Below are 72089 nucleotides of genomic sequence, written 5' to 3'. Positions count from 1 at the left end.
GGTAGCTTGAGCCGCATCCGCGTGCGTCCCACTGGCCTCTCTCTCTTTCCACCAAGGCACGACATTCGCCCGTCGAAATCGTGTCCTTTCTGCAACGCGTATTGCAGCAGTTTTGTTAGTCGGTGCTGTCGCAGTCGAAGCAATCGGCGGCGGAGAAATCCCGTTGGTGCATGTGGAAGCTACACTACTCCAATGAGCCGGCGCGCACTAACACGAAGCGAAAGGTCGAGAACGTAACTGCGTCTAGGGTGCCTCGGCGACGTCAGCGCGGCCAGTGTCCCTCGCTGGTATCGAGACGCTTTAACCATGACCACCGATATTGCGCGCAATCTCGGAGTAAGCGCTAGCAAGTGTCGATCGTGACGCATTACTTTTCATCTCCCACAGACAGCGGCACCGCCCCGCCTACCCTACACCGCCAACACAAAGCACCGTGCGAGAGAGAATGTGTGAAAGATATAAGGCGCGTTCGTGAAGTGTCCGGCCGTTGACAAGGTAGCGTAGTCGGTTGAGCGTCGGGCGCTTACCGTCGTGGCCGCAAGGTGGTGGGTTAGATTCCCAGTGGCGTATCTTTTTCTTGGTTTTATCTTTCTCCCCCCTTGGCGTCCATTTTATCAACGTCATATTTGTAACATAAGTACTTGATGGTCCCCGACATAAAACGCTTTCGTGTTAAAATGTCACATGGTGCTTTATGCACTTCCCTATGACGACTGGAAGCCGAAATCCATCTTATTGTTTCTCCTTCTTTTGGTCTGAGTCCATTGCATTGATCCTCCCTGGAAGGAACACATGTGAGCAGCACTGGAGGCGATCAGTGCAAACTACCGGTAGAGTTTTCTTTGTATAATATGAGCCTCGCTGGCAATTAACAGCTTTTACTTTACACAGTGACACATTCCTTATCTCATTCCCCCTCTGGGCGTCGGTTTCGCGCGCAAGCGGAGCTCGCCCGTAATGAAAGCGGCACTCACGTGAGCGCCTGGAGCCTCGAGCGACCGCTGCCACGGGTCGTCTGCTCCTGTTTTCGAAGCGGGTGATCACAAGTCAAAGCTTCTCGCGCCATGCAACCCAACTGCGCTTTTGTTGTTTTGAAACGGCTGCTAGGCTATTCGCTTCATGCGCCACCAATGTCCGCGCTGCGAAAGGCGCTTTGGTGACGCCGGCAGGCGAACGCAGTGCTTCCAAACCGAATGTGCGCGCCTGCCAATGGTGATGGCTGCACATCACCCACTATACCGTTGCTAGTGCTTGGGCCACGCCTTCCGCTGTTTGCGTTCCATTTGACGCCGATAGTACAACTTGGCAGGAGAAATCGGCGAACGGGCCCACAAAAAGGAGTAAGAGCGCTCTTTCCCACCCTATTCTTGGCCCCCGTTTATTCATCTTATTTCCCGCGCTGTAATAATATTGAATATTATTTCATTCAATGGTCGCACCGCGCTCTATCAGAACTCGACCGTTGACGCCGATTTACACTATTTTATTCCAAATACATCTTATTACGACTTTCCGGTAGGGAAATTCTGTTCACATTCGTACTGAATACGCTAAGTCGCTTTACAGGTACTTTCGGACCACCGCAAACGAGTCAGAAAATGCCGATTTATCTAAGTAAGGAATCAAACAAAAGAACGCAAGAAAACCTGTCACTACTTCGTAGAACCGTCGTGAATTCTCTTTTTTTCCTGCTCCCGACCTTCTCATTGCCTCGTAGTGTTGTTCAGAGTCGTACGTAGCATGTTAGCATATCTTTTTCCGATGTGCTTAGCTGGGTAATAAACAAAGAGCGCTTAATTATTTTCTTAATTCATAAGTATAGCGAAAAATCTTCAATACAGAACTTGTAGCACTTGGTCTGAAACGTTGTTCTTAATATTTCAACCATGCTGAGATACCTGCCATTATTATAAGCTATGTAATTAACAAATATTGCTTAATTAAGCCATTAGATAGTAACTCTAATAAAATACTCAATATAAAAAACGTAATGTTCATCAACATCGCATATTAACTTTTTTTAAGATAACTGCCTTGGTTAATTTTTTTTCAGCTTTTCTTTAGTGTGCACGAAGTTAAATATATATATATCTATATATATATATACATATATTGTGGAAAACTTCGTACTACAATATAAGAAACAAAACAAATATTTATTTTACCCTGACAGTTCCGGCTGGAGGTTCAGCCTTCTTCAAAAGATACTTTGAAGAAGGCTGGTCCTCCAGCCGGAACTGTCAGTGTACAATAAATAAATATATATATATATATATATATATATATATATATATATATATATATATATATATATATATATATATATATATATATATATAAATATATATATATATATATATATATATATATATATATATATATATATATTGTGGGAATCGAGCGCGCCCTCCCCTTTGGCACCTCGTTCCGCACCTAGCGCGGCGGCTCGAGCGCCGGGAACCGCCGTTAAATGGCAGTATGGCGACCACGGCGGCGGCGCCAGGCCTCTTTGTTTGGTGCGAGCCATGTGTCGGCTTCCCGGCGCGCGGGCACACGTCCGCACATGTCTGGACAATGCTCGCGCCACCACGCTAGCCTGCGTCACTGCGCTTCGCCTATCGTCATTGGCCGCCAGAGACAACCCCCTTTCCTTTGAGCTCGCTTCTGTCTGGCGGTGGCTTGCCCGCGTCAGATGCTCTCAGCCTGCACGAGAGGTTGACGCGCTGCTCTGGCAGGCGGCTTCTCGTCCGTGTGCTCGAGTGCTGCCCTTTGTGTGATAGTCGTAGCGCCGCTGGCAAGCGTACTCGATCGGTCTTGCGGAGTTACCCTGACGGCCGCAAGCCCCTGATTGTCGCGCTGTGCTGCATCTTGGGTTAATAAACACATGTTTGTTGACAACCTGCCTCGATGCGTTTTCTGCGCCGTGTCGGAGAGTCGACCAACCCGGCCGTAGCGTCTTTGTTCGCTGCGGCAGTGGAGAACGTCGCGTCCCTTGCCGGTCACCTCGTAGGGTAAGCTTCGTGCAAACGTATCTCCACAATATATGCATATACTTGGCGCAAGTTACCTGCCACACCCTGTAAAGCCCCAATGTGAAGGAAAAACGCAATTGGTGCATCGGCTGCGAATTATTAGATGTGAAGTATCTTAAGGCGGAGCTCAATCCGGTGGTGGTGGTGGTGGTGGTGTGCGGCGTGACCACGCTTACTGCGCATGCGCATACCCTCCCCACAAGCCTCCTCTCCACTCACCCCCTTCCCTCTTCCCCTACCCCTCTCCACATTCCCTCTCTCCTCCCCCTCTCCCTTTCCACTCTTCCTCTGAAACGCGGGCTAGACATGCCGAAATTCTCTCCTGCGCAACGCCGCGATGAGCTCGAGCGCATGCGCGTCCCCTCCGCTTCTCTCTCCTCTCCCACGCTGCTCCCCTCTCGCCCGCCTGTCGACCGCGTTCTCCGCTCGCCCTGTGAGAATTAACGGCCAGGCTAGATGGAAGATACGACGCGCGTAGCGTCCCTCCTCGCGTTCCACGACGCGAGGTCGGTAGCATGCCCAACGAACGCCAACAGAACGCGATCGTGCAAGTGCCCCGGCTTCGCATTACAAAAAAATTACACCATCTCCCGCTAAAGGGGACCATGAGGCTTCGCCTCATGGTCCCCTTTAGCGGGAGATGGTGTAATTTTTTCTCTTTCGAAAAACTTGAGCAAATCTAAAAAGGTAACCTGCTTATTATCAGTGCAGTAGATAACGTCGTGAGAGCAAAATCACTAGTAGAGGAAGCTATTCAATGCCAATCTCTCGCGGTTTGCTTTAAGGCGCACGCTCGGTCCATTTCTCTCGAGTAATAGTAGTTCACAGCTGTACTATCACGAAGACAGGCGCACGCCACTCAGCTTGTCGAAGATATAAATTTCACATCAAACCTGCAGGCAGTAGCGATGACGTGGTATGTGTTTTGTCCTGCACGCACGTAATTCTGGTGGTGCGCAATGGTGAGCAGAAAATCATCACTTGCGTGTCATTCGTACTACATCCCAGATTGCCTGTTATGCGGACGCCTGCAAAATACATCTTCCCGCCCAGTGGCGAATCAGGCACGTTTCGCTTTTCGTGTTATAGTAAATTCTCCTGATACAAGGTTTACCAGTAGCACTTTTTTTTATATAAGAAGCACAATAACATGCTACCCTTCACATATATCTACCGCCAAGTGGTAGGAAAAAAATTGTACCAAATACTTACTCGGCTCGCCGTGAACCTAAAGAAATTGAAAGTAAAGAAAATAAACAAAGACCACTTTTGCGGTGTCATGTTTAAACAATTAGTGGAAGCTACCCTGCGCTGCAAAAATCACAGAAAAGCAGCATACACGTCAAGCAGTCGAATTAGAAACGCAGGGCGTCTTAGCTTTAAGCTTAGTGCACGTATTGTGCGAGCACGACATAGTCATGCGCGTAATCGACTAACAAGCAACGAAGCATAGCAGGATGCGCTGCACCGCTTGCCACTAGTGAGCATCTGCAAATTCGTTAATGAATCGCGAGCTACAAATGACACATATTAAGATTCACGAGGTCAACACAATCTGTAACTGGTTATACCAATAAAACCCTAAGGAAACTAATACGCACTAACCCTGCCATATTAGTCACAATACCAACTATTCCGAGCTTTCCGCCCTATTCATACTTCATGCGTCCTAATTCTGAGTGATATGACATGCTTAATTGAAAACACACGTGACTGGGGATTATGGCTTAATTAGGGAAAATCATACGAAGCAAAACACGAAAAAAGAAACGTCGCGTCAAACTTCGTTGCCCAGTTTTTTTAGTACTTTCAGGAGGCATTTTGCAGCTGTATCACGCTTCTTAAGACGTACGAAAAGTGAACTTTCATCTTGTTTGTTTTTTATATCGCTAGTTGAATTTATAAGTGCCGCAAGTGGCCTGCTGAATTAAAAACACATTGTCCGCTAATATCCTAAGAAGACCTAATATGAAGCCCCACCACGGTGGTCTAGTGGTTATGGCGCTCGACTGCTGACCCGAAGGTCGCTGGTTCCAATTCCTGCCGCGGCGGCTGAATTTTCGATGAAGGCGAAAATGTTTGAGGCCCGTGTACTTAGATTTAGGTGCACGTTAAAGAACCCCAGGTAGTCGAAATTTCCGAAGCCTGCCACTACGGCGTTTCTCATAATCATATCGTGGCTTTTGGGACGTTGAACCCCAGATATTATTATTATAATTAATATTATTAAGACCTAATACTAAGTTGTGCACCGTTGCAATCGTTGCAGTGCTGTCGAAGGCGCTCGCTAAAAAAAACACCGTTTTTTATTGCAGCAGCACTTATCGCATTCGTCTACACGATTAGATCAAAAGCAATCCTACAAACGACGCAAGACATAATGCTTAAAACTATGCAGAGAATTACGAGCACGCAGTGCAATAAAGGAAAAGTAGAGACGTTTCCAAACGAATATAAATAAAACAACAAACATAGCATGCGGCATGCGTGGGAAGTGTAGCAGCGTCGGCATCGCAAAGATAAAAACAAACAAAAACGAATTAAAATGGAGTGCAACGGATGATCTATGGGCTTCGCGCACCCGGTTTTCGCTACTGTTCGGCCACTTGTACAGCTCGAAGTAGCAGTACGTGAGGCGGTATCCTTGTGCAAACGTTTTTTAGTTGCACAAACCCCGAGCGACACTCTTTGCTATCTTTCAGACCTCCCTGTCAAACTGCGGTGCGAGTTGTCCGAAAATCCAGATAAAAATTTAAAGAGATATATACAAGTCGTGTAATGGGTGAAACTAAGGATTGCATACGATAGGGTGGACATTATCGTATTTCATAACTTAAAATTGTAGTCGTGTAATTAGTATAAACAGCAATTGCATCTCAGAAACCCATCTGATCGGGCTCGTTGCAGCACCTGACGGATCAGATCTCAACCACGCGCGTATTTAAGCGTGGATTCACCTGACATATATTAAGACAACATAGAATTAGGCCAATGAAAGCATAAAAGACATTATTTGTAGTTCTTCTATCATTGTAGCAATAATCGATGGATTATTGTGGCTCCGGAAATTTCGACCACGGGGGTTCTTTAAAGGGATGCTGAACAAGAATAGGGATAAATGACGGAAACATAGAAGTTCCACTCGGAAGACGTGACTTTTACAATAAACAGAGTTCATCTTACATATTTTTGAACAGTTCACTGTATTTCGGGGGGATTGTCACCGCGCGGCGGCTGCACGCCAGCGCGCGCAGGGTTGCGCATCGATGGCCATGACGTCAAGTCCTCGTGGTGGGAGTTTACCCCATCAGGTAGTATTGTTCGCTGCTGGTGCTGATCGTGCTGGTCCTAGGAACCGGGAGTGCTATCCTGGACTTTCGCGAATTTCTTTATAATTTGACGTAGGCGTGACGTGTGCACAATGGTGATGCAAACGCATGAACTGCTTGCGCAACGTGACGTAAAGAGAACATTAAATACAAAGAAACGTGCAATTAAGTCGCATTTTGTTTCTTTAATTGTAAATGGAATAACAAAAGAATTAAAAGAAAGTGAAGCGTTCAATTTTAAAGTCGTGAAGCAGAAGATGTTGTCTCCAATTCAGCGCCATTGTGGAGATGAGCGACGAAGGCATAGTAACTTTGCTAGCTAATAAGCGAGCCAGCCAAGTCAGCGTCGACATTGCTGACGTCGTTGCTTTGTGTAGGTACACTCTAGTGTAGGTGTACTGTGGTTGTGTCCGCAGATAGCCGAACAGTGGTCCGCGATGTTAGATTTCATTACCGATCGGGGGGTGGCTTGAGACTTACTGCCAGCGTTAGGACCGGAGCTGTGACAGACTATGGCAGAGCGCCTTAACCGCCTGGGGGCGAAGTAAGGTGGCGGCAGCGCGCGAGCCCATGGCGCAAAATCACAGCGCAATCAGGTAAGCTTGCGTTTTACTCGGCGGGTCTGGACGTTTCAGCTATGTACTGTCAACCGCAAAAGTTTGCGGGATGTGCAGAGCGTGTCGGAGCGACGGAAAACTGCATTGCTGCGTCACCTACCGTGATGCGGCGGGTGTTGAGGCTATCGGCCTCGGCGATTAGCGACGGCGCGTTTAGACAACGTGCCGTTGCCGGGTATAATCGCGGAGGCTGCGGCCGATAGCCTCAACACCCGCCGCATCACGGTAGGTGACGCAGCAATGCAGTTTTCCGTCGCTCCGCCACGCGCTGCACATCCCGCAAACTTTTGCGGTCGACAGTACATGCTTATAGGCTCCGTGCAGACGTAACTCCGCTGCCCGAGCGAAGGTGTCTCTATCGGCAAGAAGCGCAGATTTGGCGGGATGCTCTCACGCGCTCGCAATTGGGTGCAATCAAGGAACGATGCCTTTTACGATGACTATAGTTTTCGTGCTTTTCGCGCTTGGCCATTGACGAGAGCGATGGTCCGTCCGCGTTATCAACGCGATCAGTCAGCCGCCGGTGGTGGACGATAAGGATATTACAGCATAAAACATCGCTCCGCGATTGCATCCCTGCTCGCTCCACGCTCCCGCTGTGACGGCGCGAGGTATTTTCGGGGGCAGTTCGTTTTCTGTGAGTTGCGCTGTTCGTAGGAATGCCAAAGTCCAGGAATAATTGCTGCGAAAAGAAGCACACGCGCTAACGCTACGTTCTCTGGCAGCTGCTAACAATTCGACGTTTTTTGGAAGCAAACGGGAAAGAAAACGCCTCAAGCGAAGCACCAAAGAACGGCGCAGTGGCTTGCCGCCGCCTGCGTCGTCTGCTCCCTTATCCCGCCAAATCTGCTGTAGTGGCCGCTCTGGCGCTGGAGGCAGTGCGCGACTGTGGCGGCTCCTAACGTATGCACGGTGACCATTGCAGGAGGACAGGCGGAGGGCCGTTTGATTTGGCGACGGACGCTTCGGTGGATGATGCCCGCATCGTTACAACTGTGCGCGTTGACTCCGTGTTAGACGGCGGCGGCCCTTCGTTCCCAAGGCCTGTGGCGTCCAGAAGTGCTGCCGCTAGTATAGAGATAAGAAGCGGCACAGCATTACAAATATTATTAATGCCGCTTCTGTTTCTTCTGTCTTCTTTGTTGCGGTGGCGATTAAGTCAGGGGGTGGAAACTCCTTATACCTCCCATGGGACGCGTTCTCGCATACTCATACGCTGCGGCAGCGCCCCTTGCACCACTAGCAGCTGCCAGGTATCTACTCGAATTAATTCACAAACAAAAGATTTCTTTCGTGACGTCACTGGTGAGGTCAGAATACAGAGGGAGAGGTCATGAAACCGAGAGCAGGCGGGTTGCCGCGGTAGCCCTCCTTTCCCACTTCACATGCTAGCGGAATGTTATGAAACCGGTAAGCGAACGGAACAAGAAGACGACACACAGAGCACTCTGTGTGTCGTCTTCCTGTTCTCGTGTTCGAGCACTTACCGGCTTCATAAAGTCACTGTACCAACTAGCTCGGAGCCAGCCTCGGAAGCGCAATGTGTTTGTCCTATCTTGCAGGTCCGCTGGCCGCTAGGGCGACGCGGCCATTCGTTAAGTTCAGTTAACCATAATTTTAATTTTGATCGTGTGTTGTGAAGTAGACAAACTAAAGCTGACCGATGTGTGAATAAGACAAAACTAGATCAACATAAATAAATTTTAAACCTGTTTTATAATCACTTGTTTCGTACTAAAAAACAGAGACATACACATAGTGTGAAAGTGTCAATATGCAAAAGCAGCTTCAATTCACAACTAAAATATGCACATAATAAGCAAATATTGAACCCAGAATATCCGAACCAATGCGAAAAGTATTAACAACCACGAGTAGGCCACGTCGTACTTGACTCAATCACGCCTGTTATGACGGCGAACATATTTTTCTTACAGAACTTGGTAGCAAACAAGACAGAAGTTCAGGGTGAAATGCACGCTTGAAGCGATGAGATGTCGTTGAAACGGAATGCCGCTGGAGACAATGTTTCGGAAGGTTGTCAGGGAAGCAGCATTGGCTTGACGAATAAAAGACCGCTTGTCGAAATGTTGGCCCTATCGACATTCTCTGTGGAACGATTTCTCAAAGCATCAGTGAGTCCATTACATGCATTTCAGGCAGGGACGTAGCCAAGTGGGGGAGGAGGGGTGGGGTTGGGGGGGTTGAAACTCCCTCCGAAATTTTTCAATTTTCCTTGCGTATATATACACGCACACATACAAACGCACGCACGAACATACATAAAGTAGGTTTGAACCCCCCCCCCCCCCGAACAAAAATTTCTGGCTACACTCTGATTTCATGGACAGTATAAGAAGTAAAGGCCCACAAAGTTTCCAGCTGGCTACATGCATTTCTGTGAACAGGAAGGAGCCTATAATTGCTTCACATCATTTGTCCTACATGGCAACAATAAAAGATGAACAAACTGTGTTGCCGAACCAACTCGCATTCAAGTCCTTCGTTAAACGTATTTTGCCGGCAACAGGTAGGCTGTCTTGATGACGAATTATTCTAGTGGCACTGCGCTTATGTCAGTCCAGTCAGCCTTGCAGAGAACTGGATTTACTCGTGTACTCATGCAAAATGAATACCTGCTGAAATTATGGACCCACATACTTGTGCGCACCCGCTGTCAGTAAGATATCTGAAAAACCTTCGCGGAACTGGAAATTCCTGGGTGAAAACACCACAGAGCCGCGCAAAACATGTGATGACCCGATTCAGCCATCTTCGTCTAATACTCGGTTTGCCTTCTCGACGTGGCTCCCCGTGGCTTTCGTTCGCTGCATGCCGCATCAAATGTCTTATCTTTCCCGTATTCATACATGGTACGTAAACCGAGGGACATAACCGAGCGCGATGCAACATGTGGCAAGGGTGAGCGGAGGCAAGCGCTACGAACACCAGTCAACCAGTTCCCGCGCTTCGCTCAATTTAAAGTTCACCTAAATAAGAAATACTAATAAACAACAAAGGGTTCTTTACAATTTAAGCAGATTTCTTTATTTGCAAAACTTGTGAAAGACAATAAATGCGAACATTCAAATCCACCTCACTTCGTTCAACCAGATGTTAGGATGCCCGGCAACCGCTACGAGCGCGCATGTTCCTTGAAAGTTCTAAGCCCGGGCCCGGGCCCTGGCCAGGCCCAGACGTACACGACCGAACCCAGTCCGAGCCCGGCCCGGGCCCGGGCGTTCATTAGTAAACTTAACCAGGGCGGGCGTGGTTATGACCAGGTCCTGCCCGGGCCCGCTAGAGGATGTTGCTTGTTGATGATGAATAATAATGATGCCTTGCACTTTGTAGCAGGCGATCGGACGGAAAATCCGTTGTTTACATGCATCGAAATGTTGCTTTGCCCGCGGTGGTAGCTCAGCGGTTAAGCTGTTTCGCTGCTAACTCCTAGGACGCGGGTGCGATTCCCGCGGTCACGGCGGCCGAATTTTGATGGGGGCGAAATGCAAGAACACCCGTGTACTTATCTTTAGGTGCGCGTGAGATAATTCCAGGTGGTCGAAATTAATTCGGTCCCTACTACAGCGTGGCTCGTAATCATATCGTGGTTTTGGCACGTAATACCAAATGAAAAATGTTGCCTATATGGCACATGGCAAGTCTTTGTAATAGCACTATAGTAAACATAAAACATAGCCACAAAATTTATTTAAAATAGTGTACAACTAACATGAAAAAGCGGATAGAAGAAAAACCCCGGACATTTTCTTTTCTACACTTGCGTGGGAAACATTAATTACACAGTTTTTAAAAGAGGCTTCTGCTTAATAATTTGTTGTAGCAAGATACAAAACGTTAACGTCATATATGGTGAAGAGCCACCAAAAGCAGATGATATATTAGCGTTCATATCCTAACGTCGTCACGGAAGATGATTCAAGTGTGCGCCTCGAGCAAGACAGATGTGTGTGACAAGTTATGTCCTTTTAATTACCTCACTGCCCAAGCAAAAATTAATATGACGCTTTGAAGGTGGTCTAAAATTTACACACGCCTTAACATCAGCACTTCCGCGAGCACCAAATATCTTTGTTTACTTACAGATTGTACCGTATGTGTCACCCTCAAAGAAAAGACTGAAATCTGGTGCATTGTTAGTGGTGTTCTTTTTACGCTGGTGCACGTATATTTACCTTGATCGCACGATTTTGTCCTATCTGGTAATCTTGCGTACGAATATATATATATGTACACACACACACATTATATATATATATATATATATATATATATATATATATATATATATATATATATATATATATATATATACATATATATATATATACAGAGGTGAATTTATGAGAATACAGCATAAAATAAACGCACCAGTACAGACATATACCCTTAGCATTAGCAAAAAATAGAGCTTCAACTGTTTTTCTACTTTCTTTGCTAAGCTATACTAAGAACCAGCTCTTTGCACGTGTCACTTCAGCTTGGCACAGAATGCCTGAGACCATGCAATGCATAACGTTCGCATGTGCTCGAATGCCCGACTTAGGCCTTTTAATGAGCGGGCCTGAGTCCGGCCCGGCCTGCAGCCTCAAGCCCGGGCCCGGCCCAGGCCCGCGATTTCAAGCCCAAGACAAGCCCGAGCCCGCGGGAAAACGCGGGCCAGGCCCGGCCCGCGGGCCGTGCCCGAGTAGTGCTCTATCACGCATTACTCCTGCACGTAAACTTTTATAGTGTACAGGAGAAAGCAGGACGGAAAGGAGTGACACAGACACAGCACTGTTACCGCGTTGCCCCTTTCGGTACTGGTTCGTCTTGTGCCCTATAAATATTTACATAGATTTCCAAGATGCGCAGGCTTGTGCTCTTGCATGTACGGGTGGTTACTACGTCAATAGAGCGTTTGTACACCACCTGTGAGACTCTTACAATCATCACATGTTGTGAAAAGTCTTTCACTGGGTTCGCATTGTGAATAAAGTGCTCGAAACAACGCTTTGGGATGCATTTGAGGTTGCATGCACTGGTGGAAAATAACGCAGCCTGTTTCCAGAATTTCTATGCTCTCAACAAACTAGTCCTGAAATGGTTCGCTGGAGAAATTGAGCACGCTTTTGCCTAAATATTATCTGGTTCAATTAGCATGCTCTCAATGAACGAACACAACGAAGCTTTTTTCAGAATACAAGTCCTGCACGAACACACATAGAGGTCATAGGTGATCAAGCACAAGGCAAGCGGCTACCTTGTCGTGAACAAGGAAACAACTTCTGTCAGTGCACAATTCCTGCTGAACATATGTACAGGAGATATGTATGGATCGAACACAATGCAAGTGGATACCTTGCCATGAAAAAAAACGAGAGCTTCTTGTATTTTATATTTATGTGCACATCTCGCAGGAATGAGCGCCCCATCACATGCAGGGGTACCCAGCTGTGAACCACTTCAGAAGGTAATCCCGCGTGGTATATGCCTACTGTTGCCGGATCGTCGCTATGGTTGTTGTAAAGTTGCACATTGTCACATACGGAGTTCAGTGCCAGGGATGTCATGTGGCTCGCGCAGCTGCTGCCGAACACCGAGGTTGTCAAGCATCACGCAAACTGCGAAGATCTTCGATGTGAAGAGTGGGCAGTAGTACAGTGCCCTGTACCTCTGCAGGCACCGAAAGTGGTCCTTGAGGACTCCAATGCACCGTTCTATGCAGGGGCGTAGCCAGAAATGTTTTTCGGGGGGGGGGGGGGGGTTCAACCATACTTTATGTATGTTCGTGCGTGCGTTTGTATGTGCGCGTGTATATATTCGCAAGCAAAACTGAAAAATTTCAGAGGGGGGGGTTGAACCCCCCAACCCTCCCCTTGGCTACGCCCCTGGTTCTATGACGCATCGCAGTGACGAGTGGGTGTGGTTGCATCGGGCAGCATAGGATCCCGCAGGATGTGCTCTATAAATGGGGGCAAGCAGCCAAGGCTGCAGCGAGTATGCACTGCCTCCTGCGCAGGACAGTCTTCCAAATAGCATAATATAAATATATACAAGAATATGTACCATTCTTTTCTCAGTTCTTTTAACTTATTGACGACATGGTGTCATTGATATGTAGTGCTTTTCCTTTTTTACAGCTTGGCATATTGATAGAAATGCTTGCCTGGTTAGGTTCACTAATTACGACGTTCGAAAGGATCCATTGAAAAACTTACACCATCTCCCACTAAAGGGAACCATGAGGGCATGCGGAGAAGCATTGGGGGTGCACACAAAGTTTTCGTTCGGCATCGCGAGCCCTGCGCTGCTGCTCCGTGACGATCTCGGTCTCGGCAGAGGTTGGAGTGCTGCTGCAACTGGCGCCGACGTTGACGTTTCAACTCATCCGAACGGGAGAGAAGCGAGAATGACGGAAGCCGACCGAGCGCACGCACTTATATGCACATGAAATGGGAGAGGGAGAGGAGAGAGTGGGTTACAGGCTGTATTTGGCTGCGGCGCGGCTGCATCACGTGGGAGGAGAGGCTGCGCCGCAACTGTAGGGCGGGGGAGGAGAGAAGGCGACCGAACACCAGCGTAAAGGAGGAGAGTGGGAGAGAGAGTAGGCGCATGCGCAGTGGAGCGCGGACGCCACCGCCGGACACAGCCCCGAGCAAAAGCTGCTTTGCATCTAAAAGTGGCTTTATTTCCAGACAGTTTGGAATCATCTCGATTCCTTCGTCAGGGGGAATGGCAACGAAGATGCTGAAGTGCAACTTTCAACTTCTTTCATAGACCAGGTGGGGCGAATGACAGAAGGCGCGTATTCTTTGGTGGTGAGGGTGTTGTGGTTACCTTTGGTGTCATCGACTCATGTGTGACTCGCGTCCGCAGACGGGCAGTACACTCAAAGCTTGGTTTCCCTTGGTTTGGTTGTGCTTAACCCGTGAATGTAAACTGACAGCAGATTTCTTTTGCAATGATTTGAGTTGTTCGTAGTGTATTTATTAATCATGACTGTGATACGTTTGAGCTGAGTTAGCTGAATTATTTTATTGCTTTATAGCACTAGGCTGTGCTGGCTTTGTTGCGTTTATTTTTTCACAGAAGTTGTCCTTTCTATAGTAGTCCCGTGTTAAAGTTAGGTTCACGAATTTTCTGAGAAAGTTGAGTATAGCTCGAATAGGCCCCGTAGGCAAAAAGTGTTAAAGCTTAGCTTAGTAAAAATTGGGTTTTCTATGTGGTGCAATGTCCAATATTGCGGACATCAGGACCAAATAACATGCCGAAAATAACGTCGGAACGTGCCTCAGGTGCTTCAATATGATAAGCAAGCAAAAAACTTTAAAAATGCAAGGCAAATGTATTTGACTAAATACGTAGTTTGATGAGAGTGGCCGTAGAACACGCCCCTGCTGAACGCTGCCATTTTGGACTAGATTCCAGGCGCGCCTCTCCATTGACTTTGCCCACACTTGACAGAGGGCGCTAGTAGACGTTGAAAAAACTAAAAAAATAGTTTTCAACGGCAAATAGTGGGTGCTGAGCTTGGAGCAGACGACATCGAGTTGTCCAATATATTGGACAATTGTCCATAGCCGGGACTGATGAGGCTACACATATAATTTGTTTTTACGAATGTACACTTACGACAGTTGCATTTGGTGTATTCTTTTTTATTAACATAGCCTCAGAGTGTAGTATTTAGTTTCTGTGTCATCACACGCTTACTATTCATTATTTCACCACTTTATAATACAGGATCATACAATGTCTTCGTGGAATTTTCTTTCATGCTTCACCTTTCTATTGCACTAGCAGTCCCATGACCACAGAAAGACAACTCGCAATTATACACTGAGAGCAAGCTGGATTATTGTGTGCTGCCTCGGGTCTCAGTATGACTTTGTCAGATATGTGCCTGAGAGAATTTTCATTCAAGGAAACACCGGTGCCACTAAAGAAGATAGTGTACAACCAAGGTATGCTGCCAGTACTTACATATGAGGCAGAAATTTGGAGGACAACAAAGAAACTCGAGAACTGAGGAACCACGCAGCGTGTAATAAAATAACCGTGACTAATGTCTTTGCTACACTAACGTACCACATACTCCTTCTCACGCTTGCATACCAAGCAGCTATTCATCCCCCTGCCCAAGGCGTCCACTGCTGAAGTGCCGGCTCAAGGTGGATGCTTAGTTAACTGCCAAAGAAGCCACAAAACGTCGAAAACGGAAAAAGCAGAGCGGCAGAAAACAGAGACACAGCGCAGAGACGTGGCACTAACAACAGACGTTTATTTCGGAAAAACCTCGCCTCCCCCCACAGACCGTACGACGCATGCGCGGATGACAAACAAAAACCAAACAACCCAAAAGCCAAAAATCACAAGCAGCTAATCTAAGAAGATTACCTCTGTGCTAGAAACAAAAAATTCTTTTCTGGTAAGATAAACCGAAGCCGCGCTAACGCATTTGTCTGGTCCGAGTTTCCAGATATGGAATGCCTCAATAATCTCCCGTTCTCGCTGCGTCTTAGCCTTACCTAAAATTGTCACCTTATCAAACAGAGGCCAACAAGCACACAACTTGCAGTGCAGCGGCAAGTTACCACCGGTGCCCGTGGGTAGAAGATTTTCATGCTCCCTCTACCTAACATTGACACATCGACCCGAATGTCCAACGTAAAACTTGTCACAACTTGAAGGGATGCAATACACGACACATGTGCAACACGCATGGTATTTTTTGACGTGTTTTATGTCACAAATCCTGCTCATCGTGCCACGCTGCACAACCTTCTTACAAAGACTCGCGAGTTTGCAGCGTGCAGAACAAACCAGTTTTACATCGCTCCTGCCCGCAACCTTCTTCAGTCCATGTGAAATGCCGTGAACATACGGCATGACCACAAGGGCCCTCTTTTCACGATCACCTCCAGCACTTCTGTGTTCTCCAATACCACCATCACTCCTGTGTTTCGCCTTGAGACGCTGAAACCCATACTCAGCAACAGTGGTTATTAACGACTTCGGGTAGCCAGCCAACAGAAGTCTATTTTGCTGCTCAGCAATGCTCTCTTGCATATTATGAATGCAACTCTTAGTAACCGCATTTGTCAGACAAAGATTGGTGATACCTCTTTTGACCAGCTTGGAGTGGGAGGAATCATAAGGCAAAAGATTCTTTTTAGTCCTTGGACTATACTTCCAGCACACGTGACCATGAGGATGAAACGTGAGAGTGAGGCCTAGGAACCTAATGGAATTTTCCTGGGGTGGGGAACTTCATGCGTGAAACGAAAATGTGAGCAGCATGCTTGAAATGCTGAAATGATGTTACCAATGACATCTAAAATACATTCACTCCCCCAAATACTAAGAAAAACAATAAAATCGTCAACATATCTAAAAATGCGCATTGCCCGGTGATCAACAAGGCTTTGGCACAGGCGTCTGTCAAAATTGGCTAGGAAAATACTGCAAAGCACCGGAGCGACACAAGACACTATGCATATACCGTTTTTCTGTAAAAACAATTTGCCATCAAAGGTGACAAAAGTCGCCGACAGATAAAAGTTTAAAAGTTCAATGAAGTTCTAAGTTGCAAGGCCACACGCACCTTGAAAAGAGGTCTCGCCATGCAATTCAATGGCCTCACGAAGAACTGCAGACAGTTCATTATGGGGTACAGAATAATACAGCTCTTCAATGTCCACCGAAAAGGCTGTGTTCGCTACCAGCTCTTCGGCCCACAAAGCCTCAACCAGCACACTCGAGCTGTCAATGCCACACGGATCATCGGGAACGAGACCTTTTAGAGATCCTTGGAGAAACCTTTCATGCTACCTTTCATGCAACCTGAGGGAGCATGAAAATCTTCTACCCACGGGCACCGGTGGTAACTTGCCGCTGCACTGCAAGTTGTGTGGTTGTTGGCCTCTGTTTGATAAGGTGACAATTTTAGGTAAGGCTAAGACGCAGCGAGAACGGGGGATTATTGAGGCATTCCATATCTGGAAACTTGGACCAGACAAATGCGTTAGCGCGGCTTTGGTTTATCTTACCAGAAAAGAATTTTTGTTTCTAGCACAGAGGTGATCTGCTTAGATTAGCTGTTTGTGCTTGTTGGCTTTTGGGTTGTTTGGTTTTTGTTTGTCATCCGCGCATGCGTCGTACGGTCTGGGGGGAAAGGTTTTTCCGAAATAAACGCCAGTTGTTAGTGCCACGTCTCGCGCTCTGTCTCTGTTTTCTGCCGCTCTGCTTTTTCCGTTTTCGACGTTTTCTGGCTTCTTTTGCAGTTAACTAAGTATGTACCAACTTGCCCAACAAGCAACTCTCCTGAAGGTGGATGCCCTCCACACAAAGGCGTCGTTCACAGACCCCGGGTACGAGGGCTGCAATCCGCAGGGTTGGTCACATACCTGGAAAGTTGTGTGCATTGGAAGAATGTCGGCAACAGTAGTAGAACCAGCTACATGCAGTACAACCGGAACTGTATGGTGCAACGCACTTGTTTCTCTCAAGTTGACTTCGAAGCGCAGATTCCATAGCTTAATCTTTCATTTAATGTGTGACAATTACTGCATATCTGCATAACAATGTTTATGAAATTAGAGCGCTATCAGTACGCTTGGTTTCCTTTAATGCATTACTTTTCTTAAATGAAAGACAGCTACCACGATCACATATGAAGTTCGATGAACAATTTATTGGGTCGTCAAGTCACCCCTGTCGAAACTAAATAGTGACAGAAACTCAGTTTACCGCAACTACTGCGTTCTTTTCTATCACTGCAGTTCGAGCCACGGAAAATGTTAAAAAATTGGGATAGTGGCAAAAAGCTGTCTTTCACGTTCCTCCTTTGCATTCGATTAACAGCATGCACAATATTAAATAATATAAAATTTGTTCTCACCACCATGACGCTGAGGGCGTAAAAGTTCCTGCGGCAAAAGTAGGCAGGCTTGTTGCCGTCGTCCTTTTCATATGGCACACTTATGCACACAAACCTGCCGTCCACCGCCTCGACGCAGCGTTCAAATCTTGCATCCATGTGGAGAAAGCCTTCCTGCTGGCAGGCAGGGCGATTTACTCATTGCGGAGGCGCTCGACAATCGCTTCCACGACAGCATGAATCATGAGGCCCACAATGAACTGGCTCGTCGCCACGTCCTCGTTGTTCACGATCGCACCCTAGTAACTGCCGGCGGCGAAGAAGCGAAGAGCGCAAAGCACTTGCAGCTCAACGAAAACAACAACAACAACGGTCGGGGCCGTTCTCGTGCCCGTACGCCGCCTCTCCAGGTCCTGGCGAAGCTCCCCGCACAGCCACCGCACAATGTCCTTCGCCAGCCGGTACTGCAGTTGCAACAATTTATCGGCCATCGCAAAAGCATCGCGGTACTTGCGGAATTCACTTTCTTCCTGCAGCTCCGAGGAAGGGCAGCGTCATTTTTCTTCGTCTATCTGACGTTCTCTTGCGGCGAGAACCACAACTTCGAACAAGTCAAATTAAATAACAACCTTTTTTTTTGCAAGCAAGGCTGATATTGTCACGTGGTCGTGACGTCGATGAAGGCAGCAGTCGGCGTGTCTGAGGTGAAACTCTTTATTTGGCAGACCTTGTGTCCGAGTACCGGAAAGTAAAGCAACATCAATACACACCATACACTAATAGCGGCGAACAGGGCGTCGGCCGTCGATAAACTGCTCATGGCTGGGACGTGCTGTCTTTTATACATCATGCATCGAACTTTCCAATCTTATCACTGGTTGTTGCGCTACCTCTGGAATAATCTAGATGGTTCGCGTCCTGCGCACAATTTTAACAAAACGACCTACTACAATCGCGAAGCTTCTCGAACACTGCGGCGCGGTCAGCGTCGAGCATTGATAACCGTCCCTGCTGGTCAAACCCGAATACATCAAAATAAAACAAGAAGCGGGCGTGGCGACGAGGAAGCCCCCACGACGCTTCATACTGATGCTAGCAATGAAGCTCTGGGAGCTGTGCTAGTGCGTCGGCAGCAGGACAGAGAAAGATTGATTGCCTACCTAAGCAGAACGCCAATACGCGCAGAGGCTAATTATTCAACAACAGAGAATGAATGCCTCGTCGTGGTATGGGCAGTTATGACATTTCGCCCGTATTTGTATGGCCACCCCTTCAAAGTTATTAGCGACCGTCATTCACTTTGTTGGTTGACAAATCTTGAAGATCCCACCGGCCGATTAGCGCGTTGGAGTCGGAGGCTGCAGGAGTTGGATATGACGGTCATATATAGTCAGGGAAGCGACATATGGACGCCGACTGCCTGTCCCTATCACCAATACAGTCGGCTTCTCTAGCTGATGAGGATGAAACTCCGTTCCTTGGTGTCCTCGGAACCTCCACCATCGTCCAACAACAACGTGACGACCCCCAATTACTTGGTTTATTAATTACTCAGACGGACGGTCTCAGAGTGCACCCAGATAAGGCTGTCGTCGTTTTGTTTACGGAACAGCATCTTTTATAAAAGAAACTTTTCATCGAGGATGTCCTTATTTGCTCGCCATTTCTGCACCCCTTCGTACTGAAGTGACGAGGTGACTGCTGGCCACTCAGGCTACACGCGCACGTTGGCAAGAGTTCGGCAAAGATACTACTGGCCAAGACTCACGACAGCCGTGAAGCACCACATTCGTACTTGCCTCGACTGCCAGCAACGCAAGTCGTCTCCGACAAAACCAGCCGGTCTGCTGTAACCTGTTCAAGTTCCACGAACGACATTTGACAAGATCGGAATGGATATTTCGGGTCCACCCATACTTCTACTGCAGAGAACCGCTGGGTTATCGTCGCAATGGGTTATCTGACCCGGTACGTCGAAACAAGCTATCCAAAGAAGCACAGTAGCGGAGATCGCAAGATTTTTCATCGAAAATGTTGTACTGCGACATGGTGCACCAAGCGTCGTGATAACAGACCGTGGAACCGCATTCACGGCAACTCTTTAAGACGACGTCTTGATGCTAAGTAGAACGACTAATCGTAAGACCACCGCCTACCACCCGCAAACGAACGGGTTAACAGAGCGCCTAAATAAGACGATCGAAGACATGCTTTCGATGTACCTGGATGTCCAACACAAAAATTGGGACAAAATCTTGCCCTATCCCTATTGAAAATCGTGGGTTGGTGGATGCTGGAATTCTTGGTGGACAAGGTGGAAACAATAGTGGATGTGGTGGAAACTGTGGTGGTCATAATGGCTGATGGTGGCAGATGGTGGTGGTGGTGGCGAGCTTCTTTTTGGTGTTAAGTGGAAAATGCTGGCTAATGGTGGCGAGAGTGGAAAAATGGTGGCAGATGGTGGTGGTGGTGGCGAGCTTTTTTTGGTGTTAAGTGGAAAATGCTGGCTGATGGTGGCGAGCAAAACATGTTTCGGTGGATGGCTTGGTGAACAAGCTGGATGACGGTGGCATGATGGAAGTGCACGTGACATTATGTGAAATCACTGTCACTTCTAATGTTTTGCTGTTCAATGTGTAGAAAAATATGTTTACAGTTCAAAGAAGCCAACGCCGATCATTAAGCTTTCCAGCACGCTTTTTTTTTTTATTCATGCGGCGTAACCGCCTCAAGATTTGTGGAGCACAGCAGCCGTGAATGTTTACATTTTACGCACGTACTTGTCAGGTTTACATCCTGTAAACCTGACATGTGCTGCTCCATTGTGATGTTTACAAGTCTAGAAGTGTCGGTGTGAACAGCGACAGTATCTGTGTTACATCGGCGCGCAGTTGCCGAGAAGTAAATGAGCCCTTCCAGCGGGTAGACCAGAAAACAGCCGCCGCTTGATACCGTCACGCTAGAAACGCAACTCTGGCAATTCTTGCACACTCACTTACCTCAGCGGCACTTTAAGGTAACAGTGAAAATGCGTGCAAAGCTAAAATGCACAAACTTTTACCTTCGGCCTGCGTCGAGATAAGCCCGACCAAGTATCACTTCCATAAGCGTGCGCAGGGTTGCCCTTCAGGGGGGGCGAAGGTTCGTCGCAGCGCCCCCCCTCCCTATTATGTCAATGTATGCGGCTGCCTTTGCGCCCCCCCTATCGCCCCCCCTACAATGTATAGGGCTGACTTTGCGCCCCCCCTTCTCGCCCCCTCTGCCCCCCCCCCCCTGCGCACGCCTATGATCACTTCCACCATCATATTCTACCACCATGATGCCACCAAAGGTTAGGCATAGCTTACCGACCGAGTCCGTCTACGTGTTATCGGCACTTCTGGGTTTCGGGATACACGATTCCGATGAGTACGAATGACTTTACAGCACAGCTGTGGCATCGGCTAACCTAAATGAAGCATTTTTCTTGTGTACGGTGTCCGCACAAGAAGCGATCAGCATAGATGCGACCAGTATAGGAGGCGTTGATGCGACGCGCTTCCAGCAAACGGATCCGCTCACCAACCGCCGGCGGTCGCACTCGCCGGCGCTTCTCTGACACGTATGCGAGAACATAGACTTGTCAATTCGAATGCCTTACTGAACCAATATGATGACATATTGTTCCCGCGCACTGCACTTGCGTTCGGCCGAGCTGTTCTGCAGTTGTAGCTAATGATACAGCGTCAGATCAGTGCGCTGGCACGGCTGCACTGTAGGTTGCGCGAAAAAAAGCATCACAATACTCAATTAACCGTACGCGCGTATTTATCGAATGAGATTTGAGTCGACATAAAGCCTCTGCACATGTCGCCCTTTGGAAAAAGCGAGAAACTGCAATTAAACTTAGCTGTAACATTCCCGCTCCTCGGTCCACTCGACACTTTTTGGAGTTACGTTGTGAATTCTACAAGAAAGTTAGCGCTGTTGCCATTATCGACATGCCATTCGTTACCGGCAGCAGTTTGTTCGCGTTTAATAACTATGCAAATTTTAGTAGGATGTGAAGATCGCGTCTGTGTCCAGTATGAGACATACAAAGCTGAAGCCAAACGGTGTATTCGTATGTTGACTAGTCATTTTGCAGAACTCAGAGCAACTGTCGTGGCAAAGTACTCGGCTCGAGATCCGAAGGTCGCACGTTCGAATCCCGGTGGCGGCAGCTTTTTTTTTTTTTTTTTTTTTGCATACGGCTTTTTTTTTTTCGTTTTTTGTAGTAATGCTTTCTACATCGCCTTCTATACAATTATTTCTGTGTAACAGCTAATCACGATGGTCCCGACGCTGTAGAGCCGTTTTACGCTCCGCAATTCCCAGCATCCATCATACGCCAGCATCCAGCATACACCATGTGCCACCATCTTCCAGCACCATAATCCACCATAATGGTGGATGGTGGAATCCACCATCCCACATGGTGGATAAATTTTCAATAGGGATGTCACATTCGTATACAACACAGCTAAGCAAGAAACGACTCGCATGACTACATTGAGCGTCGGACGGGAGGTACGGACGATGTTGAATGCGATGTTACTACCCGAGTGGAACGACAGTGACACGGACGCGGACATGTTTACTCAACGCGCAGAAGAAGCTAGGCAGCTCGCACGCTTGCGGATTCGCCAGCAACAAGACTACGACGTAGGCCGCTATAATGCCTACCGCAAAACAGTAACCTACGAAACTGGTTTGGACGCCCATACTAAAACGTGGACTGTCCGAGAAACTGCGAAGGCGATACTTCGGACCATATCGAGTATCGCGACAGCTGAGCGATGTCACCTATGAGGTCGTCACCGACAATCCCTATTGCACGGGGCATAGCCAGCACCGGCCTGAACTTGTATGTGTAGTACGCATGATGCCGTATGTCAGAGACTGACTGTGCGTTCCCATAAAACGGCGGTCCTGGTTCAGGATCGCTGCGATGCTCTTTTTAGGAGAGGCAAGTGACACGTCTTTATACATAAAAGAGAATGACGACAGGGAGCAATACCTTGGTTTGGGCGAGTTGGTGCATCATTAGAGAATACTTGAAAAGCGCACACGACGAAGACGAAACACATACAACAGGAGTGGCGCTTTACTTGACTGGCGTTTTTTGCAAACAAACATCGTGATATAGGCCTCGACAGCTGGTATGGTGGCGCTGCGGCGCTAGGACAGTCAGCGCCGCGAGTAGCGGCCGCGCGCGTGATCCCGTCGCGGCTAGTGTGCCTCGATATGCGGACAAAACGCGCATCAAGGCACCCTAGTCGCGGCATCGGCGGCATGCCGCGAACGCCGCTCTGTGGGAGCAGAGCAATGGCATTGCGGAACGAGCAGCGCGCGTGATTGTGTCGATTCCGCGGAACTGAATACGTAGAAAGTTATTTAAAATAAAAGCAGTCTTCTTCACGGCAGTGATCTTTACGCCGCTAACCATGTTTGCGGCGTCAGGGAGCAAACTGTGTCAGCAAAGGGGCCCTTCGAAGTCAGTTGCAAGTGTGTGAAGAGCGTCGACTAGGACGTCCGCCTTCATGTTATGAAAGTTTTATCAAGGTCTTCTAATATTTACATTAAATTAAAGGCATTATGACGAATATGCGCCTCCATCCAGCAACATCGCTAACGCTCGGTACGCTCGGCTCGTGCTTTTTCTTCCCTAATCCATTACGCGAACAGCGACCTTTGACTTTTCCATTCATTCTCGCTATTCAGCAGGGCTTCTCGCTATTAATCAGTCTGCGTGTGTTAGTTGGTGTTCGGGCTAAGCAAGAGAAAAAACGTTCGTTCCTCTCACTTTTTTTTACGCTGGCTCGTTCCCTTCGGACTTTTCAATGATTTCTGCACATTTTCCTAGCTGTCTATAGACCCAATTGCAAATTGTGGGAGCAAGGTGCAGATGCAAGGGTGGACGCTGAAGATGGTGTAAGTAAGCTCGTCGCCGCCTTGTATATGTTTGTCAACAAGTGCGAGCACACATCCTGCACAGACCTGTCATGCGCGTGGCTCTGGCCATCGCCGCGTTCCCTTCTAGATACGAGGATGTTTAACGCTTCGTCGCAGGGTCACGCTGTCACCTTTCTCATAGCACGCAGGAAAACGTGTCGGAACACACAGGCAGAATGCAGGGCTTTCGAGCTTCTCTCATCATTGCGCAAGAAGTGGGCACTGCATATGCGGTTTCGGTGCTTCACGAGCTGCCTAAGACCTCCATCGGGGCTAAAAGAAGGCAGACTTTATGACCACAACGAGCAAATATGCGCAGTAATAGCAAGGAAAGCATTAAAAAATTAAGGGCGTCTGTTTATCTCGCACGTCGCACCGCCCTTATCCGACGCTGTCATCGCTCGTTCTCGTGAGCCTTCCATATAAATCCATATAATTTTATTTCTGGCAGCTTAACGACAGTGTTTCTGTAGCTGTTGCGACAGCGATACACGCCACAATACATAGTTACACACCTGTTTGACCGCGATTCAGCTTCGTCCTTTCGAGTTGCTATAGTTCCGCCCGTACGCACCCGCTCTCAGCCGCGAGTGATAAAAACGCGCCGCGCCGCGGGCGGCGCCACTTGTTCAGTCAAAACTGCAGCGCACTAGACCTATACCCGCGCATCAAGCTCATGCATATGCACATATCATCCCACAAGAGATTGCGTGGGTCTATCTTCAAACATGAATTGGGAAAACAAATTTATGGCGTATCAATGTACGTCGGAAGAAAAGCCACTTCATTTTTTTAACAGCAAAGATGGGCAGCTGACACACTTATCACCGACTTTCTTTATCAGGTAAGCTTCAACAATTTCGCGTTCTGTTTTTGAGAGGCCTTTATTTAGAAAAGTGGTGTTGCGAAATAAAGGAGTACAAGCGCCAGTCCTGTTGTATGTGTTTCGTCTTCGTCGTTTGAGCTTTTCAAGTTTTGTCTAAGGATGGGGAGGTTTTAGAGACTCTGGCTAGCGGGGCAGTAGGTTTTCTGGAAAGGAAGAAGGAGAATACTTATTCGGATCAGCTGGTTTTGAACACTCTGTTTCGCTGTCGCAAGTTGTTCTTGTCCTTTGTTCGCGTTGCACCGCGACAATATTCACGACAACGTCATAGTGACGATTCTCCCAGCCAGCAACACGAAATAGCAATGTTTGCTCGCACTCAGTGGAGGTTCCGAAAATTCCACGTTACGCCAGAAAACATGGTCAAATGTCCCTACCTAAACGCTGGATACCCACGCCGGTGTCAGAATAGTGCTCACCTAGCTCCGTGTAATGCTGCACCGCAATTAGATTCGCTTGCCAGCGTCCGATGTGAGCGGACACGTTTCGAGCGCGCTCCGTCGATATCGACTACTTGGCCGGCGCTTAGCTGTCAAGCCATCACCGCAGCTGTTGCTGCGCTCGCTGCTGGTCTGCACGTTATCTCCCGTCTGCAGCGACTGTTATCTGGGACGCTCTTTTCTGAGCCCCTCGGCGGCACCGCCGCTCGGCTTGCCGCCGGGGGCCCTTGCTGCTAGTATTAACCGCGTCGAAGTTTCGTGCTTTCATGGCCACTCCGTAGTCGTCCTGCTTCCAACTGACGTGCCACTACCCGAGGATATGGACGTACATGTACATGCTCCAGACAACCTGACTGCCTCGGTCGAGCCGCCGACTTCAACGAGGAACTCGGCCGCCGTTGTCATGCCTTCAAGGGTGCTGCTGCTACTGGACACCAACCCATTCGCCCCACTCCGGGAGCTCGAGGAACAGAATAACATTGAAGGCAAGTCTGACAATGCGTCTCGTCAAGCTCGCATTATCTCTACCGCGCCAAATGGAGAAAAACGCGCGCGAGGCTCGCTCTTGCCGACGCTCGAACGAGAGTACACTAACGTGCCCGGGGATTTTTCCCACGCGGGACGCGCAAGTCACATGCTCCCGGCTTCCGCTCGTCACCGGGACGAAGATGGCAGTTGGATACCAGTCAGCTATCGACGTAAACAGTAAAACCGTGCGACGGTCGCACCGTCGCCGAGCTCAGGCTCCCCGCGCAAATATCCGCACACCGCCATCCTTCGGCTAAGCAGCCGTGCCGCATCATGAATGAGCAGTTCATACGATTATACAGAGTCAAAACGCGCCACATTTCGGCTCATCTCGATCTCTCTGAGGAAGACCCACTGCCGGACTTCACGGTTCGCTATTTAGGCCGTAACAACCAGCTAGCTGTCGACGCGGCTGAACCCAAGGTGCGCAACGCCCTTCTTGCGATAGCATCTCTGCCACTCAGCGGAAAAAAACGTGCCCTTTCACGCATACGAAGCGGTTAGTCAGGATCAAATCGGAGGCATTATTCGAAACGTGGGAGACATGACTTCCGAGGAACTAAAGAAATCATTGCACTGCCGCAAGTGCAAAATCCTACAGGCACGCCCACTCGGTGACAAAGGCACTGCCATGGTCATATTTGAAGGTAACAGTTTACCCTATAAGGTCGGCCTGCGGTCATTTACTATCCGTGTTTTCCGTACCGGGCACGAGTGTCCGTTTGTGATATCTGCCACAACATTGGGCATCACAAGGAGCAATGCCCCAATACTAGGGCAGCAGGATGCTCTACATGTGGTCTGCGGCAACACGAGGAGGGCACGCACTGCCCGAACGCAGAACCGAAGTGCCGCAGCTGTGGTGGTTCTCACTTGGCCACAGCTACAAACTGTCCAAAAAGACGAGAATAAGAAAATTGAACAGAAACGCAAGCCGGCTGCCAAAAGGCAACACAAGAAAAGAGCAGCGCAGGGGCATCAGCGCCGCAATCCCGAGACAGAACAAGGTTCTCCTAGAACCATCCTCAAGCCAACGCGCCAGAGTTTCTACACCGGGCCACCGGCACCTCCAGCTGCACAGTCAGAAGTCAGCAGGAGAATCACCTTCGCGGATGTAGCCACACAAGCAAACGCGCACCTAACTAATGGTGGTAGCAATGGAAAACCGCGTCCCTCATGCTAAACACTCGCGTCCTCGTTGTCGCAACCTGCCTCAGGTGCACAGCCGAAGCATCCTGGAAGAGATGCAGCTCAGTCGACGAGGCTTCCGCCTCCCAATGACTACCTACATTTTCCTGCCCCAACGATAAATCAAGATTTCGAGCGGCGTCTTGAAAACCGTATGGCACAAATAGAGAAGTCCATCCATGAAAAAGTTGAACAGCTTATAAGCCGGGCCATTGAAAAATGCGTCCTCACCATCATGGAGCGTATCATGCTTTCCGGCATGCTCCCTCTTGGCACAGCTTCGGCGACAACCTCAGGAGCACATGTAATGCGTACGCCTTTGGTACCATCAAACTCCATTGCTCCTCATGCAACGAAGCCTTACCATGGCAAGCTTTGCAAAATCATCTCCATGGGCGACTGTCCTGCAGTGGAATTGCCGTTCGTTTCGTAACAAGAGGGCTGAAATAACCACGCGGTTCGCCAGCAAACAAGACAACACCAGTCCATTAGTCATTGCTCTTCATGAAGTCAACGGCCCCGTGCTTAAAATAATGGGCTATGACGGCTACGCCCCGTCTGAAGACTTAGCTGCTCTCACGAAGACGGCATTGTACGCGCGGCGGGGAGCTACACACGTGCAATTAGATACGCAACCATGGTGCAGCACCACTCTTAGCGTTGTCGGTTGCCGGGTGGAAGTCTCATCACAGCGTACACTCCTCGTCTTCTGCGTCTACGTGGTGCCCGAAAACACAAGGAATAAAGCTAATAAGGCGCCGGTTGATCTCAGCTTCATCTCCCACTTTAAGAAGCTTGTCATGTGTAAATAGCGCGAAAACGTCGGCGCGGACCACCGAGCACGGAGGGAAGAAAACGAAGAGCGGGGTGGCACGGTAGCACGAGGCGCGCTCGCAGTGTTCGGGCCAGGGCGTGCAATTCTGAGCTCGGACGAGCGGGACGTTCTGCCGGCCGAGACGCGTGGGCACGGAGGACCACAGAGCCGCGCGAGGTCCAGGGTGGCCAAGGATCCAGGTGCCAGGGGTGAAGTTGCTGACTGCATCGAGGGTCGTCGAGCGGTGCCGAGCCGTACCGAGCGACGCGCCAGACTCGGACGTGGGCCGCGAGCCCATGAGCTGTTCACCCGAGCTGTACCTGGCGGTGCCCTGGCCAAGGCGTGGATCGCCGGTGAATGAGCTGTCGCACCGCAGCTGTGGCAAGCAGCATTCCAGCACGGCGCAGACGGTGCTGTGCTGGCCAGAACCCGCCCGTGGAACCGCTGCGCTCGGGTGGTGATGACGTCGGAAACAAGGTCCGAGGTCGCACTGGTCCCGGCGTCTTCTAGACGACGCCACCGCTGCTCGCAAGCCGTGAAACCACGGGACTCTTCCTCCTCGTGGGCTGGGTGGTCGTCCCGACGGCACCGACACCACCAACTTTTGATATCCTTATATTCTGTACATAAATGTTTAAATACGTCTCCCTGTCTGTTTCCTGCGCTGCTGCACAATAGGGGAAGTGCTCGAGCCGTCCTAATCATCACAATTTTCTGGCGTCCGCGACGTAGGACCTAGCTCTAGCTCCAACTTTCAGAGCCGCACTTCTCTTTTGTGCAGTGGGCGGAAATGGATTGGGAAAAGTATATACCGATTGGCAAGGAACTTGGCTTAATGGGTAATGTACTGAAAGAGTGGATTGAGGAGCAGCAGAAGAAAGAGCGTGACAGACGTGCTGAGGATAGGGACGCGTCGCGAATAGCGCACGAACAGGAGATTGCTCGTCTGGCGGCGGAACAATGTCTGCTGGAGGCTAAGTGTCGTCTTGCTGAGCGCACGGCTGGGACGGTTGGAACGGGTGGAGAGCGCGTGGAAGCCAGAAGCGAAGCCTTCAGGAGCCCCCACAAGCTTATTCCTCCCTACAATGAGGGCCGCGACGAACTCGACGCGTACATCCGGCGCTTCGAGCGGGTAGCCACCAGCCAGGGATGGCCAAGTGACAGGTGGGCGCTCTCATTAAGCTTATGCCTCTCAGGAGAAGCTTTGAGTATTGTCGGTCGTATGGCTGCGGAGGATGCCACAGATTACGAGAAGCTGAAGCAAACGTTGTTGCAAAGGTTTCGTTACACCGAAGAAGGACATCGGCAAAAGTTTCGCGAAGCTAAGCCGGAGAATTCCGAGACAGGGCGACAATTTGCTGGTCGGCTGCTCGGTTACTTCGATCATTGGCAGCAGATGGCAAAAACAGATAAAACGTATGACGCATTGAGGGATATCATTGTATCCGAACAGTTTTTGCTGAGATGCGATGAGAAACTCGCCATCTTCTTGAAAGAGCGAGGATGCCGAACGCTCGATCAGCTAGGCGAAACGGCTGACCATTATTTGGAAGCGCAAGGCCTGACAAATATCGCGAAAGGGAAACAGGAACGACCAAGTGAAAAAACAGACTTGCCGAGCAAGAGCCGAGAAAAAGAGGCCGGAAAAGCAAAAGTGCAATGCTTTTTATGTGGCAAGCAAGGTCATCGCGCTGCAGACTGTTGGACGCGGCCAGAAGGGCCGAAGCCCTCGTCTTGCTGGAAGTGCAGGAAGCACGGCCATCAAGCCGATGAGTGTCCAAACGTAAAGAGCCGCAACAAGCAGGCGTCAAGTGCTGTTGCCGACTATGACTGTGCGCCTCTTGCCCGGGAAAAGGAGACCTTGGATTCTACCCCTTCATCAGCAGAGGAAAGTACTTCATCGGCAAAAGAAGATATTTGTCTTGGTCTGCTAAGACAAGAGATGCCAACGGCAACCGGATATCTCGATGGACAGCCTGTGACGGTGCTAAGAGACTCGGGATGCAATACCGTGGTGGTCAAGCGGTCGCTGGTTCCCGAAAAGAATTTCAACGGTATCACACGTACTGTGCACCTTCTCGACGGCTCGTCGAGGCAGCTCCCCGAGGCAAGGGTATACATCGACTCTCCGTTCTTCCGAGGACTGACACTGGCACTCTGCATGGAAAAGCCACTCTATGATGTCGTTCTCGGCAACATCGACGGGGTAGTCTTCCCTTCTGGTTCTACCACGTCACATCCCCTGTCGGATGTCGCAAGACTGCATAAGGAGTCGGCACCAGCAGGGGAGCCTGTTCCACATCCAAGCGTGTCACCAGACTTACCGACTCTTAGTGCAGCGACAACACGAGGGACCAGGGACATGAAGTTACCTGTGGCGGCATCGAACGCACTAGATGTGACCCCACAAGTTCTTGAAGATTTACAGAGAGAAGATCGCACCTTGGAGAGCTGTTTTTTCGGCGATCGGGAAGACGATGACGAAGCGATCAGCAAACATAAGGTATGTTTTGCTTAAGGGAATACTGCACCGACACTACAGATCGCTAACGAGGAAGGAAGTTGACCAACTGGTTGTTCCGCAAAGCCTCCGCCAGTTTGTCCTTAGGATGGCACATGAGGGAGTTATGGCAGGCCACCAAGCTATTAAGCGAACAACTGATAGGATTCTAGAAGAATTCTATTGGCCGGGCGTGCAGGCTGAGGTGACACGATTTGTGCGCTCTTGTGACATCTGCCAGCGCACTGTGCCGAAGCACTTAGTCGGACGTGTCCCACTTGGAAAAATGCCGGTGTTTGACGTGCCCTTCCAACGTGTCGCGATTGAAATAATCGGTCCACTATCACCGACATCGGCAAAAGGAAATCGTTTCATTCTAACGATGGTGGACTGCGCAACGCGGTATCCTGACGCTGTTGCATTACCGAGCATAGACACGGAGAAGATAGCAGAAGCGTTGGTACAAATGTTCTCGCGCATTGGAATCCCACGAGAAATCGTAAGCGACCGCGGAAGATCATTTACGTCACGCTTAATGCAGGAAGTTAGCAGACTACTGTCTTTCCGACAGTTGCCAACTACCCCATACCACCCTATGGCAAATGGCCTTGTTGAGCGCTTTAACGGTACGTTAAAGGAAATGATACGGCGCATGTGCCACGAAAGTCCAAAGAACTGGGAGAGATACTTGGCACCATTATTATTTGCATACAGAGAGGTGCCTCAGTCGAGTATCGGCTTTTCGCCTTTCGACCTCCTGTATGGTCGATACATTAGAGGCCCCATGTCCATACTGAAAGAATTATGGACGCGAAAAACCTTGGATGCCCAAATGAAGACTACATACGGCTATGTCATGGAGCTTCGCGATCGTTTGTATGAGACGTGTCAAATTGCGCACGAAGAGCTCCAGAAAGCCAAGCTGACACAAAAGAAATACTACGATCGCAAAGCGAAGCCTCGTCAACTCTGCGTCGGAGACAAGGTGTTACTCCTACTACCTTCCGACACCAACAAACTGATTCTAACTTGGAAAGGCCCCTTCACTCTACTAGAGAAGCGGAGCGAAATCGACTATGTCGTTGATCTGGGAACCCGAACCAGTTTGTTCCACATGAACCTCCTTAAAAAGTACGAGGAGAGACCACCTTCGACAGGCACGGTGGGCCGCGCGGCTGTAACGGTACAAACAGAAGAACCGGAAGAAGAACCGGAATTACCGTTGCTCGCGCTTCAACAGAACGAGACCTACCATGACGTCAAAGTCGCTAACAACTTGGACGCGAGCCAGAAGGCTCAGATCGAGAAGCTTCTATCCGGATACCAAGATATTTTCTCGGACGTTCCGGGGAAGACGAACTTGGTAGAGTGCAAGATCACGACATCTACTGTGCCGGTGAACGTACGCCAATACCCGATACCCTTTGCTGTTCAACAGGCGGTAGAGGAAGAAGTGCAGCAGATGCTGGCGCAGGGAATCATCGTACCTTCAGACTCGCCTTACCAGTCACCAATTGTCGTAGTTAAAAAGAAAGACGGCAGCATGCGTCTATGCATTGATTTCCGACAGTTGAACAGAGTCGTCGTGATGGATAACGAGCCTATTCCACGAGTGGACATGATGTTCGCAAACTTAGGAAAGGCTCGCTATTTCTCCAAATTTGATTTTACAAAGGGATACTGGCAGGTCCCAATGCACAAAGACTCGAAACGCATGACGGCCTTCCAGTCAATGTCGGGCCTTTACCCGTTCCGCTTTATGCCTTTTGGCATCAAAACAGCGCCAGCAGTTTTCACTAGACTCACGAGAAAAGTTGTGGCTGGTATTTCTCACGTACATCATTACTTCGATGATGTTCTTATAGCCACAGACACATGGGAGACGCACATTGCCACGCTCGAAAGGTTTTTTCAACAAGTACGGCGTGGACAGCTCACGATCAAGCCATCCAAGAGTGAAGTTGGTTCAACGATGGTGAAGTTCTTGGGCCACATCGTGGGACACGGGGTCTTACGGCCGCAGCTTGAAACACTTGAAAAGATACAAGCTGCAAAAAGACCTCATACAAAGAAAGAAATTCGTTCCTTTCTCGGTCTCACGGGGTACTACCGAGACTTCGTACCCAACTATTCCCACGTGTCTCATCCCTTAACAGAGCTCACTCGGAAGCGTGCTCTGAACAAGGTGATATGGGAACAAAGTCACCAGGAGGCATTTGACGAGCTTCAACGACTGTTGTCCACTGGTCCAATCTTGAGGTCTCCTGACTTGGAGAAGACATTTGTTCTGCGCACAGACGCATCGTCTACCAGTGTGGGAGCCGTGCTCATGCAGATTTATGACGGTGTTTTCCATCCGGTCGCCTACGCAAGCAGGAAGCTCCTTCCACGGGAGGCACGATACTCAACCGTAGAGCGAGAAGGGCTTGCGCTCGTGTGGGCTGTCCAAAAATTCCACATTTATCTCTTCGGCAAACAGTTTATACTGCAGAGCGATCACCAGCCGCTGGCCTACATCAACTCGGCCAAGCACACAAACAGCCGAATTCTGCGTTGGAGCCTGACACTCATGGAGTACGACTTCACTGTGGAATACATCAAAGGAAGTGACAACGTCGGAGCTGATTACATGAGCCGAGTGTAGACTTGAAACGTCACGCACTTGTAGGCTTTTATTTCTTTGTGAACTCCATGCGGAACACTCCGTGAACTGCGGGTGAAACAATCTGTGAATGCGTGTGAAAAAAAAACTGTTAACATGCGAACACTTTCCGCCTTTCACGCTGTGAACATTCTCCATCCTCATTCTTAGAAAAGTTGTTGAAGGGAAACAACTTTCTAAAGTGGGGGGTAAAAATGTCATGTGTAAATAGCGCGAAAAAGTCGGCGCGGACCACCGAGCACGGAGGGAAGAAAACGAAGAGCGCGGTGGCACGGTAGCACGAGGCGCGCTCGCAGTGTTCGGGCCAGGGCGTGCAATTCTGAGCTCGGAGGAGCGGGACGTTCTGCCGGCCGAGACGCGTGGGCACGGAGGACCACGGAGCCGGGCGAGGTCCAGGGTGGCCAAGGATCCAGGTGCCAGAGGTGGAGTTGCTGACTGCATCGAGCGTCGTGGAGCGGTGCCGAGCCGTACCGAGCGACGCGCCAGACTCGGACGTGGGCCGCGAGCCCATGAGCTGTTCACCCGAGCTGTACCTGGCGGTGCCCTGGCCAAGGCGTGGATCGCCGGTGAATGAGCTGTGGCACCGCAGCTGTGGCGAGCAGCATTCCAGCACGGCGCAGACGGTGCTGTGCTGGCCAGAACCCGCCCGTGGAACTGCTGCGCTCGGGTGGTGATCAGGACGTCGGAAACAAGGTCCCAGGTCGCACTGGTCCCGGCGTCTTCTAGACGACGCCACCGCTGCTCGCAATCCGTGAAACCACGGGACTCTTCCTCCTCGTGGGCTGGGTGGTCGTCTCGACGTCACCGACACCACCAACTTTTGATATCCTTATATTTTGTACATAAATGTTTAAATACGTCTCCCTGTCTGTTTCCTGCGCTGCTGCACAATAGGGGAAGTGCTCAAACCGTCCTAATCATCACAAAGCTCTATCCACAAGACACCAACTGTTGGGCGGGGACTTCAGCTCTCAGCATGTCGCCTGGGGATACAACCAATGTAGCCCATCATGCAAGATGCCTCGGAGTACAGGCTGACACTTCTCAATACGCCCCAAACACACACGAGGCTGGCACAGACAGCTCACCAAGCAGACACGTCACCAGATTTTACCTGGAGCACCCGTCCACAGCTATTTCGATGGGAGGTGCTGGACGATTGTATGGGAAGCGACCACTTTCCGATACTGATACATTTTCGCACAGGCTACGCCAATACGAAGAAGCCAAACGCCACTACACGGCTAAGTCATATCACACACTGGGACAAATACCGCGAGTTCCTGCAGCAGCAGCCTCCAGTCAAGAACATTGACCGTATGGTATCACAGCTATGCGCAGCAAAGCGGAAAGCTACGAAGAACCTGAGGGTTCCTTTTGACCTTCCAGAGCCCGACAGACATCTCCTCACCTTATGGAATAGAAGGCTACGGATTCTCGCCCAGTACAGACGGTCTGGCCACGCTGCACACCACGAAGCACGGTTGCGCAAAATACAGCGTACCATTGAGGAATATACGACTACGCTCGCGTCAGACCGCTGGATGGCAATTTGTGAATCTATCACCGGGCAGACCCACACACCAAATGTTTGGGCCATCCTGCGCTATCTTCTCGGACAGCGCAAGACCTACAAAGGCGCGGCTCGTGTGGCCCTCCGGGAAGGCATCAGCTCTCAGGAGCTCGCCGAACAGGCCGTTCAAGTGTTTTTCCCGCAGACGTCTCACCCCACAGACACCACGTACCAGAAGGACGAACGTTCTGAAGACAGCGAGCCACTCAATAGTCCCTTCACCATGCTCGAGCTGGAGCACGCCTTGCAGCACGCTAACGCACATAGTACTCCAGGAGCCGATGGGGTGTGCGTCATCTACGCAATATGCCCCTTGAGCATAAACGCGCTCTTCTGGAAGAGTTTAACCGCATCTGGGATACTGGGATTCTGCCCTCCACATGGGAGTTTTCGGTGGTCAAGCCCATTCCTAAGCCTGGTAAACCACCGCATACCTTATCCAACCTCCGTCCGATCTCTTTAACCTCGTGTGTTTGTAAAGTAATGGAGAGCATGGTCAACACTCGCTTGATGTGGTACCTTGAAGATCGCGAGCTTTTGGCCCGAACAATGTACGGATTTCGCCCAGGGCTATCCACTCAAGATATACTCCTCCGCCTAAAAGATGATGTCCTCGATCTTAATTCGGTGCACCCACGGGCTGTTGTCGGAGTGGACATACGCGAGGCATTCGATGGCGTCCCACACAGTGCGATCCTGAACAAGGCACGTGCCCTTGGCCTTAGAGGGAAAATGTACAACTTAATAGCGGGTTTCCTAGAAGGGCGAAGTTACCAAGTCGAAATTGGCCAAGACGGCAGTGCCGTGCGAATGAACCACGTAGGTGTTCCTCAGGGCTCGGTGATCTCACCCATTCTGTTTAATACAGCTATGCACCAGCTACCAAGACGCCTTGCCGACGTATCGGGCCTGAAACATGCGGTGTATGCTGACGATGTCACCGTGTGGACACATCAAGGATCCATCGGTGAGCAGGAGGATGTCTTACAAAGAGCCCTCAACATTATTCACGACTGCGCACTGGAAACAGGCTTACAAACCGCCCCAGACAAAACAGAGTTCGTCGCCATTCATGGGGGCCGATCCACCTTTGTCAAAAAGGAAGAAAAGCGGTCGTTTAAACTTTATATCGGTAATCGACCCATAACGCGGAAATCTACTATCCGAATACTGGGTATTCACTTAGATTAGAATTGCACAGCAAGCACTTGGTTCCAACACGTTACGAAGACAAGCAAACAAATCCTGCACGCTTTACGCAGAATCTCTAACCGTACTCGTGGAGTCAACGAACGTGAAATGCGGCAGTTTGCTCAAACTTTTCTCGTCTCTCGTATCATGTATGGACTGCCGTCCCATCCGGTCAACCGTACGCAAATGCTCGCGCTCGACCGGTTACTCAAGGAGGCCAAACGCATTGTTACTGGACTTCCAAGGTACACACACCTCGATGGCTCAAGAGCTGTAGCAAGCTGAACAACCTGTCCGAGCTCGTCGACGTGCACATCCAAACACAGGAGACGAAGCTTCGTGCACCAAACACCGGGCGACACACACTCATGCTCCTCGGGTATGACATCCATACACTTTCAATTTTGCCCAACAAAACGCCGCCTTGGGAAATCGCGCTGCTCACCAATGGCAAGCCACTTCCACTCAATATGGGTCCTCATCAGCCAGTGCGGCGCCTCGCCTACGCCAAGAGGCATGCTAAGGCTACGAGTTCCCTCCCTTTGACTGAACGCATTATATACACGGACGCTGCACTTCCCACAGACGGCACCAGTAACACTTGTTATGCCACTGAGTGGTACGACCAGACAAACGGAAAACATGACCGACGCCATCATGTATCAGCAGAAGCGATGTACAGCACCCGAGCAGAGCTAGTGGCCATCCTAGATTATTTGGAGTGGGCCCTCGAAACTGCATCTGAAACTGAACCCGTTCATCATCGTGTGTACACAGACTCACAGGCTGCCCATCGGGCATGTGCTAACGTTCTTTACACAGACCCTGTACTGCAGAAGATCCGGCACCAGGCACGCCTACATCGCGAATGCGGTCACGATGTCACCATCCTCTGGGTCCCCGCACATTGTGGTATCCCCGAAAACGACAAGGCTCATAGATTAGCGCGTGCTCATCTCTACACCGCGCTAGCCAGAGCCTCTTATACTCAATTTCCTCTTCTAGCTACCACACCCGAGCTAGCAGATCCGATCGCAGAAAAGCATATTACTAAACAACGTCGTGCCGCTTACCTCACAGCAGTGGGCAATCCACTCTCGATACCGTCGATTCCGTCGAAGGTATTTACACGACGAGAGTCTGTGTTGCTTCGGAGAATTGAGAAGCAACACTCCTTACTCCTTTCTTGCTTAACCGATTTCACAGGGGTGGCACACCGCCACCCGTAACCGTTGTCTGCTCCACATGCAACTGCCACTCGGACCTCAACCGCCTGTGTTAGGAGTGCCCCCTCTACATCCCACCCCGGGTTCGTGCCCTGGCCACCATAAAGCGGGGACCCTGGCCTTCCTCTCTCCGGACATGGTCCTGTCCGGATCCCACACTTCCGGATCGGGCCATCGAGCTCTGGCGAGCACTCCTCTTGTTCCTCCAGGACCCGGCGGCACCACCGGTCGGCGATCGGCTCCGCGACAGCCACAAGATTCAAGCGGCCCCCACTTAGCTGCCTCCAGAACGTCCTTTAATAAAGCGGAGGCAGCTCTACCACTTCCTTCTACCCTAATACCCCCCCCCCCCTTTTTTTTCCACCGCAGCGACTTCGGCGCATTTCGAAGTGGAATAAACGTGGTTTCATTCATTCACCGCAATTACGCCGCAATTCAAGGCGAGCGCTCGCAGTCTTTGTGTGAGAGCAGTTTGCTGGACTGTGGCGACACCGTGCTTGGTCCGCTTTTCAACGCTGTAAAATTGCCTATCAGTAACTTGTTTTCTTCTGACTTCTAGGAGCAAACCAGATATACTGCGTTACACTATCGTCGCTTACATCAACTATAAGATAAAAACCGTTTTTATGGGCAAAACGACGAAAGTACGCCTCACTGTCCAGTTAGACTTGAGCGCTCCCCGAAGGAGAACCAGCCCCGGGATCTTAAACATTTTCTTCCAGAAAATCATGAAGGAAAAAGGCGATTATATGAAATTTAACGCACATAAATATTTTAGAAGAAAGCAATTTAGGTTCCATTCAGGTGGAATGATATATTCTAGGAGGAGGAAGGGGGAAAAACGTTTATTTCTAAACAGTGTATCGGGCAAGCCCAGCTTCTACTCTCAAGTGAGGTTTCCTCATTCCATGCAGAAACCCTCTAACCTTCGCTGCCTACTTTTTCATCTGCATGCTGCAAACATGCGTAGTTTATGAGTGTTTGTGTGAAACGCATTTTAAACTGTTATTATTTACTGATTGGCTATTGTTGGTATGTCAATCGTTTGAACGTTGTGTAATTCTCCTGTCTTAAATGGTAAGATATAGTAATAGAGGTAAATTTCTGTTGGACTGCGCTGTACAATTTTGTGTTCCGTGATATATGCATTGAAATTGTATACTGAAGACACACAAGCCTTCATCATGTGCTGCGCGCCTTTACGCCTGTACTCTTAGTGTAACAAGGTCAATAAATTGAATCGGATACTCATCAGTGCCGGCGGAAGACAAATCTGTTCGGTAGAGAAAGACATCGCAGATAATAAGTACACATACACTCTTTGTCCTTATCTCAAGGAAGCACTGCATTAGGAAGCGCACTGAAAATGTTTAGCAAGTCTATACTTTGTCAATCCGCGCCTGCCATGCAGTCTGGATATTTACAGGCTTTGTGAAATCGCTCACCTGTACACAGACACTTGAAATACAGAGGTGCCGGTATATAAACCAAGAAATTAACGAGAAAAAGAGCTACAAACTGTGAGCCATAAAGAGAGTAAATTATTTTACAGGGAAGAAAAAAACATCCAAAACATTTGTTGCGGTCAGTTGGTCAATGAATTGACCTGGAGTAATTTTGCATAAAAGAGTATTGTACTTGGTACATGATGAAGACTTGCAGAGCAGCGCGCCTACCTATGCAACGACGTTAAAACTATCGACCATCACACAACACTCACGTAACGCCCCGAGTAAGGCACACCAAAAGGTGATCCAGAATCATATTCGCAAAACAGTCTGTATAAACACACTCCGTCAATGTCAGTCGCCTTCACCAGTAATACGCGGAACATAGGCCTGTAATACGTGGAAAACGCTTGAAGTTTACTTTATATGAAGGAGTAACGTCTTTATTGCAATATAAACTATATGGACCTTCTCGCCGGGTTTCTGCCGTCGCCGTCATGTCCCGTACACACACACACACACACACAAATATATATATATATATATATATATATATATATATATATATATATATATATATATATATATATCGTTTCGGCCATGCCACGGCCGAAGCATAAGTGAGCAAAAATATGCATATTTCGTAAGTGTGCTGTTTCATTTCTTCGACTTGATGCGCACCGCACCTTCGGAACTTTCTTTTGAATGATACACACACACACACACACAGATATATATATATATATATATATATATATATATATATATATAAATAATAGCGAGCTATTTATATACACCATTTACCGCTGGCGGTACGAAGATCTATGAGGTGCTTCAGTATTTTTATTATCACCCGCGAGATGGTGCGAAGGGCGGGCTTTAAAGGTCGTCGGCTCTTTACTAGCGACTTTCAGAATTCGGGAATCCAAGACAATTGGTCCCGAAGCTGCGTTGGGCAGGCTGCTGTTGTGTTGGGAGAAGCAACAGCGTTTGATTGTTGGATGAAACGCAGGCGTCGTTCGGTGAAACGAACGAGACGCCACACGTGACGAAAAAAATGTTATGCGAGACGCGGACCATACTGCGTCGTGGCCCGCGCTGCGTATGCGTCGTCTCGCTGGGGACCCTTGCTAGTGTCTTGGAGTCTGCGCATGCACCGGGGCGGCTGGCAAATTTCTCGAGTCGCCTAGCTTCTTGGGTCCCGCCTCGTGCATCGGTATTGTGGCGCCACCACTAGGCTCAGGCGGTTGTACCCTCTGCCAACCCCCCATAGGATCCCATGCATTTTGAATGAAGTTTGCGATTTCGTTGCGCAAAAACAAACTAGCGCTATCTCTCGACAATACGCCGCACCGACGACGCAACACTTCCTCTTGCTTCCACCGATACGCGATGCTCCTAGGTGACCCCTTTCTCCACTTTCTTTTATTTCTTTCGGTGGCCGTGAGAGCGCGCGCTGTGCACTGTGCAGGAAGCCGAGACGTCGATGTGGCAGGCGGCTATGGAGAAGAAACCTAGCCTGGCCCTATACAGAGCCCACAACACCACCATCTCCGCCGAACGATTATACGGCAATAGTGTCGGCAGTGCGCTTCTGTTTGAGGCCCGTGCTGGAGCGCTCCGCACTCGGGTGCATCGGCGTCACTTCGACCCGTCGTTGGCTGACGGCACTGTACAGTGCAGGACATGCGGGAAGGACGAGGCATAGAGTTTCCTAAAATGACCTAGAGGGAACTCTGGCGTTGCGATCGTTCAGCCACCATGGGAATGATGGGTAGTACACGGATTTGCCTAGTCTTCGTGCTTGTGGGCTTCGAATGCACTTGTGGCTTTGTTTATTGCTATGTTTTGGTTTTCTTTCGGATAAAAGAATGGATCGTTGTGAACTTCGTGACCAGATTTGAATCGGTGAGCCTAAAGAAGCTAAAGTGGTGAAGTGAAACTGCTGATTCTTGCTGAACTTCGTTTTGCGACAAAGCGGATGCAGGCGACGCGGAGCCAAACGGAACTGAAAGAACGAAGTTTAGACAAATCCGTGTACTACCCATGATTCCCATGCTGGCTGAAGCGCGATGCATTGCAGCTCCCATAGACACTAGCGCCAGAGTTCCCTCTAGTAAGTGTTGTAGGAAACTATATGGGACGAGGAGAGCATTGAACACCTGGTGCTTCACTGCGAATGCCTGTGTCCTCGTCAGACAGATGGCGCCACACTACCGGAGGCACTCGGCTTTGTGAAAGACTGTGGCGCACCGGGTGGAGGCTGCAGCCGCGATACCAACGTGCACCCCCTGGCAGCGACAGCAATAACAAAAGCAACGCTTCTACAGTGGTTGTCAGGAAGACAGTGAACAATTGTGATGTTCATGGACCTGGTGTGATTTTTCTTTCTTTCGCTTTTTTTTAAATTTATTTGTTTCTCGTTCCGGTCAGGACACTAAAAGTGCCCCCCCCCCCGGTATAAAGGGGAAGACCACAGACATCATCATTATCATCATCATCATCATCATCAGTTTGTGCAGTAGCGCACCCGACAAGACCGGCTGGGCTCGTCGCTTTCGTCGCGTCTTCCTTGAACGTTGCAACGTTAATATTGTGTTAAGGCGGTGGCCACACATCGCACGATGAGCCCTGATTTCGTTCAGCTGCCGTCTCATCAACGGCAATGTTTCAGACGTGTCAGTTGTGTACTTTTGTCCGTTGGTTGCGGGACAAGATGGCCTCCTGCAAGACCGCGTTTTTTCAAGTCAGCTGTGTGTGTAGTTCTCGGCGTCGTAGCAGTTTGATGACGCGAGGACGTCAACTGGTGCTACATGGTGAGAACCGCTGAAGTGACTGCAAGCTTGACGACATTGTGCCAGAATATTCTAGCGTACGGTACGCGCACGATTGTGCTACACTTAAAATACCGCGCTTGGCCTCGCGCGTCAACCTGGTACGCCTGCGTGCAACGAGCGTGTTGTTATCGTTGTTGCGTCGGTTAATATTGAATTGCAATTGGAATACCGTTTTTGTAAAGGTAAGTGAAGCTGTAAGTAGTTGTCCTGCTATATGCTCGCTACTCTACGAACATTACTTCTAGAATCGCATTTTATTTTGAGCTGCACGTACCAAAGGAGAATCTAGCATACGAGATACATTGCACGCGTGCGCATTTCCTATATAAATCTGAGTAATGCCACGCGTGCGCGTTTCCTATATAAGTCTGAGTAATGCCACGCTCAATTTAAAGCGCATGTGTTAGAGGATTGTGGCTTCAATGGTGAAAGTGATTAGATACTCCGAAATATGTGATTGCAATGCAGTTAGAACTCTCTCATATGTTAACACGGTCTGTGAACAAAAAAAAAAACGCTGTATGAATGTTTGTTGGCCATTTGCTAAAGTACTTTCACGCATTATTATGCAGCTGTGTGACGGCTGTTAAAACGTTCAGCAAGTTAGATTTTGGTTTTCTTGGCCTAGTTGAGTGCTACGAGTGTTGGGCGAAGATAAAATCGCGTGTCTTTTGTGCGTTTCTTAAGCAGGCATACAGCCGTAATAGTCATTGTTGTTGTACTGTCTGGGGTGTTCAATAAAACAAGAATGCTGTTTTGTACTGCAACAGTTTTTATTTCATCTGTTTTAACAGATCACACGAACAACTTGGACACATGCACGTAAGAAACGTAGGAAGTGCATCGCGCGCACGCATAAAAAACGGGCCTGTCATTTTAAAACAACTAATATAGAACAATCGACGTAACAAACGGCATATGGCTGTCTAGTGGAGCAGCGTCGGCAGTACAAATATCAAACCAGAATGAAACATGAATAGAAAAACGGAGAGTAACAGGCGCTTTGCCCACGGCTTCTATGAGCCGCGCGTATCCACCTTTCGCCACCGTTCGCCGTTGGTGGCGCCACCAGTACCACTGAAAGCAGCAGCGCACGAGGCGGATAGTGTTTGACCGGAGTTGGCATGGGCGCCTTGTACTTCGACATGCAGGGCGTGGTCGCCCGTTCTCGCGCTCTTATCTCTTGAGGAGGCGGGTTTGGGCGTCTTGTGCTTTCACCGCAATGTTTGTGTTGAAGGTATAGACCACACGAAAGTCACTTCGGTCGCTGCTGCGGCCGCGTTTGCGAAATAATAATATCTGGGGTATTATCTCCCAAAACCTCGATAGTTCCAAAAGCACATCGTCGTGGAGGGCTCCAGAAACTTTCACCATCTGGTGTTATTTAACGTGCACTGACATAGCACAGTACACGGGCCGCTAGCATTTCGCCATCATCAAAATCCGACCGCCCCGGCCGGGATCGAACCGGCGACCTTCGGGTCAGCAGCCGAGCGCCGTAACCGCTACACCACCGCGACGGACGCGTTTCCGAAAGGAGTGAGGTACTAGCTAGAAGAGCCAAAGTAGGCGCTAGTTGAAGTAACAACTGTAAAATCTGTTAGTTTGTGCTCGTTCTGTGTATACCTGTACGTTGGTTTCATGCGTCCTGTTTTGTGTTTGAGTAGCGCGCTGCAAGTGTCGAGCTGTGACAGTTGCTGGTTCGAGCTCTTCCTGTGTATGTTCTTTTCGTGCGTCCTTTGTGCTTGACCAGCGCGCAGCAAGTTTCGAACTGCTTGCCGTTCTTCGAGTGGCATTCCAATTTGTTAGATGCGAAGTATCTTATGGCGGAGTTCAATCCGGTGGTGGTGGTGTGCGGCGTGACCACCCTTACTGCGCATGCGCATGTCCTCTCCACTCCCCCTCTCGCCTCACCCTCTCCACATACCCTCTCTCATCCCCCTCTCCACTTCCCTTCTCCCCTCTCCATTTCCCCCCATATACCCTCACCCCACTCCCTCGCCCCCTCCCCCTCGCCACTTCCCCTCTCCTCTCCCCCTTTCCACTCTTCCTCTGAAACGCGGGCTAGCAACACCCTCTAGACTTTAAGGCCTGAAGGCTGCCACCGTGACGTCACGAAGCGGCGGCGGCGGTTGCTCGCCACCGAGCAGTGAAGGCTTGCGTAGTGACGTCTGCTGTGCGCTTGTCTTGGCATTTTCTTTCGTCAGTGTTGCTGTTTGGTGCTTAGGAATTCCCTCCTCAGGAGTAAAGGAATTGCGTTCAAATATTTACGGTCAAATGAGCCTCACAAATTTTGACATATTTCTTTCTTTTGTGAATAAGTAAAAGACGTGTGTTTGCTCTGAGGAGTATCAAGCACTTAAACAGAGTTTTGCTGAGCTTATGCCCTGTATTTCACCTCGGTAGTAAACACAAATAGATATATCAAATGTCCAGGAACTTCGCATAATTTTGTTTATCGGTTCTTGGTTATACATCCGGCTGGTAGCACAAACTTGCGACTGATTGATACATCGACCACAAAAGAGCCCGAACACGTAGTCACACCTCGAAGAAAACTATCTTCGCGTAATGCATTCAGGGAAGTTCGAGTACAAAAAAAAAAAAGATTCATAGGAACAAGCTACCCTTCGACCTTAAGTAAAACTGCAAGGTTAACTGTTCGTGCGAAAATACGTAGGCTCCATACATTTGCCTTCTCGAGTTGCGCTTACCAGTGATAGGGAAACTTATGGGCAGGTAATAAATAAAAGAGGAAATGACACCAGGTCGCAAGCGTGCTTTATAAGCGAGAACGGGAGACTAATGGCATTTTGTCTGAACAACTTTATTTACAGCGGGGCCAAAGGCACTTCGAGAGCTATTTTCAGCTGAGCGTTTCCAGCTTTCCCTTCTTTGATTTCGATTCAGCTTCTAAAACCATTTCTTGCGGCTAAAGACTTGTATGAGAGGATTCGTGCTGCACTGCAGCTCTTACTTCAGAACCAGCTGTCAAGCATGTCCATCGTCGCAGGTACAAAAATATGACGACTCGTCGTTGGTTAGGAGCTCCACGGTGAGGTCTGTAACCACTTGGTGCTGGTTCGAGAACATTAAAGCACTTCTTGTTTTGACGATTGCTCCAGGACTGCATAATTATATGCGACAGCATTTACGACAAACAGCGCTAAAAGCAGGATACTTCCACGGTCCATTGCTCAGACAAGGTCAGTGCTTCTCTGCAACACAAACTGAAATTTCTTTATTCACTGTCGTTGCTTCTCTACATATCTCACTCTTGAGTTTCTTCAGGGTGGCGTAGACAGCATACCCTGCCATATACACCAATACCGGGATAATGTCCGTCATGTTTTACAGCGTTTCCTCGGTGACAACTACGTTGCAGCAAGGCCGTGAACAGTTTGCTTCTCTCTGAAGGTCATGCCATTCCTCATCCTCGTCACTGGCGTTTCTAGAAGTGGCGACCGTCGTACATCTAATCACGCTTGGAAGTATATGTAGAATATTCTGCAGGAAAACTCACCCTGAGGTTCTGTGAAGGAGTGAAGTTGTCACACGAAATCGCGCGCACCCATTTTCAGCGCAGCTCCACATCACCTTGCACTTCAAGTCGCAATAGCTACTGCACTGAAGGACACAGCACTTGTTCGGTTTGACGAATTCAATGCCCCACATACGCTGCAGCACGCACGACGTTCTCACAATTTAGAAAAGAAAACGGCACACTGCACTGACAGAACCGACGTACCACGTGTGGCAGCAAGAAACAAACTGACGTGCCGGTGTGCCGCCGCACTACTCGCCCTCCGTCATTAAATATAGCGCGCTTTTGAGTTGAAAGTTATCTCGCTCGGTGCTGATATTGCATTTAAAGATAACTCTCATAGGGTTATTGCAGGTTTCTTCCGCCGATTGTATTAGTTTATTCAGAAGAATGGCGCGACTTTCTTAATGATGACCAGTGACACGTGTTTCGAGTTGTATCCATCCGCGTTTGAGCGGGCCACCGGGAACGGGGGAAACCGGATTCCCGCTGCCGTCGCCGCCTCCACTTGGTGACGTCAGCACTTCGAATGCGGAGAGCGCTTCGGCCTTAGAGTCTAGAGGGTGTTGGGGCTAGACATGCCGAAATTCTCTCCTGCGCGACGCCGCGCATGCGCGTCCTCTCCCCCTCTCTCTCCTCTCCTAGGCTGCCCCCCTCTGGCACGCCTGTCGACCACGTTCCCCCCTCGCCCTGTGAGAATTAACGGCCAGGCTAGAGGGAAGACAAGACGCGCGTAGCGTTCCTCTTCGCGCCCAACGAATGCCAACGGAACGCGATCGTGCAAGTGCTCCGGCTTCGCATCGCCTCATGGTCCCCTTTAGCGGGAAATGGTGTAATTTTGCAATCGCATTCATTGCTTCGCCCTTGCGGCGGGACTGTGAGTTTTCTTTTTGTTAGTTACGGGGTCGTTGGTTAATGACCGCCCATCTGAAAGCAGGATTCCTGTAATATATCATCGCTTAAGGATGTAAGATTCCGCGAAGGACAGCTTATCAGCCACCAATAACGATTTGCGAATCTGTATATGACGAACGGAAATTACAAAATGAGAGGAATGCATAACAGCGTGACGTATCATTGCTAGCATTATGCCGCACACAAATCTGCGACACATGCTGCAGGGGAAATAGCGTCAGGATGCTAAGGCCTTATTAGACCAGGATAAATATGTACAACGCAATGCAGCGTAAACAATACTCCATTCCCTACAGTTGATTTTTAAGAGAACGTTTGGGAATTCACTACTATTCAAATTCACAGATCAGTACTGATACTTTACTAATACTCTAACTTGAACATCTTCAGCGCAGCACGTCGTCACTGCGTCACGTTGGGTCCCGTAACACGCACATTATTGATAAATATTTCATAACGTGGACGTTATGCACTCATCACTAGAACGTCAAAGAGATGACAACTCATAGTGCAGTGCAGCTAGCTTAACTCCTCGCCCCCAATAGGATGAATAGTCGCCCTTGAACTTCTTCAGCTGGTCTCATAACATTTTGGATGTGACTGAACTAATTAATAGCATGAGTCTTTGTGTCATGATGATTTTTCCACCAAACTCCGGTCATATTGACCTTTAGATTTCGCCCCAGACTTCATTTTAGGTTTTTTGGCGTCGGTAGACTCCGCAGTCCACCAGGCATTCCGTCTCCTTCGCACAATGTTTGACGAGGGGTATGACCTTTTCTGCGATTGCAATTAAGACTGCTGTAAATAACCGGCGAAAGAATACCTTCGAGTTTTGCATTCTTCATAGAGGACAATCTGCATGCTGTAATTTCCAGCTCTAGAAGTTATGATAGATAATGTTGATGATAGTGTTATGGTTTTGAGTGATCACTCCCATATAAAGTGTCAAGCCATCCCGCTTAATATCGCCCTTGAGTGATTATTTAACATCAGGAAAAATAAGTTAGGTGACGGGCACTTCACGCGCGCACACCTCTGCATGTCGCTGCAGTTGTTCGAAGTTTTTACAAAACTACTTCAATTCAGAAGCAACTTACCGCTGACGCTGCTTTCAGGCACATCTCCTGAAAATGAAAAAAAAAGAAAGAGAAAGCGGTATCCTGTGAGTGCGGGCTACTCCTTGTATTAATATTTAGTTTCACACGATGTAGCGTTTTCTTTTTCGCTAAAACGTCACATAGCAAATATAGCGCTATTAAGTCTATCAAAGTTTATCTGAGAAAGCGGACAACGCGCACGAGAAACTGAAATGTGGAGCGTGGCATTATAAATATTGTTGACTAAATGTGTTTTGTTTTAGTAATTTTAAACAGTGTTGCTTTTTTATGCCTTTACTTAGTAATTTTCTGTCTTTACAGTAGTTTGCGTGCGTCCACGCTACACAATTTTCAGTTGTTGGTTGCCTGCATACATACCATATGTGTCACGACTGCGCCACTGCTATGCGATTCCCTCGTACTTTTATTGTGTAAAAGAAAGCACATTGTTCACATAGCGAAATTGATACCAACCTCAGCTTTTTTCTCTTCGTCGATCTGCTTGCATTCCTTGTGCATTCGTTCATTTTTTTGCGAAATTTAATTCTAGGTAATTAAATTATCAGCGTTCAGGATGACGTTATTCCAAGCGCGAATTAATTGTGCAGCAGGATTTCGGCAATATTCCAGCGGCACATATTTGGACCATCATTCAGGATACAAGAATAGACTGCTTCGACTTGATCATGTACTGCGACGCGTCAAATGCAAAAAGTCAGAAACACACATGTCTACTTTCAATATGACAGACAGTGTGGTCAATTGATTCATCATTAAAAGGTTACAGTTTGATAGATATGTCAATGCATCTAACCGCTATAAAGTGTTCGTATTTTATCCACCTCATACATTGCAGTAAATGTTTGTGCACTTGTTAAATTAACGAGACTGCCACCTGTACGCTCAGAGACATACAAATACATATCGGCACACGCTCTCCTTTCTTTCTATTTTTTATGTTACCGCCCCATTCCGCGTGTAATTACTGCCTTGCGCAAACCGCGCCCGAATGACTGAGAACCATCCAGATTACGCGCGCCATGCGAACATTATTTATTTATTTATTTATTTATTTTCAAATACTGCAGCCCGGTTATGGTGCTATCGCAGGAGTGGGTACACAGCAAGAAATAATAAAAAATTTACACAAACAAAAATAGGTGAATACACAAGTACATTTGCAGGTCATAGAAATACAAAAAAATTATAAACAGAGTTATACAGACAATGAAAAGTAGAAAAGAAGTAAGGTTTACGGCACACCGCCTTTTATTGCCTTAAAAAATTATCTTTCTGAGAAGACCGAATGTGACCTGGTATGAAGTTCCACATTTCAATACATCGAGGAAAAAGGTGCATTTGAAGAAGTCACTGCGAAGATGAAACACAGATACATTAAGTGCATGGCTGTTTTTGTGGATAATCGTTTCGCAGGTGTTATGTAGTTGTTGTGTGATGACTATTACGGTGAATTAAATAAGGAGTGAAAAAGTTATAGAGACTCGATGTCGCGTCTTTTAAAAAGTGATGATAGACCAGGTTGCGCTAGATGGCATGATGGTGAGAAATTACGATCATAGCGTCTGTAAATGAAGCGAATAGCTTTTTTTTTCTGGATGGATTCAACGCGTTTTATGTCAGTGATTTTATAAGGGTACCATACGGTGGCGCCATACTCAAGGATCGGTCGTACGAGGGTTTTGTATGTCAGCAGTTTTGTTGCCCTTGAGGCTAGACGTAGTGAGCGGTTAAGATAACCAAGTTTTTTCAGGGCCTTGTTGCATGTTATATCGATGTGACTAGAACAAGATAAGTTAGTGGTGAAAAGGAGGCCAAGGTACTTATACTGTGAGACCCGCTGCACTATATAGTTATTAAAAGAATAATTAAACATAAATGTGGTTTTCTGTCTACTGAAACGTATAGCAGCTGTCTTTTGGAAATGAATGCTCATTAGAGTTTATGCTGAAATTAACGCTCATTAGAGTTTATTCTAGCACTTGCACGGCCGCTGGCGATAACACTGGAATGCCGACGCTCTTTACACGCTTGGGAGATTACTCAACGGCCGACGACTGTTCTCGCCGCTTGGGCGCACAGCGTTCATCGCTGCAATTTTGAGTTTCGATTTTCCGCGCACAAGCTCGCCCAAATAAAGTTTTGGCTTGAGCGCACCGACTGCTGCCTTCGTCAGCGTCACGAAAACGTGAGAGAGAGAGAGGGAGGGCAAACATTCTTGAGGTCCGTTGCAGACGTGGGGGAGAGAGCCCGCCGCGCCCACCCGGCTATTCCCACGTGCGGACCGACAGGTCTAGCCTGCGGGCCCTGTCAATCAGACGGCCAGGATTTCGTCTTGAGACTTCCGGCTGTGCAGCATGGGTTCCCATCTGGTCTTGCTGTAGGTCGGGCCTAGCGAGCTACACTCCAAAAGCATGTGCGCTAGAGTAGCGACCTCCTGACTGCATGCGGTGCACGAAGGATATTTATTCGGGATATTTATCAGGATATTTATTCGGGTAGATTTCGTTAGGTACGCGAATGACGGATACGAGCGTGTCCACAATAATCCTAAACGAGACCGCCTGAGTTCTACTGAGTTTGGGGAGAGAAGGCGGAAAGTTTCTTCTGACCATGTAATAATATTTGGTGACCTCGTTACCCGTGCTTGGAGAATCTTCGTGTGCCCCGTCCAAGTCGGTTACGGAGTCGTCCCCGTAAGGTGAGCGGCGCGTTCAGTTAACGCGCGCACCGCTTCGTGGGCGGACTCATTGGGTTTGAGGACAACTCCATCGATCAAGCCGACGTGTTCGGGGAATCAGTAAATGGTGCAAGTGTGAAACACGCTATTCTCACGAAGATTAAAAATGCGGGCCGCTTGCATAGCGATGCGACCTCTTTGGAATGCCTTGATGGAGGTTTTAAAGCCACTGTACACCTCCACGCATCGATCGTTGATCAGGGTGAGGGCTACACTCTAATCACGGTAACGTTTAGGACAGCATAAAAATACATGTAACCTATAATTTATAAGTTACATGGCTGTTACAGCCATTTTATCTTTGTGTTTTCTTCATTTCCCTCTCTCATAACGGTTACATCGACAGCAGCGTGCCAAGTTAAAAGCTAAAGCACCGCGATGAACATTGTAACCTCTAGATTGTAACTTATATAAGCGCAATGACTCATCCGTCAGGGGACCTACACTATGGAGTGGAAGTTTATTGATCAATGTGTCACATCGCGATTTGTCTTGTTCAAGGCTGGCTTTATCAATTGAACAGCGGATGATGTACACACAGAACGGGTCTTGACAGCAGAAAAGCAAATCACAGAAGCAGCGATTCTACATTGCGGCATACTGAGGCAAGCGATGGTGGGGTATGAACTAAAACTGGAGTTCAATACGGTGAGCCCGCTTCCAAAACCCGTTATTTATGAAGTGACATAATCTGCACAGACATCGGCAGAAGCACAAGAACGAAAAACTATCGTATGTTGGTCAAATGTTTGTGCTAACTAATTATTAAGTAGCTCTTATATCTATTTTGCTTTTAAGCCGCAGAAGTGATTAATTTGCCTCCGGGAAGCTTCGCATATGGCGACAAGATAAAGTACAGTGAGCACACGACAACCGAAAAAATTAAACTGACGATGCGATCGAAGAACCATCCCGTGGCGCGAGAAAAATATTTTTCCGAGACTCGCAATACAATTTATTCGAATTTCGCTGTCGTGTTGTCTAGTTTGTTTCTTTTTTTTTTCGCGTTATAATTAACAGATCGTAAAGTGCAGCAAACGTCACGGGACAACATAGCACCAAACACGCTTAACCGTCATCAATTCGCCAACACGGGAGTAAAAGATGCCGCTGAGTTCACAAAACAGCGTGGGACGGCCGCTCCAGTAGAGAGGCCGCGTAGAGAGATGTATGAGCTCGCGGTGAGTAACAAATGTGGCGTCCTCGAGGCGCCGCTTCAACTTTATCGAACCAGGGACGGCGTCATCTCTCCTAGGCTTTGCACAGCTTGAGGTGTATGCCGGGAAGAGCATTCGAATGCGAGGCGGTTGGTGCGGTTGTTGAAGTCGCGTTTTTGCAGTGCTGCTCTTTGTTTCATCGATTTATCCAGGTTTTACACTCCGCGCTTTGTTGATGTGTGTGGTCTAATGGTGTTGTGTACGTGAGTGGCGTGTACCTAGTGATACAGCACGCAAGGACCGTCATTAACGTGCGCGATCCGCCGCAAATCAGCCACGAGGCATTGCAACGGGCACGTTCAGTGGGCTGCGCGGCCGTTGCGACGAGCTGCATTGCTGATTCTTCGCTTGAGACTGGCAATTGTCGAGCGGGTTGCATCCGTTGTTACGTTGCCCGAAGACAGTAGTAAATGTGATTTGCAGGTAAGCAATATTCTCTCTAAAGTACGTTCTTTGCTTGTGTATATGTACTTATGTCGCGTGTTTACCTGAATTCATGCTCATGCTTACGCTACTGTACGAGATGGGTCATGTCATACTTCTATGTTTTAAATAAATCGTGTCATACTTTTATGTAATGCATTGTTATTGGCAGTATTTGCTCTGCGTTTGACATTACAAGATGAGTGTTTGGGCGTATATTATCATACATCTGACTAAGATCATTCGTTATCATACACGTTTACGTGAGAAGAGATGAAGGACAGAAGTTTAACCCTTCTTGCTGTCGCCGTCTTGGTACCTTCAACACGCTCGACGAAGGCTGCAATCACGGTGTGAAATACTGTAGGCGGCATAAACAAAGTGCCCCAGATCAGCTTTGCCCAGACGAGCTCTGCGTGCGCAGTAACTCGCTCCTGTCAATGGCAGTCTGGGCTGTTTGTCATGTCCTTGTCACCGGTACATGATATTTCGTGGCGTCTATACGCAACCTTTCGCCATGCTTCAAACTCGGCTGCGGTAGTTTTAGGTGGACGAGTGAGGGTTTAAGGCGGTAATGCGGGCTAGTTGGTTGTGATCACTGGTGTTCATTTCGATAGCGCAAGGAAAATTAGACACATAAAAAAAAAAGCCCTCGTAGAGTGATGTAGCGCGTCGCGCCTGTGCAACGGGTTTTTGTGTGTTTCCTTGCAGTAAAGTCAGTTGATGTCTAGCGCCCGTCCTGTCTACGTGTCCTCTCTTGTCTTTATAAATTGTTTTGCGCTACCGAAATGAATAAACCTTTAAGTACACGAAAGACAATGAAATGGCGTTAAGAGTGCGTTTTAAGTGTAGTTTTATGTGTCTTAAAGGAAATCACAGCATCCTTCCGTGTGTAGCTGAATGTAGCAAACCCGAGGCACTGAGCCGACCGAAGTAAACATTTAATACACACACACACTCAAAAGGACGTTTATGACGTGAAAAAATAAATTGCTAAATCCAGTGCCTTGGCTGAGCACGTTTCAGGGGACACGCAATCGACTGGGGGGAAGGCACGTGCTCGCGCTAGAGAAAAATGACTGTCACGACGTCTTTATCTCGAGTCGCTCTTGATACCGACTACTCCGTGTGTGTGAGTGCGTACGTGTGTGTATGTGTGCGCTCGCGCGTGCGTGTGTGCTCGTGCGCGCGTGTGTGTATGCGCTCGCGCGTGCGCGTGTGTGTGTGTGCTCGCGCGAGCGCGTGTGTGTGTGTGCTCGCGCGCGTGTGTGTGTTTGTGTGTGCTCGCGCGTGCGTGTGTGCTCGTGCCCGTGTGTTTGCTCGCGTGTGTGCTCGTGCGCGCGTGTGTGTGTGCTCGCGCGTGCGTGTGTGTGTGTGCGCGCGCGTGTGTGCTCGTGCGCGTGTGCGTGTGTGCTCGCGTGTGTGTGTGTGCTCGCGTGTGTGTGTGCTTGCTCGCGTGTGTGCTCGCGCGTGTGTGTGTGTGCGCGCGCGTGTGTTTGCTCGCGTGTGTGCTCGTGCGCGCGCGCGTGTGTGTGCGCGTGCGTGTGTGTGTGTATGTGTGTGTGTGCTTTTTGCTTTAGTCGGCTCAGTGCCTCGGGTTTTCAACGTCACCACGTATCAACCCAACCACACGGGCTTCCGTCAGACTTCAAACTTCTGCGTCTTGATCTAACTTGAAACCTTACCACAAATATATGCTGAAGTCATCTTCATTCCATAGTTGCACTCATACAGATCACAATGTACGGCATTCAAAATTCAGATAATTCATGCTCATACGCTGCTGTAAGAGTTGGGTCGAGTCAGAAAAATAAATTGTCATGCTTTTACGCATTCCTGCCGGCAGTATTTGCTCTGCGTCGCTCGATTACGTCTAACTGCTTCGCTATCAAAACGGGGCAGCTGAGAATATGTTACGCGATAAGCGATACGCTGTGGCTTAACGATTTTTCAGATAACACGAATGCCAGCAATCGTGCGACGTAGGAGTTCAAAGGGGGACATGGTCAGTGTGGTTGGTATGTCTTTCGATGTCCTTAGTTCCTTGGCGATAAAAATTTGTTCTCTGGCACTGAGATAACTTTGTGTTCTCGTTCTGTTCTAGGGTGCAAGCAACGTGTCATTGTGGTTAAAAAAATGAATCAGTATACATGTGATTTAACTGTCAAAGCCGGAATGTTTAAAGGTACGTAGACAACACAAATGATTTTTTTCCCGCCATATTAAATGTGTTGCGTTGGAAATGTTTACATCATACATCCCGCCCAAGGCATGCTGGGATGATCTCCTATCAGGCAACTTGGAAACTTCCAGACGCCGATATGCCTTACGTTCGGTGCATGCAGCCGAGGTTATGAACTGTCAAGTGGAATATGCCCCTTAAAGAAAACGAGCATATTCAAGCTCTACGCGAAATGCAAAGTATGGTCATTGAAAAATGTAAATTGTAATGTTTCTCTTTCTAATCACCTGCTGTCGTGTTTCTGCTACTAAACTGTCACTTACATTATTGTATTGCTGACTCTTGTGCTAAACAGATGTAAATTGCATTTGGGATTAACGTGCGTTTTCAAATAAGATTTTTGTTTTCCGATAAACGTATTGCACAGGATAGTAGATTTGAGGAACGCTTATGTATTGGTCAAGTAACACCCTTTTTTTTGGGGGGAAGGGGGATGGTTGGATTATGTGTCTCATATTACGTGCTATCGGCAGTTGTGTGCAAAGTGGCAGTAACCGTTGGAATAGTGCAAAATAACGGTCCTCTCCATTTAGGATCGACTGTCCAGCGAGGAGACTGCGGAATCAGCAACTGACATATTGACTGATGAAACATGATGGTGCGTGCAGCAAGAGAGGGTTTGACTGCAGATCCTGACCACCTGCTCCTGTAAATGTGTACCAACCACAGGCGAAAACAAGAAGAAACGCTTTGAATATCTGCGGCCTTCTATCAGCTAGACAAGTCCCTGAAGCTATAAATCAATAAACTTTGATGTATTCTGCTTTGGAGGTATAAAGCAATGAAATATGAATTCTTTTCGAATGGTGCATGTTTTTTTTTCTTCAGAAAATTTGTTTTCAGCATGCACAACCCGAGCAACAAAAGTAAAGGACTGACAATCACCCTCTTTTTGGCTGCCCTCTGGGTTTCAGCTGTCCTGCAGTACCAGCATTTATGGTATGCCGCACACACTAGTGTCTTAAGGAGAAGCACGACGCTGATCACGTATTATTTGCAGGGGCTCCACTGAGTATAACAGCTCTACCCGTGGCCCACCCACCCAGATGTCGCCTAACAAAGGGTATGTGCCTCTTTTTTTCTTTCGATCTTCTTTCTGCGACACATTTCGGACCACTCGCTACACGCATGATCGGCCAGCCAAGTTTCGTCTAGCATGGGAAGCGTGGCTCTTCATTTAGGGCTTCTTTCTGTGCACGCCTAACCTTTTGTACTTCTTTCTGCGGCTTTATTATGCAGCGTACAAATATGTACACAGAGTAATGAGAACTTTCACGGCGGTGTCATATGGCCTGCCCTGTCCTGAATACACACGCTGGAGCTTTGGAATAATTCTGGTACATGTCTGCATAGATCACGACAGTTGCGGTGTCCGTGGCAAGAGATGTACGCTTCCCTAATCGCAAGAAAATACGCATAACAATTTCCTTTGGAGTTGGCTTAGAGCTTGCATGCATCATAACGTCACACCTTCGCCCACAAGCATCGCGTCGTTCAAATGCGGTCTGCCACTAAAACGATAATTAAGAAGAGCAGGTGATTGACAGATATTCTTAATCATGAGTTGTGCCATGTGTATCAGACAAGTATCCTCTCTTGATCCAATTACGTAGATGCTTAAGCATTACAATTTGCATCTCTCGAGAAAACCGCGTTCCGGCTCTTGATATGCGCTCTTGGTATTATTGTATGTTTTGCGTATGCATACATTTGCATTTACTGCGTGCGATGGTTTCAGACATTTCTTTGGGTTTTGCAAGAAGTACGTAAAACTGACTTAACGTGGCGTATGGCGATTGGTCTGTATATCAATTTTGAATATACTCTACGCCCTGAGGCAGCAGTGTTGATTCTCCGCGCACTTCTTTACCGCCTTCAGCAGCTTCCCTGCTTTGTCAACTTCCCATTTTGTCAGTATCCACGTTTCCAATGCTGATCCCATATTTGAAGGTGAACAAAATGGCAAATAGCCCTATAACAAATAGACGGCTGGTATTTATTATCGAATAAGACACAGTTTGATAAGCACGAATCACACAGTCAATGAAAGTGCACGAGCAGCAGAAAAATAACTGAAGTGTTATAATCACGCCAGCCTATGCTTAAACTGCATAGAAGTTGGACCAAGAGAGGATGGCCTGACACGTATACCATGATACTGTTATAAAATCTCTGGTCTTCACTGATACTGACGGGTCAACCACATTTTAATATTAATCGCGGTTCATCATGGCTGTAGTGCATGCTAACTCCAAGTCGCCTCGAATATGCTAATGTTTTGTTAGCTGCCTCTTCTAATGAGCGAAGGCGACGCGTTTGGCCTCGGTCACCGCAATTGTCACGTTCTATAAGCAGTCATGCACTTGATTTATTACAATGCGCCATCGCATGTGTTCCGAGAAGCACCTTCCATGTGACACCTTCCGCAAAGGTTCGCATTTCTTAGCGTACGTATATGGACGGTGTATTAAAACCGCACAAGGAAGCGCGGAAAAAACACGAGGCATGCGCAGCACGAAGTGCGAAAGAGTGGAAGGCTGTGCTTCCGTTGCTGTGGCACAACTGGCTGATCCATGTGATGAGCGTAACCTCCTAGAATGCGTCGAAGAAAGAAGAGTGAAGGAAAGAAGAGGCGCAGAGCGGTGGCCGTATAAAATCTCCTGCAAGCCGTTTTGTGTAAACACTATACCGTGTACTGTACAACGTAACCTCTATTTTTACGTGAGAATGCTCGATACTGTGAACGGGTACTAAAGGTTACTAGATAACTTCTATTTTATAGGTACACAAATATGTGAAAATGTCCACCTTTAGTAAACGTTACCGCGCTTAGAGTGTATGTCGGCTTGTTCTGTATTTTGAGGTTACAAGGTTATGACCGTGGCGTAGTTGGTTGCTGATCTGAGTGGGTCTGCGACTGCGTATTTCTTGCCGTCCTTGTGCGCGGCCGCGTCGACGAAGCGTGCGGGTTCGCCGTCCTTGCCCAGTTGTTTCAGTAGGGACTTGGCCCTCGCCGTTCTTCGTGCTTCCTCGGTTTCTCAGTAGCACAGTAGGAGGCCTTGCACAGATTATAAAGCTTGTTTGGCGTTGGAAGGACGACTCTTACGTTGGCATAATTCCCTATCTTTTTCAGCCTATGTGAGACATCGTGAACGTACGGTATGACGGCGCATTTCTGCTTGATTGGCTTCATACCTGGTGAAGCGTGCTCCTCATCTTCACGAGCGTCTTTGACAGTCTTGAGAAGACCTTCGGCCACAGATGTGATAACGTACTGAGGGAACCCCGCCTTTTTTCAGGCAGTCAACTTGTGCCAGGAAACTGCAAGAACACTTCTGAGGACATGAGCGGCGAAGCGCATGCATTAGGCTTAATTTTGCAATGCCCCTTATAACTAACTTGGAGCGGCCCGAAGAAAACGGCAGCAGCGTCGTATTGGCCCAAGGCTCGTACGACCAGCAGACCTGGTCTCGCTCGAACAGCATTATCATGTCAAGAAAACGAAAGGCTTGGTTCTGCGGCATTTCATACGTGACTACGAGTGGCTGCAGTAATCTCATGAAAAGATCAAGTACGTTTGAAGAATCCTTACAAAATTCGGCTGAAATTCATTCAAAAAAGAAACGTAGTCCTGCACATAGCTAAATACCTTCTTTACATTTCTACCTTCTAGCTGTGTTTCTAGTTTTCCTATTTATACGAGCAAGAGAAAAGGTCACTTAGATTTCGACTCTGCATCACTTTGGATTCTGTATTTAATCGAAGGAACGAAGTTTCACTCAGCAAGGTGAAAACCAAAGCTAAAAACCTTTGCCAGAGCTTAACTTCAGCAAGTGGGTTCGAGAGATACAAAGCATGAAAGTTGGTAGCCTTAAAATGTTTTTCCCGGTAAAAACCCGAAATCCGGATTGGCCGCTACGCATTATAGTTTCAGAACGTGACACCTAGTCTATAGCTCTGTTCATACAAGTGAATTTGAAATCGCTAACAGGTACGTGACCCTTTTTAGATGCGAAGTATTTCTTGCTCGGGGGTATGTAACGCGGCGTGGCCATCCGCACGCAGCGTTGTGGTCCGCACTCACACTACGCATGCGCGACTCCTCCTTCCCTCTCCAACAGCTGCGCGTTACTCTCTCCACTTCTCTAACAGCAGCTGCTTGCGCTTCTCCTGCGTTCTCGCTTCTGCTCTCACGGCGCATACGCTACTTTCCTCCTCTAGTCTCCTCTCCTGCAAGTTGTAGAGCGCTGCGCGCGTTCAGTCCAGCTCTTGCCTTCTCTGAAACGGGGGCGCGACATGCCGAAATTCTGTCCTGCGCAGCGCCGCGATGAGGGCCTGCGCATACGCGTCCCCTCCCCCTCTCTCTCCTCTCCTACGCTGCCTCTCTCTCGCGCGCCTGTCGAGCGCGTTCCCCGCACGCCCTGTGAGAATTAACGGGCAGGCTAGAGAGAAGACACCACGCGCGTAGTGTTCCTCTTTGCGTTCCACGACTCGAGGTCGGTAGCATGCCCAGCGAACGCCAACGGAACGCGATCGTGCAAGTGCTCCGGCTTCGCATCGCCTCATGGTCCCCTTTAGCGGGAGATGGCGTAATTTTTTGATCAAGAGCTCTGGAGCTTTGATAAGATATCTGAAATTTAATACAGGCGGTAAGTTGAACGCATTTTCTATTGATGTAAAAGACCTGTATTATTCCCTGCCACACGATGAATTATTAGGATGCGTTCAAGAGGCTATCGATGCCTACGGTGAACTCAAGTTGGTAAATTCCGTCTGCATATCTGCACAAGCATTTCCCTATCTGTTGGCTCTCTATCTGCGTTCGAAGTTCGCTGAGTGGGATGGAAATGTTTTCCTCCAAAAACAAGGTATCTGTAGTGGCTCTTGCATGGCGCAAATTTTAAGTGATCTTTTTTCTTGCTCGTATAAACAGAAAACTAGAAACAGAGCTAAAAGGTACAAATGTAAACAAAGTATTCAGATATGTGGATGACTACGTTTCTTTCTTGAGTAAAACTCAGCCGAGTTTCGTAATGATTCTTCAAATGTACTTGATCTTTTCATTAGATTGCTGCAACCACTCGCACTCACGCATGCAATGCCGCAGAACAAAGCCTTGCGTTTTCTTGAGACAAGAACGCTCTTCGAGCGAGACCAGGTCTGCTGATAGCACGAGCCTACATTCTAATCACGGTAACATTTACGGCAACATAAAGAGGCAAGCAACTCATAATTTATAAGTTACATGGCTACAACAATTTCATCTTTGGGTTTCTTCATTTCCCTCTCTCGTAGAGGTTACATTGACAGCAGCGAACAATTTTAAAAGCAAAAGCAGCGCGATAAGCATTATAACCTTTATAGTGTAACTTATAAAAGCGCAATGATGGATCCGTCAGGGCACCTACGCTATCGAGTAGGAGTTTACTGATCAATGTGTCACATCGCGATCTGTCTTGTTCAAGGCTGGCTTTAGCAATTCAACAGAGGATAATGTATACACAGAACGGGTCCTGACTGCCCAAAAGGAAATCACAGAAGCAACGATTTTACATTGCGGTATACTGAGGCAAGCGATGGTGGGTTATGAATTAAGACTAGAGTTCAATAAAGTGAGCCCGCTTCCAAAACACGTAATTTAAGAAGTAACATAATATACTGAGACATTGGCAGAAGCACAAGAATGTTCGTGCTGAACAACGTCTTAAGTTGCTCTTATATCTACTTCGCTTTTAAGCCGCGGAACTAGTTCATTTGCCCCTGGGAGGCTTCTATAATAGCGAAGAAGATACATGAAATGGTAAATGGCGACACGATAAAGCACTGCGAGCGCACGACAACCGACTAAATTAAAATAACTATGCGATCGAAGAACCATTCCGGGGCGCGATAAAAGTATTTTGCAAGACTCGCAATACAATTTATCCGAATTTCCTTGTCGTCTTGGCAAGTTTTTTGTTTAACACGAAAGGTGTTTTATGCCGGGGCCACCAAGTACACGCGTAACGAATATGAAGTTGCTAAAGTGGACGCCACCGGGTGAGAAAGAAAGAAACCGAGAAAAAGATCCGCCTCTGGGAATCGAACCCACGACCTTGCGACCCCGAGGGCAAGCGCCCGATGCTCAACCGACTAAGCTACCTTGGACACTTCACGAACGCGCCTGATATCTTTCACACATTCTCACTCGCATGGTGCTCTCTGTTGGTGGTTTAGGTAGGCGGGGCGGTGCCGCCGCCTGTGAGAGGTGAAAAGAAGTAATGCGTCACGATCGACACTTACTAGCGCTTACTCTGAGATAGCGCGCGATATCGGAGATCATTTTTAAAGCATCTCGATGCCAGTGAGCGACGCTGGCCGCGCTGGCGTTGCCAAGGCACCCTAGACGCAGGTATGCTATTTGCCTTTCGCTTCGTGTTAGCGTGTGCCGGGTCATCGGAGCAGTGCAGCTTCCACATGTACCAACGGGACTTCTCCGCCCCCGACTGCTTCGACTGCGAGAACGCTGACTGAGAAGACTTCTGGAGTACGCGTTGCAAAAAGGACACGATTTCGACGGGTGAATGTCGCGCCTTGGTGGAGCGAGACAGAGGCCAGCGGGATGCACGCGTTTGCGGCTCAACCTACTAACCTCTGCCTCCCGTGTTGCTGAAACGCAGTGTGGTAGTGTGTGCATGAGCAGAGGCGTCGGTTACCCATTCCTAGAAAGCGCACACCGTGCCGTTTCTTTCCTTAATTGAAGACGGGTACCAGTGTTGGTTATGCGCTTGTTGATGTCATCTTTACGCCGGATTCTCGATGCGCTGTGTCCGAATATATTGTCACATAAGTGTTTGTGCCACTGTGGACTAGAGGACGCTACTAGCCGAAGACGAAGTTCAAGTGTCTAGGGCTTAGATCGATGCTGGCGTACTGGTCATAGTGCGTCAACGCTACACCTCTACGTATTGTAAATATACTGTAAATACTGCAACTCTACGCGTAACATTTTGGTGGAGGTGCGGGGTAGTCTCTACGAAAGTCGGACCTGGATCTCCGCAGCGGACGTCACATCGGTTCCGCTGCTATGGCTACCGAAAGTGCCCCGGCCACTCCGACACCAGTGCAATACGTCATGAACCCGCTACGTGATCCGGGAATCTTCACCGGTACTGGCAAGGTAGACGTGGAAGAGTGGCTGGCGATGTACCAGCGCGTCGCCAACAGTTACAGGTGGGATCCAACCCTTATGCTAGCGAACATGATATTCTACCTGGGGGAAACCGCAAAGGCGTGGTTTGAGACGCACGAAACCGAACTCACAAGTTGGGACCTTTGCAAAGAGAGGCTACGTGATCCCTTCGGGAGACCAATCGGACGCCAAGCGGAAGCCCAGAAGGAGCTAGCCTCCCGTGCCCAGACGTCCACCGGATCGTACATCTCCTACATTCAGGACGTTCTGGCACTTTGCCGAAAAACGGACAGCAACATGCCGGAGGCAGATAAGGTCGGACACATTATGAAGGGCATCGCCGACGATGCATTCAACTTCTTGCTTTGTAGGAGCTGCATAACAGTTGATTCCCTCATTAAAGAGTGCCGCCACTTCGAACAAGCAAAAGGCAAGCGCATCGTCCAACGCTTCGACCGGCTTCCTAATACGGCTCCGACCTCATCCTGCAACGAACCTGCGCCGTTGCTTCAACCAGCATCACCAACTTTGACGCAAGCCATACGTCGCGAACTTGAGGCTATGGCTCCGAGCGCTCGTGGTCCTGCCCAAACGCATGACAATCTGACAATCTCACTAATTCAAGCTGTTGTTCGCCAGGAAATTGCGAATATGGACATCCCGTCCGCCGTTAGCCCCCGTCCCACTTCTAACACTCCGATCATTGCCTCTGCTGCACCTCGACAGCATTGCGCGAATCGGTACCGAAACCCATCTGAGTGGCGAACACCGGACGACAGACCAATCTGCTTCGTGTGCTCCCGGATCGGCCATATCTCTCGCCACTGCCGTGACCGCTGGAATTCATCGCCTCGACCATATGTTGACCGCCGCTACGAACGCGCCTCTCGTCCTCTGTCACCTCAAGCCGACCCGTACAATGCTGGCCCTGCTGCTCCTCCATTCACCAATAGCCGTTCGCCCTCACCGCAGCGCCGTCAGTCCCGTTCGCCTACATCTCGGCGTCCCCCGTCCCCATCCTACTCAGGCCGCTTCTCGGGAAACTAACCAATGCAGCCCCTGGAGGTGAGGCTGCGTTGACGACCCTGACTGCAAAACCTCTGGTGAACCTTGCTCCTAAACGAAACCTAATCGAAGTTTTTGTTGATCATGTGCCCTTAAAGCCCTCATCGACACTGGTGCTCAGGTGTCGGTCATGCGCTCCGACCTTCGTAGCCGTCTTCGAAAAGTGCTAACGCCCGCCGAGTCGCTGTCCTACGCGTAGCCAACGGCAGCACAACAGCCGTAATGGGAATGTGTACAGCCCGTATTACCATCGCCGACTGCTCAACGTTAGTTCTCTTCACTGTACTTGCGCAGTGCCCTCACGAGGTGATTCTCGGAATTGACTTTTTGACTGTTCACTCTGCCCTTATTGACTGCTCAACCGGTATTCTGAGGCTTGAGCTACCCCAGTGCTGTGCCGACACCACCGCAGATATCCAGTCCCGACTTCGCTGCACTGAATTTGTTCGGCTGCAACCTTGCGCTGCGACGTATGTGCTCATGTCACCTTGCCCACCACTTCGGGATGGTAATTATGTTGTGTCCCCACTTTTCGACGTCCTGCTAGAGCGCCGAATCGTTCTTCCTAGCTCCATCGTTACACTCATCAACAACCGTGCGTGGCTTCCTATCCTGAACTTTGGCTCGTCTTCACAAGCTCTTCCTGAGGGTGTGTCTCTCGATGTGTTGTCCCCTTTGGAGGAGTCCGGTGTGTCTGCTCTCAGCTATGAACAACCATCTCAGTTGGCTCAACCTTCGGCTCCGACGATGCTACCTAACGACAAATTCGCCAAAATGATAGCTCCTGACCTACGACCTTCTTACGCTGACGCCCTCCGCCGCGTTTTGATGTCCTACGAAGACATATTTGATTTCGACAATCGCCCGCTGGGTCGAACCGACATCGTCACCCATCCGATCCACACTGGTGCGCTCCGCCCATCCATAGGCGTCCCTATCGTGTGTCGGCGGCAGAACGTCATGTCATACAAACAGAGGTCGAGAAAATGCTCTCGAAGGACATTATCGAGCCCTCCTCCAGTCCGTGGGCATCCCCTGTCGTCTTAGTAAAAAGAAGGACAATACTTGGAGGTCCTGCATAGATTATCGCCATCTGAACAAGATCACGAAAAAGGACGTTTAGCCGCTTCCGCGTATTGATGACGCCCTGGACTGCTTACATGGTGCCAGTTATTTCTCTTCCATCGATTTACGTTCTGGTTACTGGCAAATCGCAGTCGATGACAGAGATCGCGAGAAGACTGCTTTCGTCACCCCAGATGGTCTCTACCAATTCAAAGTGATGCCTTTTGGTTTATGTAATGCCCCAGCCACCTTCGAACGCATGATGGACTCTCTTCTACGTGGTTTTAAATGGTCCACATGCCTATGTTACCTTGATGACGTTATTGTTTTTTCCCCGACGTCTGACAGCCATCTCCACCGGCTCTCCGCCATCCTTGACGTATTCCGACGAGCAGGCCTGCAGCTCAATTCGGCGAAATGTCATTTCGGCCGTCGTCAGTTACGAGTCCTCGGTAACCTGGTGGACGCTACTGGCATACAGCCGGATCCTGACAAAGTGCGCGCAGTCCGCGAATTTCCACCTCCTCGTACCTCTGCTGATGTCCGAAGTTTCCTGGGGCTGTGTTCCTACTTCAGACGATTTATTGAGAACTTCGCCGAAATCGCTCGCCCTCTCACCAATATTCTCAAAAAGGACAGTCCATTCAGTTGGGGACCAGAGCAAGCTCAGGCATTTTCAACGCTTACGAGTCGCCTTGTAAATCCGCCCGTTCTGGGTCATTTTGATCCGTCTGCTTACACTGAAGTTCGTACGGATGCAAGTGGCCATGGCATTGGTGCTATTTTGTCCCAACGACAGCGGGAGGTGAATCGTGTCATCGCTTATGCTAGCCGTCTTCTATCGCCCTCAGAGTGCAATTACTCGATCACAGAGCGTGAGTGCCTCGCCCTTGTTTGGGCCATTGCCAAGTTTCGACCATACTTGTTCGGACGACATTTCACCGTGGTAACAGACCATCATGCCTTATGTTGGCTCTCCTCACTCAAAGACCCTACGGGACGCCTCGGCCGCTGGGCTTTACGACTCCAAGAATACACATTTTCTGTGTCGTACAAATCTGGACGGCTACACAAGGACGCCGACTGCCTTTCCCGATACCCCATCGACCCACCTGACACCACCGAAACTGATTCGGATGCCTGTGTTTTGTCGCTCAGTGACTTCCTACACGTCACCGACGAGCAGCGTCGTGACCCACATTTGCGATCTCTTATACAACGCCTCACCTCAGAACAACGGGACGGCACCCTCCGTATGTTTGTCCTGCACGACGGCACCTTATATCGACGCAATATGACACCACACGGTGCTGAACTGCTTCTCGTTGTTCCTCAGCATCTGCGACCATCTATCCTCTCGCAATTGCACGATGCTCCCACCGCTGGACATTTGGGTGTTTACAGAACTTACGATCGCGTGCGCAGACGTTTCTTCTGGCCTGGCCTATACCGCTCTGTTCGGCGCTACGTCGCTTCCTGCGAGCTCTGCCAACGCCGCAAAAAGCCCCCTCTTCCACCCGCTGGGTACCTTCAGCCTATAGCTGTCCCCAGCGAACCATTCTTTCGTGTCGGCCTGGACCTCCTTGGCCCTTTCCCGACGTCGTCCGCGGGTAACAAGTGGGTGGCCGTAGCGACTGATTATGCCACACGTTATGCCATCACGCGAGCCCTCCCTACCAGCTGTGCAACCGATGTCGCTGACTTTCTCCTCCATCAAGTCATCTTACACCATGGTGCTCCTCGTCAGCTGCTGACTGATCGAGGTCGCTGTTTCCTTTCGAAAGTTGTCGACGACCTTCACCGCTCTTGTGCAACGTCCCACAAGTTCAGCACCGCTTACCATCCTCAGACAAACGGACTTACTGAGCGCTTGAACCGTACACTCACGGACATGTTATCCATGTACGTGTCTGAGGATCATCGAGATTGGGACTGCACCTTACCGTTCGTGACGTTTGCCTATAATTCACAAGAGTATGAAGTTGGGCATGTTGGTAATGCATAACTGATCACGTAGCGCAAAATTTGACACAGGACAAGAGAGGGGGACGAAGCGCTCGTCTTCGTCCCCCTCTCTTGTCCTGTGTCAAATTTTGCGCCACGTGATCAGTTATGCCTATAATTCGTCGCGTCACGACGTTACTGGTTATTCTCCGTTCTATCTGCTGTATGGCCGCGACCCGCTCTTGCCTCTCGACTCACTACTTCCTTCAGAGGCAAACTCAACCACATTCTACGCTCACGACGCCATCGCTCGAGCGGCGACGGCACGTCGCGTTGCCCGTGATCGACTCCTGGCGTCTCAGGCCGACCAAAAGCGCCTGTACGACAGCCACCACCGGGACGTGCGTTTCAGCCCTGGCTCCCTGGTCTTGCTCTGGCTGCCTTCGCGTCGCGTTGGCCTGAGTGAAAAACTGCTGCCGCGCTACGCTGGACCTTACCGAGTTCTTCGCCAAGTAACCGAAGTCACCTACGAGATCTCACCACTCACCCCCAAGCCTTCGTCCCCCTCACCAGCTACTGAGACTGTGCATGTTTCCCGACTAAAACCCTACATCACGTACACCGATCCGATGCACCGAGACGGTGCTTCTGCCGCCGGGAGTTAATATCACATAAGTGTTTGTGCCACTGTGGACTAGAGGACGCTACTAGCCGAAGACGAAGTTGAAGTGTCTAGGGCTTAGATCGATGCTGGCGTACTGGTCATGGTGCGTCAACGCTACACCTCTACGTATTGTAAATATACTGTAAATACTGCAACTCTACGCGTAACAATATGTTCACAACTTCAGCTACCACAACGGTTTAACCATGATCATGGGCGTTAGTCATCGCGATGGAGACATGCCACTAGGCGTCAACATGGGTCCATCCACGTCAAACGGTGCTATATCTGTCAAACACGAATAGACATTGTACAAGCTCTCATATGTCACTACACAATAAGCACTACTTCTGTAAAGAGACGTTGCACTTTCGTGTTATACCGATTCCTATGACGGAGGGATCAGCCATGTTTTTTTTTCACATTAAAATAAACTGGCTGGAAAGTACAGCAAACGTCGGAGGACAACATAGGGCCAAACACGCTTAACTGTTATCGATTCGCCAACACGGGATAAAAAGATGCCGCGAAGTTCACAAAACAGCGGGCGACGGCCGCTCCAGTGAGGCCGCACAGAGAGATGTGTGAGCTCGCGGTGAGTCACAAATGTTGTGTCCTCCAGGCGCCGCTTGCACTTCATCGAATCAGGGACGGCGTCATCTCTCCTCGGTGTTGCACAGCGTGAGGTGTATGCCGGGAAGAGCACTTGAATGCGAGGCGGTTGTTGCGGTGGTTGAAGTCGCGTTTGTGCTGCTCTTTGTTTCATCGAGTTAACCAGGTTTTACGCTCCGAGCTTTGATGACGTGCCTGGTCTAATCGTATTTTGTATGTGAGTGGCGTGTAACTAGTTATACAGTAAGCAAAGACACTGGTAAACGTGCGCGATCTGCCGCAAATTAGCCACGAGGCAATGCAACAGGGACGTTCAGTGCGCTGCGCGGCTGTTGCAACGAGCTGCATTGCTGATTATTCACCTGTATGAGACTGGCAATCATCGAGCGTACTGCATCCGTTGTTTCGTGGGCCCAAGAGAGTAGTTGTGATAATATGGGCAGAAGAGCGACACCGGCGAAGACGACAATGAAGAGCGCGCGGGATCGAAAAAGCGCGTGACAGCGTTCGAAGCAGCGCAGCGAGTAAGGACAGATGGTTCTCGGCTGGACGTCCGGTCCGGGGAACTAGGCGACGTCCTCCAGGCGCTCTACTGTCCTGGACTCCGGCTGGATGACTGGCCCAGGGACTAGGCGATCCGCTGCTGTTCCGGCTGTCGTTCCTGACAGCTGGACAACAGGTGAACGAGGCCTATACTCCGGCTGGGTGACTGGCCCAGGGACCAGGCGAGGTTCCGCTGTTCTGGCTACCGTCCCATGTGGCTGTGAGTTCCGGTTTGCTGTGGGCCGCTAGTCCTGCTGCCGTTCCGGGTGGCTGGCATTACCCCGGTGTGCTGCTGGGACGAACGCGGCGGCTGAGAGCTGCGGCTCTGTTGCGGAGCTTCCAAGCTACCGCTACCCTCCTGCTGCTGCTGCGGCAGAAGGCCGTGACATGGCGTGGGCCAACTCCCGTTGAGGACGTCAACGAGCCAGGCGACGCGTTGCCCCGAGCAATCGCCGTCCAACAAGCCCAAGCTATACACGGCGAGAGACTTCTCATTTAGAGACATCTGTAGTATTGGACTGCATGTGACAGACTATTTTCTGAGTTAATTCATTAATAGTTGTTTTTTTCTGTAAATATATTTCTGTGTGTGTGCGTGCACTCGTGGCTCGATTGTTCCTTGGCTAGCGGTCCTGGGCCCAACCCTGACACTACGTCAGAGTAGTAAATGTATTCTCCAGGTAAGCAATGCTCTCTTCAGTACGTTATTTGCTTGTGTATATGGGTTTATCCCTTTCAGTCACGGCGTACACAATTGTGAATGCGTACTTCGGAGGCACGTCACACACCGCGTCTTCCTTCGAATGGCCTGAAACTCAGTGTGCACATTCGTGCAGGCTTCCTTAGTGGACAAGTATTGGTCATTTAGCTTCATTCTGCTGTGTACCGCTGCAGAGGATCACTTTGCTGGACACACCACCATGTTAGACGATCGTTCGAAGTGCCGCGTTTCAGGACCAACGTCAAGAAGATTTTTTTTTTCTCCGCTGGAAACGAACAAAACCAAAAAAACAAGCTGTGCATGCATTTCGGGCCTAATAGTTGGTTCTTTTTCTGCAATTATTGAAGCTGACTGATGGCTGAATAATGAGATTAGTTAATGCAAATTAACAATAGTTACTGAAACTCACGCAAAACAACTCATTTCCTCATTTTCTATCTTGGAATGTAATACTGAGTGCCTTCGAATTATGCCATTCGAATTTGGCGTGTTTGGAGACAGTGCATCATAATTCGTAACTGCAGGGGTTAAGTCACTTGTTTACCTGGATTAATGCTCATGCTAGCGCTACTGTAAGAGATGGGTCGTGTCAGAAAAATAAATCGTGTCGCTTTTATTCAATGCATTGTTATCGGCAGTATTTGCTCTGCATGTGACTTTACAAGACGGGTGTTTGCGGGTATATCATCAAACTTCCGACTAAGATCTTTTTTTTATCATACCTGTTTATGTGAGATGCGATGGGGGAAAGGAGTTTAACCTTTCTGGATGTCACGGTCTTGGTACCATGAACGTGCTTAATGAAGGCTGCAATCACAGTGCGAAATAGTATAGGCAGCATCAACAAAGTGCCCCAGATCAGCGTTGCCCAGACGAGCTCTGAGTGCGCGCTAACTTGTGCTCCATGACACTCTGGGCTTTTTGCCACGCCTTGGTCGCAGGATGATATCTCGTGGCTTCTATACGTTGTGTCGGCAAATTCAACTTCTCGCCATACTTCAGTCTATTCGGTGGTAGTTTAATGTGCACGGGTGAGAGTTTAAGGCGGTAATGCGGGCTAGTTGGTTGTGATCACTGGCATTCATATCGGTAATGCAAAAAAATTAAAGACATAGAAAAGAGCCTCTCGTAGTGTGATGTTGCGCGCGAGCCTCTCTTCAACGGGTCTTTGTATGTTTCCTTCCAGCAAAGTGAATTGATGTCTTGCGCCCATCCTGTCTACATGTCCTCTCTTGTGTCTATGTCTAATTTTTTTTTCGCGCTACCGAAATGAATGTCAGTGAGGGTATAAGTACACGAAAGCCAATGAAATGGCCTTAAGAGTGCGTCCTAAATGTCTTTAAGGGAATCACAGCATGCTTCCGTGCCTTATGAAGGTAGAAAACCCGAGGAACTGCGCCCGCGCGGACCGAAGGAAGAATTTAATACACACACACAAGAGGACATTTATGACGTGAAGAAAGGAAATGTGAAATCCAGTGCTTTGCCTGAGCACGTTTCAGGGGGACATGCAATCGACTGTGGGAAGGCACGTGGTAGCGCTAGAGAACAATGACTGTCACGACGTTTTTATCTTGAGTCGCTCTTTGTACAGACCACTCCGCGCACTCTCAACACGAGTGAGGGCAACCTACCTTCAGTACCTGCATATATGCGCGCTGTTCGCGTGATATATTCAAGCGTTTTTCAAGCGAAGTGCCCGCACACATGTTTTGATTTTACTTGTGAAGAAGGCTCCCAAGTGGGAGCTGAAGCATCCTTTTTTTGCGTGTGTGTGCTTTGTTTTTGCTTGGGTCGGCGCAGTGCCTTGTGTTTTCTACCTTCCCCCTGTATCATTCCAACCAGACGGGCTTCCTTCAGACTTTAAACTTCTGTGTGTTATTTTTAACTTGAAACACTACCACATATATATGCTGTAGTCATCTGCGTTCCATACTTGCACTCATACAGATCACAGTGTACGGCATTCAAAATTCAGATTACCTGAATTCATGCTCATGCTTACGCTACTGTAAGAGGAGGGTCGTGTCAGAAAAAAAATTGTCATGCTTTTACGCAACGCATTGTTATCTGCAGTATCTTTTTCTGCGTTGATTAAGTCTAACTGCGTCGCTATAGAAACGGGGCAGTTGAGAATGATAATGTTACGCAATAACCCATGCGCTGTGGCTTAACGATTTCTCGGAATCGCATGAATGCCAGCAATTGTGCAAAGTAGAAGTTCAAAGAGGGACATGGTCAGTGTGGTTGGTATGTGTTTCGAAGTTCTTAGTTCTTTGGGAAATAAGAATTTCTTAGTTCTTTGGCAGTAGGAATTTCGTCTCTGGCAATTACATATTTTTGTTGTGTTCTAGGGTGAAATCAACGTGTCATTGTAGTTACAAAAGATAAATTGCGATATATGTTATGTAACTGTCAAGGCCGGAATGTTTAAAGGTACGTAGACAGCACAAATCAATATTTTTTTTTGCCATACTCAGTGCTTTGCGTTGAAACTGTTTACAGAATACATCCCGCCTAAGCATGCTGCGAAGATCTCCTATCAGGCAGCTGGGAAACTTCCGAACGCCGATATGCTTTACGTTCGCTGAAGCCGAGGTTTTGAACTGACAAATAGAATATACGCCTTGAGGAATGAGGAAAACAATCAGGTACGAACATATTCAAGCTCCACGTCAAATGCCAAGTATGGCACTGAAAAATGTTAATTGTAACATTTCTGTTTCTAATCACCTGGTGTCGTGTGTCTGCTGCTAAACTCACTTACGGTATTGTATTGCGGACTCTCGTGCTCAACAGAAGTAAGTTACGTGTGGGATTACCGTGCGTTATCAAGTAAGAATTTTCGTTTTCCGATAAACGTATTGCACAGGCTAATATACTAGATTTTAGGAGCACTTTGTATTGGTCAAGTGACGCCCTTTTTGCTAGGAAGGGGGGAGGGGAGGAGTTAGTATGTGCCTCACCATGCATGTGATCACCAGTTGTGTGCAATGTGGCAGTGACGGTTGCAATAGTGTAAAATAAAGGTTCTCTCCTTTTAGGACACACTGTCCAGCAAAGTGATTGCGGATTTAGCATTTGACATACTGTCTGATGAATCATGATTGTGTGTGCAGCAAGAGAGGGTTTGACTACAGATCCCGGCCACTTGCTTCTGTAAATTTGTACTAACCATAGGTGATAGCGAGGAGGCATAGTTTGAATACCTGCGGCCTCCTGTCAGCGATACAAGTCCCTGTTCAATAAAAACAAGGATAATCAATAAACTTTGTGTACCGATGACTATCACGCTATCTTTGGCGTCACTTCTGATATGAAGGTGTGAGAGCAAAAATATATGAATTTTTTTAATGGTGGATGATATTTTTTCAGTAAATTCCTTATCCACAGCAATATTGGATATTGCTTGAATTGGTCCTGTTTTAACGCGATACCGTTAGAGAGCTCAAGTCGCAGAAATTCCGCCGTCGGTGTCGGCACCGTTGGTTGTGAGCGAAAAATCGACCGTGAGCGCGAAATCGAGAAAGAAGCAAATAAGCTAAAGAATAAAAATTTCGGTCCCATTGAGGATCGAACCCGGGCCGTTCGCGTGGCAAGCAGGTGTCCTACCACAAAGCCACGATGTTACCTGCAGCTGCTTCGGGAAAAAACACTACATAAATGCCATGTAGTGGATGGAGTCTCCTTAACGCATTTTGTTCGACAGGTGTCACGACGAAAACATGCCCATTCGGCGATTTGTAGGCGCATTTGGGAGGCCATCAAACTATGTCGAAAAAGGCCGGGATAGTGCAGCCATCGCCGCTAAAAACACACACGAACTTTCAAACAGCTCTAAAAATGAACAACTATGTCCATCTAGCGGAAAACATATCAACAAGCAAACAGCAAACGCTAGATAATGTGCTGCCATCTGTGAGGCATTGTGAGACTCTTTATGGCCTCTGAGATGGCAAGCGCGCGGCGTGTATCTTGGAGGCCATGCGACTTGCTTTAGATAAAAAACCTGTACCATTCGCGCGGGCGCGCGTGTGTGTGTCTGTGTGCGTGTGTGTGTAACAATATACATTAATAAGTATGCACTTAGTGGTTGAAGTGCGCACTAGGGGCTGGATTTCGCTATTGCGTTCAACTCTAAAGGCGAAGCTTAAGGTTCCCCCAATTTTTTTGAAGTTTTCTTTACCGTAACCTTTCGTTTAGGCACACAGTCTTGTACGCCTTCACAAGAAGTATTCTACAGCACATGCTCAGGAAAAACGAACATTGACCCTATATTGCAAAAGCTGCTTTCTATGTGCGACTGAAAGCTTGCGAAGGCTGTAATGGTGTATTACAGCGGACATTTACTCAAAGGACAAAGAGAGAGAGCGACAAACGAAGACAGGCGCTGTAATACATTATAGATCCACGCCAACAGACCGGTCGCATCCTTGCGAGGGCTGCCGCCGGTCGTGGCGTAAGCAGATTGTTGACAGCGCCCATTGTGCAGTCACCATTGTGCCAGGCTATCACCCGAAAGATGCAAAAGCAAATTACACTGTCGCAATTCAACATGGCGGCGCTAACGACGTGACGCGGGCATTTAAGAGTATAGCTACAGAAAATCTTCAACGTTCGGCAAATCGCATTACTGCAACGCCGGCCTGCTCCACGGGATTACAAAGGGTGACGCCGTTGCCATGGCAATGCATTTCTCGGGGCGCACGCATATTTAGAACAGAGCCAGACGGGTTTATGGCGGCACCCAGGGAGACTGCATTGTTGAGTTCTGCAGGCTATATAAGAGAGAACACCCTTTACGTTCGAAAAATAGGTGAGGGATCTGCTTTTCCGAAAATGAACTTTGCAGGAAGGGAGACGATCCATTGCCGTGTGTCACTGCGCAAGAACACCTTTCCGTGAGACGTCCCCTTACCGTAAGATGTCCCTATTGGCCTGGTGTGCGACCGATGGCGGCGCTGCGAACGGCGCCTGTATGA

This window comes from Rhipicephalus sanguineus, chromosome 2 (genome assembly GCF_013339695.2).
Source record: "Rhipicephalus sanguineus isolate Rsan-2018 chromosome 2, BIME_Rsan_1.4, whole genome shotgun sequence".
NCBI lineage: Eukaryota > Metazoa > Arthropoda > Arachnida > Ixodida > Ixodidae > Rhipicephalus > Rhipicephalus sanguineus.
The sequence above is the reverse complement of the archived record's forward strand: the minus strand, read 5'-3'. Positions refer to the sequence as shown.